Source organism: Anomaloglossus baeobatrachus, chromosome 12 (assembly GCF_048569485.1).
Source record: "Anomaloglossus baeobatrachus isolate aAnoBae1 chromosome 12, aAnoBae1.hap1, whole genome shotgun sequence".
NCBI classification, from domain to species: Eukaryota; Metazoa; Chordata; class Amphibia; order Anura; family Aromobatidae; genus Anomaloglossus; species Anomaloglossus baeobatrachus.
In genome coordinates this window covers 103603983-103674694 of record NC_134364.1, presented here as the reverse complement: position 1 = coordinate 103674694, position 70712 = coordinate 103603983, and the positions used below count along the sequence as shown (strand labels likewise).

Here is a 70712-nt window from a genome sequence, read left to right as displayed (position 1 = left end):
CCATGTATAGTGTGGGGACTGTCACTCTCTACCTGTCCTCCATGTGTAGTGTGGGGTCTGTCACTCTTTACCTGTCCTCCATGTGTAGTGTGGGGTCTGTCACTCTCTACCTGTCCTTCATGTGTAGTGTGGGGGTCTGTCACTCTCTACCTGTCCTCCATGTGTAGTGTGGGGTCTGTCACTCTCTACCTGTCCTCCATGTGTAGTGTGTGGTCTGTCACTCTCTACCTGTCCTCCATGTGTAGTGCGGGGTCTGTCACTCTCTACCTGTCCTCCATGTGTAGTGTGGGGTCTGTCACTCTCTGCCTGTCCTCCATGTGTAGTGTGTGGTCTGTCACTCTCTACCTGTCCTCCATGTGTAGAGTGGGGTCTGTCACTCTCTACCTGTCCTCCATGTGTAGTGTGGGGTCTGTCACTCTCTACCTGTCCTCCATGTGTAGTGTGGGGTCTGTCACTCTCTACCTGTCCTCCATGTGTAGAGTGGGGTCTGTCACTCTCTACCTGTCCTCCATGTGTAGTGTGGGGTCTGTCACTCTTTACCTGTCCTCCATGTGTAGTGTGGGGTCTGTCACTCTCTACCTGTCCTTCATGTGTAGTGTGGGGGTCTGTCACTCTCTACCTGTCCTCCATGTGTAGTGTGGGGTCTGTCACTCTCTACTTGTCCTCCATGTGTAGTGTGGGGTCTGTCACTCTCTACCTGTCCTCCATGTGTAGTGTGGGGTCTGTCACTCTCTGCCTGTCCTCCATGTGTAGTGTGGGGACTGTCACTCTCTACCTGTCCTCCATGTGTAGTGTGGAGTCTGTCACTCTCTACCTGTCCTCCATGTGTAGAGTGGGGTCTGTCACTCTTTACCTGTCCTCCATGTGTAGTGTGGGGTCTGTCACTCTCTACCTGTCCTCCATGTGTAGTGTGGGGTCTGTCACTCTCTACCTGTCCTCCATGTGTAGAGTGGGGTCTGTCACACTTTACCTGTCCTCCATGTGTAGTGTGGGGTCTGTCACTCTCTACCTGTCCTTCATGTGTAGTGTGGGGGTCTGTCACTCTCTACCTGTCCTCCATGTGTAGTGTGGGTTCTGTCACTCTCTACTTGTCCTCCATGTGTAGTGTGGGGTCTGTCACTCTCTACCTGTCCTCCATGTGTAGTGTGGGGGTCTGTCACTCTCTACTTGTCCTCCATGTGTAGTGTGGGGTCTGTCACTCTCTACTTGTCCTCCATGTGTAGTGTGGGGTCTGTCACTCTCTACTTGTCCTCCATGTGTAGTGTGGGGTCTGTCACTCTCTACTTGTCCTCCATGTGTAGTGCGGGGTCTGTCACTCTCTGCCTGTCCACCATGTGTAGTGTGGGGTCTGTCACTCTCTACTTGTCCTCTATGTGTAGTGTGGGGTCTGTCACTCTCTACTTGTCCTTCATGTGTAGTGCGGGGTCTGTCACTCTCTGCCTGTCCTCCATGTGTAGTGTGGGGTCTGTCACTCTCTACCTGTCCTCCATGTGTAGTGTGGGGTCTGTCACTCTCTACTTGTCCTCCATGTGTAGTGTGGGGTCTGTCACTCTCTACTTGTCCTTCATGTGTAGTGCGGGGTCTGTCACTCTCTGCCTGTCCTCCATGTGTAGTTTGGGGTCTGTCACTCTCTACCTGTCCTCCATGTGTAGTGCGGGGTCTGTCACTCTCTACCTGTCCTCCATGTGTAGTGTGGGGTCTGTTAGTCTCTGCCTGTCCTCCATGTGTAGTGTGGGGTCTGTCACTCTCTACCTGCCCTCCATGTGTAGTGCGGGGTCTGTCACTCTCTACCTGTCCTCCATGTGTAGTGTGGGGTCTGTTAGTCTCTGCCTGTCCTCCATGTGTAGTGTGGGGTCTGTCACTCTCTACTTGTCCTCCATGTGTAGTGTGGGGTCTGTCACTCTCTACTTGTCCTCCATGTGTAGTGTGGGGTCTGTCACTCTCTACTTGTCCTCCATGTGTAGTGCGGGGTCTGTCACTCTCTGCCTGTCCACCATGTGTAGTGTGGGGTCTGTCACTCTCTACTTGTCCTCTATGTGTAGTGTGGGGTCTGTCACTCTCTACTTGTCCTTCATGTGTAGTGCGGGGTCTGTCACTCTCTGCCTGTCCTCCATGTGTAGTGTGGGGTCTGTCACTCTCTACCTGTCCTCCATGTGTAGTGTGGGGTCTGTCACTCTCTACTTGTCCTCCATGTGTAGTGTGGGGTCTGTCACTCTCTACTTGTCCTTCATGTGTAGTGCGGGGTCTGTCACTCTCTGCCTGTCCTCCATGTGTAGTTTGGGGTCTGTCACTCTCTACCTGTCCTCCATGTGTAGTGCGGGGTCTGTCACTCTCTACCTGTCCTCCATGTGTAGTGTGGGGTCTGTTAGTCTCTGCCTGTCCTCCATGTGTAGTGTGGGGTCTGTCACTCTCTACCTGCCCTCCATGTGTAGTGTGGGGTCTGTCACTCTCTACCTGTCCTCCATGTGTAGTGTGAGGTCTGTCACTCTCTACCTGTCCTCCATGTGTAGTGCGGGGTCTGTCACTCTCTACCTGTCCTCCATGTGTAGTGCGGGGTCTGTCACTCTCTACCTGCCCTCCATGTGTAGTGTGGGGTCTTTCACTCTCTACCTTTCCTCCATGTGTAGTGTGGGGTATGTCACTCTTTACCTGTCCTCCATGTGTAGTGTGGGGTATGTCACTCTCTACCTGTCCTCCATGTGTAGTGTGGGGTCTGTCACTCTCTACCTGCCCTCCATGTGTAGTGTGGGGTCTGTCACTCTCTACCTGCCCTCCATGTGTAGTGTGGGGACTGTCACTCTCTAACTGTCCTCCATGTGTAGTGTGGGGTCTGTCACTCTCTGCCTGTCCTCCATGTGTAGTGTGGGGTCTGTCAGTCTCTACCTGTCCTCCATGTGTAGTGTGAGGTCTGTCACTCTCTACCTGTCCTCCATGTGTAGTGTGGGGTCTGTCACTCTCTACCTGTCCTCCATGTGTAGTGCGGGGTCTGTCACTCTCTACCTGTCCTCCATGTGTAGTGTGGGGTCTGTCACTCTCTACCTGTCCTCCATGTGTAGTGTGGGGTCTGTCACTCTCTGCCTGTCCTCCGTGTGTAGTGCGGGGCCTGTCACTCTCTACCTGTCCTCCATGTGTAGTGTGGGGTCTGTCACTCTCTGCCTGTCCTCCATGTGTAGTGTGGGGTCTGTCACTCTCTGCCTGTCCTCCATGTGTAGTGTGGGCTCTGTCCTCCATGTGTAGTGTGGGGTCTGTCACTCTCTACCTGTCCTCCATGTGTAGTGTGGGGTCTGTCACTCTCTGTCTGTCCTCCGTGTGTAGTGTGGGGTCTGTCACTCTCTACCTGTCCTCCATGTGTAGTGTGGGGTCTGTCACTCTCTACCTGTCCTCCATGTGTAGTGTGGGGTCTGTCACTCTCTGCCTGTCCTCCATGTGTAGTGTGGGCTCTGTCACTCTCTACCTGTCCTCCATGTGTAGTGTGGGGTCTGTCAATCTCTGCCTGTCCTCCATGTGTAGTGTGGGCTCTGTCCTCCATGTGTAGTGTGGGGTCTGTCACTCTCTACCTGTCCTCCATGTGTAGTGTGGGGTCTGTTACTCTCTGCCTGTCCTCCATGTGTAGTGTGGGGTCTGTCACTCTCTACCTGTCCTCCATGTGTAGTGTGAGGTCTGTCACTCTCTACCTGTCCTCCATGTGTAGTGTGGGGTCTGTCACTCTCTACCTGTCCTCCATGTGTAGTGTGGGGTCTGTCACTCTCTACCTGTCCTCCATGTGTAGTGTGGGGTCTGTTACTCTCTGCCTGTCCTCCATGTGTAGTGTGGGGTCTGTCACTCTCTACCTGTCCTCCATGTGTAGTGCGGGGTCTGTCACTCTCTACCTGTCCTCCATGTGTAGTGTGGGGTCTGTCACTCTCTGCCTGTCCTCCATGTGTAGTGTGGGCTCTGTCCTCCATGTGTAGTGTGGGGTCTGTCACTCTCTACCTGTCCTCCATGTGTAGTGTGGGGTCTGTTACTCTCTGCCTGTCCTCCATGTGTATTGTGGGGTCTGTCACTCTCTACCTGTCCTCCATGTGTAGTGTGGGGTCTGTCACTCTCTACCTGTCCTCCATGTGTAGTGTGGGGTCTGTCACTCTCTGCCTGTCCTCCATGTGTAGTGTGGGCTCTGTCCTCCATGTGTAGTGTGGGGTCTGTCACTCTCTACCTGTCCTCCATGTGTAGTGTGGGGTCTGTTACTCTCTGCCTGTCCTCCATGTGTAGTGTGGGGTCTGTCACTCTCTACCTGTCCTCCATGTGTAGTGTGAGGTCTGTCACTCTCTACCTGTCCTCCATGTGTAGTGTGGGGTCTGTCACTCTCTACCTGTCCTCCATGTGTAGTGTGGGGTCTGTCACTCTCTACCTGTCCTCCATGTGTAGTGTGGGGTCTGTCACTCTCTACCTGTCTTCCATGTGTAGTGTGGGGTCTGTTACTCTCTGCCTGTCCTCCATGTGTAGTGTGGGGTCTGTCACTCTCTACCTGTCCTCCATGTGTAGTGTGGGGTCTGTCACTCTCTGCCTGTCCTCCATGTGTAGTGTGGGCTCTGTCACTCTCTACCTGTCCTCCATGTGTAGTGTGGGGTCTGTCACTCTCTGCCTGTCCTCCATGTGTAGTGTGGGCTCTGTCACTCTCTACCTGTCCTCCATGTGTAGTGTGGGGTCTGTCACTCTCTACCTGTCCTCCATGTGTAGTGCGGGGTCTGTCACTCTCTACCTGTCCTCCATGTGTAGTGTGGGGTCTGTCACTCTCTACCTGTCCTCCATGTGTAGTGTGGGGTCTGTCACTCTCTACCTGTCCTCCATGTGTAGTGTGGGGTCTGTCACTCTCTACCTGTCCTCCATGTGTAGTGTGGGGTCTGTCACTCTCTGCCTGTCCTCCATGTGTAGTGTGTGGTCTGTCACTCTCTACCTGTCCTCCATGTGTAGTGTGGGGTCTGTCACTCTCTACCTGTCCTCCATTTGTAGTGCGGGGTCTGTCACTCTCTACCTGTCCTCCATGTGCAGTGTGGGGTCTGTCACTCTCTACCTGTCCTCCATGTGTAGAGTGGGGTCTGTCACTCTCTACCTGTCCTCCATGTGTAGTGTGGGGTCTGTCACTCTCTACCTGTCCTCCATGTGTAGTGCGGGGTCTGTCACTCTCTACCTGTCCTCCATGTGTAGTGCGGGGTCTGTCACTCTCTACCTGTCCTCCATGTGTAGTGTGGGGTCTGTCACTCTCTACCTGTCCTCCATGTGTAGTGTGGGGTCTGTCACTCTCTGCCTGTCCTCCATGTGTAGTGTGTGGTCTGTCACTCTCTACCTGTCCTCCATGTGTAGTGCGGGGTCTGTCACTCTCTGCCTGTCCTCCATGTGTAGTGTGGGGACTGTCACTCTCTACCTGTCCTCCATGTGTAGTGTGGAGTCTGTCACTCTCTACCTGTCCTCCATGTGTAGAGTGGGGTCTGTCACTCTCTACCTGTCCTCCATGTGTAGTGTGGGGTCTGTCACTCTCTACCTGTCCTCCATGTGTAGTGTGGGGTCTGTCACTCTCTACCTGTCCTTCATGTGTAGTGTGGGGGTCTGTCACTCTCTACCTGTCCTCCATGTGTAGTGTGGGGTCTGTCACTCTCTACCTGTCCTCCATGTGTAGTGTGTGGTCTGTCACTCTCTACCTGTCCTCCATGTGTAGTGCGGGGTCTGTCACTCTCTACCTGTCCTCCATGTGTAGTGTGGGGTCTGTCACTCTCTGCCTGTCCTCCATGTGTAGTGTGTGGTCTGTCACTCTCTACCTGTCCTCCATGTGTAGTGTGGGGTCTGTCACTCTCTACCTGTCCTCCATGTGTAGTGCGGGGTCTGTCACTCTCTACCTGTCCTCCATGTGTAGTGTGGGGTCTGTCACTCTCTACCTGTCCTCCATGTGTAGAGTGGGGTCTGTCACTCTCTACCTGTCCTCCATGTGTAGTGTGGGGTCTGTCACTCTCTACCTGTCCTCCATGTGTAGTGCGGGGTCTGTCACTCTTTACCTGTCCTCCATGTGTAGTGTGGGGTCTGTCACTCTCTACCTGTCCTTCATGTGTAGTGTGGGGGTCTGTCACTCTCTACCTGTCCTCCATGTGTAGTGTGGGGTCTGTCACTCTCTACTTGTCCTCCATGTGTAGTGTGGGGTCTGTCACTCTCTACCTGTCCTCCATGTGCAGTGTGGGGGTCTGTCACTCTCTACTTGTCCTCCATGTGTAGTGTGGGGTCTGTCACTCTCTACTTGTCCTCCATGTGTAGTGTGGGGTCTGTCACTCTCTACTTGTCCTCCATGTGTAGTGTGGGGTCTGTCACTCTCTACTTTTCCTCCATGTGTAGTGCGGGGTCTGTCACTCTCTGCCTGTCCACCATGTGTAGTGTGGGGTCTGTCACTCTCTACTTGTCCTCTATGTGTAGTGTGGGGTCTGTCACTCTCTACTTGTCCTTCATGTGTAGTGCGGGGTCTGTCACTCTCTGCCTGTCCTCCATGTGTAGTGTGGGGTCTGTCACTCTCTACCTGTCCTCCATGTGTAGTGCGGGGTCTGTCACTCTCTACCTGTCCTCCATGTGTAGTGTGGGGTCTGTTAGTCTCTGCCTGTCCTCCATGTGTAGTGTGGGGTCTGTCACTCTCTACCTGCCCTCCATGTGTAGTGTGGGGTCTGTCACTCTCTACCTGTCCTCCATGTGTAGTGTGAGGTCTGTCACTCTCTACCTGTCCTCCATGTGTAGTGCGGGGTCTGTCACTCTCTACCTGTCCTCCATGTGTAGTGCGGGGTCTGTCACTCTCTACCTGCCCTCCATGTGTAGTGTGGGGTCTTTCACTCTCTACCTGTCCTCCATGTGTAGTGTGGGGTCTGTCACTCTTTACCTGTCCTCCATGTGTAGTGTGGGGTATGTCACTCTCTACCTGTCCTCCATGTGTAGTGTGGGGTCTGTCACTCTCTACCTGCCCTCCATGTGTAGTGTGGGTCTGTCACTCTCTACCTGCCCTCCATGTGTAGTGTGGGGACTGTCACTCTCTACCTGTCCTCCATGTGTAGTGTGGGGTCTGTCACTCTCTGCCTGTCCTCCATGTGTAGTGTGGGGTCTGTCAGTCTCTACCTGTCCTCCATGTGTAGTGTGAGGTCTGTCACTCTCTACCTGTCCTCCATGTGTAGTGTGGGGTCTGTCACTCTCTACCTGTCCTCCATGTGTAGTGCGGGGTCTGTCACTCTCTACCTGTCCTCCATGTGTAGTGTGGGGTCTGTCACTCTCTACCTGTCCTCCATGTGTAGTGTGGGGTCTGTCACTCTCTGCCTGTCCTCCGTGTGTAGTGCGGGGCCTGTCACTCTCTACCTGTCCTCCATGTGTAGTGTGGGGTCTGTCACTCTCTACCTGTCCTCCATGTGTAGTGTGGGGTCTGTCACTCTCTACCTGTCCTCCATGTGTAGTGTGGGGTCTGTCACTCTCTACCTGTCCTCCATGTGTAGTGTGGGGTCTGTCACTCTCTACCTGTCCTCCATGTGTAGTGTGGGGTCTGTCACTCTCTGCCTGTCCTCCATGTGTAGTGTGTGGTCTGTCACTCTCTACCTGTCCTCCATGTGTAGTGTGGGGTCTGTCACTCTCTACCTGTCCTCCATTTGTAGTGCGGGGTCTGTCACTCTCTACCTGTCCTCCATGTGCAGTGTGGGGTCTGTCACTCTCTACCTGTCCTCCATGTGTAGAGTGGGGTCTGTCACTCTCTACCTGTCCTCCATGTGTAGTGTGGGGTCTGTCACTCTCTACCTGTCCTCCATGTGTAGTGCGGGGTCTGTCACTCTCTACCTGTCCTCCATGTGTAGTGCGGGGTCTGTCACTCTCTACCTGTCCTCCATGTGTAGTGTGGGGTCTGTCACTCTCTACCTGTCCTCCATGTGTAGTGTGGGGTCTGTCACTCTCTGCCTGTCCTCCATGTGTAGTGTGTGGTCTGTCACTCTCTACCTGTCCTCCATGTGTAGTGTGGGGTCTGTCACTCTCTACCTGTCCTTCATGTGTAGTGTGGGGGTCTGTCACTCTCTACCTGTCCTCCATGTGTAGTGTGGGGTCTGTCACTCTCTACCTGTCCTCCATGTGTAGTGTGTGGTCTGTCACTCTCTACCTGTCCTCCATGTGTAGTGCGGGGTCTGTCACTCTCTACCTGTCCTCCATGTGTAGTGTGGGGTCTGTCACTCTCTGCCTGTCCTCCATGTGTAGTGTGTGGTCTGTCACTCTCTACCTGTCCTCCATGTGTAGTGTGGGGTCTGTCACTCTCTACCTGTCCTCCATGTGTAGTGCGGGGTCTGTCACTCTCTACCTGTCCTCCATGTGTAGTGTGGGGTCTGTCACTCTCTACCTGTCCTCCATGTGTAGAGTGGGGTCTGTCACTCTCTACCTGTCCTCCATGTGTAGTGTGGGGTCTGTCACTCTCTACCTGTCCTCCATGTGTAGTGCGGGGTCTGTCACTCTTTACCTGTCCTCCATGTGTAGTGTGGGGTCTGTCACTCTCTACCTGTCCTCCATGTGTAGTGTGGGGTCTGTCACTCTCTACTTGTCCTCCATGTGTAGTGTGGGGTCTGTCACTCTCTACCTGTCCTCCATGTGCAGTGTGGGGGTCTGTCACTCTCTACTTGTCCTCCATGTGTAGTGTGGGGTCTGTCACTCTCTACTTGTCCTCCATGTGTAGTGTGGGGTCTGTCACTCTCTACTTGTCCTCCATGTGTAGTGTGGGGTCTGTCACTCTCTACTTTTCCTCCATGTGTAGTGCGGGGTCTGTCACTCTCTGCCTGTCCACCATGTGTAGTGTGGGGTCTGTCACTCTCTACTTGTCCTCTATGTGTAGTGTGGGGTCTGTCACTCTCTACTTGTCCTTCATGTGTAGTGCGGGGTCTGTCACTCTCTGCCTGTCCTCCATGTGTAGTGTGGGGTCTGTCACTCTCTACCTGTCCTCCATGTGTAGTGCGGGGTCTGTCACTCTCTACCTGTCCTCCATGTGTAGTGTGGGGTCTGTTAGTCTCTGCCTGTCCTCCATGTGTAGTGTGGGGTCTGTCACTCTCTACCTGCCCTCCATGTGTAGTGTGGGGTCTGTCACTCTCTACCTGTCCTCCATGTGTAGTGTGAGGTCTGTCACTCTCTACCTGTCCTCCATGTGTAGTGCGGGGTCTGTCACTCTCTACCTGTCCTCCATGTGTAGTGCGGGGTCTGTCACTCTCTACCTGCCCTCCATGTGTAGTGTGGGGTCTTTCACTCTCTACCTGTCCTCCATGTGTAGTGTGGGGTCTGTCACTCTTTACCTGTCCTCCATGTGTAGTGTGGGGTATGTCACTCTCTACCTGTCCTCCATGTGTAGTGTGGGGTCTGTCACTCTCTACCTGCCCTCCATGTGTAGTGTGGGGTCTGTCACTCTCTACCTGCCCTCCATGTGTAGTGTGGGGACTGTCACTCTCTACCTGTCCTCCATGTGTAGTGTGGGGTCTGTCACTCTCTGCCTGTCCTCCATGTGTAGTGTGGGGTCTGTCAGTCTCTACCTGTCCTCCATGTGTAGTGTGAGGTCTGTCACTCTCTACCTGTCCTCCATGTGTAGTGTGGGGTCTGTCACTCTCTACCTGTCCTCCATGTGTAGTGCGGGGTCTGTCACTCTCTACCTGTCCTCCATGTGTAGTGTGGGGTCTGTCACTCTCTACCTGTCCTCCATGTGTAGTGTGGGGTCTGTCACTCTCTGCCTGTCCTCCGTGTGTAGTGCGGGGCCTGTCACTCTCTACCTGTCCTCCATGTGTAGTGTGGGGTCTGTCACTCTCTGCCTGTCCTCCATGTGTAGTGTGGGGTCTGTCACTCTCTGCCTGTCCTCCATGTGTAGTGTGGGCTCTGTCCTCCATGTGTAGTGTGGGGTCTGTCACTCTCTACCTGTCCTCCATGTGTAGTGTGGGGTCTGTCACTCTCTACCTGTCCTCCATGTGTAGAGTGGGGTCTGTCACACTTTACCTGTCCTCCATGTGTAGTGTGGGGTCTGTCACTCTCTCCCTGTCCTTCATGTGTAGTGTGGGGGTCTGTCACTCTCTACCTGTCCTCCATGTGTAGTGTGGGTTCTGTCACTCTCTACTTGTCCTCCATGTGTAGTGTGGGGTCTGTCACTCTCTACCTGTCCTCCATGTGTAGTGTGGGGGTCTGTCACTCTCTACTTGTCCTCCATGTGTAGTGTGGGGTCTGTCACTCTCTACTTGTCCTCCATGTGTAGTGTGGGGTCTGTCACTCTCTACTTGTCCTCCATGTGTAGTGTGGGGTCTGTCACTCTCTACTTGTCCTCCATGTGTAGTGCGGGGTCTGTCACTCTCTGCCTGTCCACCATGTGTAGTGTGGGGTCTGTCACTCTCTACTTGTCCTCTATGTGTAGTGTGGGGTCTGTCACTCTCTACTTGTCCTTCATGTGTAGTGCGGGGTCTGTCACTCTCTGCCTGTCCTCCATGTGTAGTGTGGGGTCTGTCACTCTCTACCTGTCCTCCATGTGTAGTGTGGGGTCTGTCACTCTCTACTTGTCCTCCATGTGTAGTGTGGGGTCTGTCACTCTCTACTTGTCCTTCATGTGTAGTGCGGGGTCTGTCACTCTCTGCCTGTCCTCCATGTGTAGTTTGGGGTCTGTCACTCTCTACCTGTCCTCCATGTGTAGTGCGGGGTCTGTCACTCTCTACCTGTCCTCCATGTGTAGTGTGGGGTCTGTTAGTCTCTGCCTGTCCTCCATGTGTAGTGTGGGGTCTGTCACTCTCTACCTGCCCTCCATGTGTAGTGTGGGGTCTGTCACTCTCTACCTGTCCTCCATGTGTAGTGTGAGGTCTGTCACTCTCTACCTGTCCTCCATGTGTAGTGCGGGGTCTGTCACTCTCTACCTGTCCTCCATGTGTAGTGCGGGGTCTGTCACTCTCTACCTGCCCTCCATGTGTAGTGTGGGGTCTTTCACTCTCTACCTGTCCTCCATGTGTAGTGTGGGGTATGTCACTCTTTACCTGTCCTCCATGTGTAGTGTGGGGTATGTCACTCTCTACCTGTCCTCCATGTGTAGTGTGGGGTCTGTCACTCTCTACCTGCCCTCCATGTGTAGTGTGGGGTCTGTCACTCTCTACCTGCCCTCCATGTGTAGTGTGGGGACTGTCACTCTCTAACTGTCCTCCATGTGTAGTGTGGGGTCTGTCACTCTCTGCCTGTCCTCCATGTGTAGTGTGGGGTCTGTCAGTCTCTACCTGTCCTCCATGTGTAGTGTGAGGTCTGTCACTCTCTACCTGTCCTCCATGTGTAGTGTGGGGTCTGTCACTCTCTACCTGTCCTCCATGTGTAGTGCGGGGTCTGTCACTCTCTACCTGTCCTCCATGTGTAGTGTGGGGTCTGTCACTCTCTACCTGTCCTCCATGTGTAGTGTGGGGTCTGTCACTCTCTGCCTGTCCTCCGTGTGTAGTGCGGGGCCTGTCACTCTCTACCTGTCCTCCATGTGTAGTGTGGGGTCTGTCACTCTCTGCCTGTCCTCCATGTGTAGTGTGGGGTCTGTCACTCTCTGCCTGTCCTCCATGTGTAGTGTGGGCTCTGTCCTCCATGTGTAGTGTGGGGTCTGTCACTCTCTACCTGTCCTCCATGTGTAGTGTGGGGTCTGTCACTCTCTGTCTGTCCTCCGTGTGTAGTGTGGGGTCTGTCACTCTCTACCTGTCCTCCATGTGTAGTGTGGGGTCTGTCACTCTCTACCTGTCCTCCATGTGTAGTGTGGGGTCTGTCACTCTCTGCCTGTCCTCCATGTGTAGTGTGGGCTCTGTCACTCTCTACCTGTCCTCCATGTGTAGTGTGGGGTCTGTCACTCTCTGCCTGTCCTCCATGTGTAGTGTGGGCTCTGTCCTCCATGTGTAGTGTGGGGTCTGTCACTCTCTACCTGTCCTCCATGTGTAGTGTGGGGTCTGTTACTCTCTGCCTGTCCTCCATGTGTAGTGTGGGGTCTGTCACTCTCTACCTGTCCTCCATGTGTAGTGTGAGGTCTGTCACTCTCTACCTGTCCTCCATGTGTAGTGTGGGGTCTGTCACTCTCTACCTGTCCTCCATGTGTAGTGTGGGGTCTGTCACTCTCTACCTGTCCTCCATGTGTAGTGTGGGGTCTGTCACTCTCTACCTGTCCTCCATGTGTAGTGTGGGGTCTGTTACTCTCTGCCTGTCCTCCATGTGTAGTGTGGGGTCTGTCACTCTCTACCTGTCCTCCATGTGTAGTGCGGGGTCTGTCACTCTCTACCTGTCCTCCATGTGTAGTGTGGGGTCTGTCACTCTCTGCCTGTCCTCCATGTGTAGTGTGGGCTCTGTCCTCCATGTGTAGTGTGGGGTCTGTCACTCTCTACCTGTCCTCCATGTGTAGTGTGGGGTCTGTTACTCTCTGCCTGTCCTCCATGTGTATTGTGGGGTCTGTCACTCTCTACCTGTCCTCCATGTGTAGTGTGGGGTCTGTCACTCTCTACCTGTCCTCCATGTGTAGTGTGGGGTCTGTCACTCTCTGCCTGTCCTCCATGTGTAGTGTGGGCTCTGTCCTCCATGTGTAGTGTGGGGTCTGTCACTCTCTACCTGTCCTCCATGTGTAGTGTGGGGTCTGTTACTCTCTGCCTGTCCTCCATGTGTAGTGTGGGGTCTGTCACTCTCTACCTGTCCTCCATGTGTAGTGTGAGGTCTGTCACTCTCTACCTGTCCTCCATGTGTAGTGTGGGGTCTGTCACTCTCTACCTGTCCTCCATGTGTAGTGTGGGGTCTGTCACTCTCTACCTGTCCTCCATGTGTAGTGTGGGGTCTGTCACTCTCTACCTGTCTTCCATGTGTAGTGTGGGGTCTGTTACTCTCTGCCTGTCCTCCATGTGTAGTGTGGGGTCTGTCACTCTCTACCTGTCCTCCATGTGTAGTGTGGGGTCTGTCACTCTCTGCCTGTCCTCCATGTGTAGTGTGGGCTCTGTCACTCTCTACCTGTCCTCCATGTGTAGTGTGGGGTCTGTCACTCTCTGCCTGTCCTCCATGTGTAGTGTGGGCTCTGTCACTCTCTACCTGTCCTCCATGTGTAGTGTGGGGTCTGTCACTCTCTACCTGTCCTCCATGTGTAGTGCGGGGTCTGTCACTCTCTACCTGTCCTCCATGTGTAGTGTGGGGTCTGTCACTCTCTACCTGTCCTCCATGTGTAGTGTGGGGTCTGTCACTCTCTACCTGTCCTCCATGTGTAGTGTGGGGTCTGTCACTCTCTACCTGTCCTCCATGTGTAGTGTGGGGTCTGTCACTCTCTGCCTGTCCTCCATGTGTAGTGTGTGGTCTGTCACTCTCTACCTGTCCTCCATGTGTAGTGTGGGGTCTGTCACTCTCTACCTGTCCTCCATTTGTAGTGCGGGGTCTGTCACTCTCTACCTGTCCTCCATGTGTAGTGTGGGGTCTGTCACTCTCTACCTGTCCTCCATGTGTAGAGTGGGGTCTGTCACTCTCTACCTGTCCTCCATGTGTAGTGTGGGGTCTGTCACTCTCTACCTGTCCTCCATGTGTAGTGCGGGGTCTGTCACTCTCTACCTGTCCTCCATGTGTAGTGCGGGGTCTGTCACTCTCTACCTGTCCTCCATGTGTAGTGTGGGGTCTGTCACTCTCTACCTGTCCTCCATGTGTAGTGTGGGGTCTGTCACTCTCTGCCTGTCCTCCATGTGTAGTGTGTGGTCTGTCACTCTCTACCTGTCCTCCATGTGTAGTGCGGGGTCTGTCACTCTCTGCCTGTCCTCCATGTGTAGTGTGGGGACTGTCACTCTCTACCTGTCCTCCATGTGTAGTGTGGAGTCTGTCACTCTCTACCTGTCCTCCATGTGTAGAGTGGGGTCTGTCACTCTCTACCTGTCCTCCATGTGTAGTGTGGGGTCTGTCACTCTCTACCTGTCCTCCATGTGTAGTGTGGGGTCTGTCACTCTCTACCTGTCCTTCATGTGTAGTGTGGGGGTCTGTCACTCTCTACCTGTCCTCCATGTGTAGTGTGGGGTCTGTCACTCTCTACCTGTCCTCCATGTGTAGTGTGTGGTCTGTCACTCTCTACCTGTCCTCCATGTGTAGTGCGGGGTCTGTCACTCTCTACCTGTCCTCCATGTGTAGTGTGGGGTCTGTCACTCTCTGCCTGTCCTCCATGTGTAGTGTGTGGTCTGTCACTCTCTACCTGTCCTCCATGTGTAGTGTGGGGTCTGTCACTCTCTACCTGTCCTCCATGTGTAGTGCGGGGTCTGTCACTCTCTACCTGTCCTCCATGTGTAGTGTGGGGTCTGTCACTCTCTACCTGTCCTCCATGTGTAGAGTGGGGTCTGTCACTCTCTACCTGTCCTCCATGTGTAGTGTGGGGTCTGTCACTCTCTACCTGTCCTCCATGTGTAGTGCGGGGTCTGTCACTCTTTACCTGTCCTCCATGTGTAGTGTGGGGTCTGTCACTCTCTACCTGTCCTTCATGTGTAGTGTGGGGGTCTGTCACTCTCTACCTGTCCTCCATGTGTAGTGTACTCTCTACTTGTCCTCCATGTGTAGTGTGGGGTCTGTCACTCTCTACCTGTCCTCCATGTGCAGTGTGGGGGTCTGTCACTCTCTACTTGTCCTCCATGTGTAGTGTGGGGTCTGTCACTCTCTACTTGTCCTCCATGTGTAGTGTGGGGTCTGTCACTCTCTACTTGTCCTCCATGTGTAGTGTGGGGTCTGTCACTCTCTACTTTTCCTCCATGTGTAGTGCGGGGTCTGTCACTCTCTGCCTGTCCACCATGTGTAGTGTGGGGTCTGTCACTCTCTACTTGTCCTCTATGTGTAGTGTGGGGTCTGTCACTCTCTACTTGTCCTTCATGTGTAGTGCGGGGTCTGTCACTCTCTGCCTGTCCTCCATGTGTAGTGTGGGGTCTGTCACTCTCTACCTGTCCTCCATGTGTAGTGCGGGGTCTGTCACTCTCTACCTGTCCTCCATGTGTAGTGTGGGGTCTGTTAGTCTCTGCCTGTCCTCCATGTGTAGTGTGGGGTCTGTCACTCTCTACCTGCCCTCCATGTGTAGTGTGGGGTCTGTCACTCTCTACCTGTCCTCCATGTGTAGTGTGAGGTCTGTCACTCTCTACCTGTCCTCCATGTGTAGTGCGGGGTCTGTCACTCTCTACCTGTCCTCCATGTGTAGTGCGGGGTCTGTCACTCTCTACCTGCCCTCCATGTGTAGTGTGGGGTCTTTCACTCTCTACCTGTCCTCCATGTGTAGTGTGGGGTCTGTCACTCTTTACCTGTCCTCCATGTGTAGTGTGGGGTATGTCACTCTCTACCTGTCCTCCATGTGTAGTGTGGGGTCTGTCACTCTCTACCTGCCCTCCATGTGTAGTGTGGGGTCTGTCACTCTCTACCTGCCCTCCATGTGTAGTGTGGGGACTGTCACTCTCTACCTGTCCTCCATGTGTAGTGTGGGGTCTGTCACTCTCTGCCTGTCCTCCATGTGTAGTGTGGGGTCTGTCAGTCTCTACCTGTCCTCCATGTGTAGTGTGAGGTCTGTCACTCTCTACCTGTCCTCCATGTGTAGTGTGGGGTCTGTCACTCTCTACCTGTCCTCCATGTGTAGTGCGGGGTCTGTCACTCTCTACCTGTCCTCCATGTGTAGTGTGGGGTCTGTCACTCTCTACCTGTCCTCCATGTGTAGTGTGGGGTCTGTCACTCTCTGCCTGTCCTCCGTGTGTAGTGCGGGGCCTGTCACTCTCTACCTGTCCTCCATGTGTAGTGTGGGGTCTGTCACTCTCTGCCTGTCCTCCATGTGTAGTGTGGGGTCTGTCACTCTCTGCCTGTCCTCCATGTGTAGTGTGGACTCTGTCCTCCATGTGTAGTGTGGGGTCTGTCACTCTCTACCTGTCCTCCATGTGTAGTGTGGGGTCTGTCACTCTCTGCCTGTCCTCCGTGTGTAGTGTGGCGTCTGTCACTCTCTACCTGTCCTCCATGTGTAGTGTGGGGTCTGTCACTCTCTACCTGTCCTCCATGTGTAGTGTGGGGTCTGTCACTCTCTGCCTGTCCTCCATGTGTAGTGTGGGCTCTGTCACTCTCTACCTGTCCTCCATGTGTAGTGTGGGGTCTGTCACTCTCTGCCTGTCCTCCATGTGTAGTGTGGGCTCTGTCCTCCATGTGTAGTGTGGGGTCTGTCACTCTCTACCTGTCCTCCATGTGTAGTGTGGGGTCTGTTACTCTCTGCCTGTCCTCCATGTGTAGTGTGGGGTCTGTCACTCTCTACCTGTCCTCCATGTGTAGTGTGAGGTCTGTCACTCTCTACCTGTCCTCCATGTGTAGTGTGGGGTCTGTCACTCTCTACCTGTCCTCCATGTGTAGTGTGGGGTCTGTCACTCTCTACCTGTCCTCCATGTGTAGTGTGGGGTCTGTCACTCTCTACTTGTCCTCCATGTGTAGTGTGGGGTCTGTTACTCTCTGCCTGTCCTCCATGTGTAGTGTGGGGTCTGTCACTCTCTACCTGTCCTCCATGTGTAGTGCGGGGTCTGTCACTCTCTACCTGTCCTCCATGTGTAGTGTGGGGTCTGTCACTCTCTGCCTGTCCTCCATGTGTAGTGTGGGCTCTGTCCTCCATGTGTAGTGTGGGGTCTGTCACTCTCTACCTGTCCTCCATGTGTAGTGTGGGGTCTGTTACTCTCTGCCTGTCCTCCATGTGTATTGTGGGGTCTGTCACTCTCTACCTGTCCTCCATGTGTAGTGTGGGGTCTGTCACTCTCTACCTGTCCTCCATGTGTAGTGTGGGGTCTGTCACTCTCTACCTGTCCTCCATGTGTAGTGCGGGGTCTGTCACTCTCTACCTGTCCCCCATGTGTAGTGTGGGGTCTGTCACTCTCTACCTGTCCTCCATGTGTAGTGCGGGGTCTGTCACTCTCTACCTGTCCTCCATGTGTAGTGTGGGGTCTGTCACTCTCTGCCTGTCCTCCATGTGTAGTGTGTGGTCTGTCACTCTCTACCTGTCCTCCATGTGTAGTGTGGGGTCTGTCACTCTCTACCTGTCCTCCATGTGTAGTGCGGGGTCTGTCACTCTCTACCTGTCCTCCATGTGTAGTGTGGGGTCTGTCACTCTCTACCTGTCCTCCATGTGTAGAGTGGGGTCTGTCACTCTCTACCTGTCCTCCATGTGTAGTGTGGGGTCTGTCACTCTCTACCTGTCCTCCATGTGTAGTGCGGGGTCTGTCACTCTCTACCTGTCCTCCATGTGTAGTGCGGGGTCTGTCACTCTCTACCTGTCCTCCATGTGTAGTGTGGGGTCTGTCACTCTCTACCTGTCCTCCATGTGTAGTGTGGGGTCTGTCACTCTCTGCCTGTCCTCCATGTGTAGTGTGTGGTCTGTCACTCTCTACCTGTCCTCCATGTGTAGTGCGGGGTCTGTCACTCTCTGCCTGTCCTCCATGTGTAGTGTGGGGACTGTCCACTCTCTACCTGTCCTCCATGTGTAGTGTGGAGTCTGTCACTCTCTACCTGTCCTCCATGTGTAGAGTGGGGTCTGTCACTCTCTACCTGTCCTCCATGTGTAGTGTGGGGTCTGTCACTCTCTACCTGTCCTCCATGTGTAGTGTGGGGTCTGTCACTCTCTACCTGTCCTCCATGTGTAGAGTGGGGTCTGTCACTCTCTACCTGTCCTCCATGTATAGTGTGGGGACTGTCACTCTCTACCTGTCCTCCATGTGTAGTGTGGGGTCTGTCACTCTTTACCTGTCCTCCATGTGTAGTGTGGGGTCTGTCACTCTCTACCTGTCCTTCATGTGTAGTGTGGGCGTCTGTCACTCTCTACCTGTCCTCCATGTGTAGTGTGGGGTCTTTCACTCTCTACCTGTCCTCCATGTGTAGTGTGTGGTCTGTCACTCTCTACCTGTCCTTCATGTGTAGTGTGGGCGTCTGTCACTCTCTACCTGTCCTCCATGTGTAGTGTGGGGTCTTTCACTCTCTACCTGTCCTTCATGTGTAGTGTGGGGATCTGTCACTCTCTACCTGTCCTCCATGTGTAGTGTGGGGTCTGTCACTCTCTACTTGTCCTCCATGTGTAGTGTGGGGTCTGTCATTCTCTACCTGTCCTCCATGTGTAGTGTGGGGTCTGTCACTCTCTGCCTGTCCTCCATGTGTAGTGTGGGGACTGTCACTCTCTACCTGTCCTCCATGTGTAGTGTGGAGTCTGTCACTCTCTACCTGTCCTCCATGTGTAGAGTGGGGGTCTGTCACTCTCTACCTGTCCTCCATGTGTAGTGTGGGGTCTGTCACTCTCTACCTGTCCTCCATGTGTAGTGTGGGGTCTGTCACTCTCTACCTGTCCTCCATGTGTAGAGTGGGGTCTGTCACTCTCTACCTGTCCTCCATGTGTAGTGTGGGGACTGTCACTCTCTACCTGTCCTCCATGTGTAGTGTGGGGTCTGTCACTCTTTACCTGTCCTCCATGTGTAGTGTGGGGTCTGTCACTCTCTACCTGTCCTTCATGTGTAGTGTGGGGGTCTGTCACTCTCTACCTGTCCTCCATGTGTAGTGTGGGGTCTGTCACTCTCTACTTGTCCTCCATGTGTAGTGTGGGGTCTGTCACTCTCTACCTGTCCTCCATGTGTAGTGTGGGGGTCTGTCACTCTCTACTTGTCCTCCATGTGTAGTGTGGGGTCTGTCACTCTCTACTTGTCCTCCATGTGTAGTGTGGGGTCTGTCACTCTCTACTTGTCCTCCATGTGTAGTGTGGGGTCTGTCACTCTCTACTTGTCCTCCATGTGTAGTGCGGGGTCTGTCACTCTCTGCCTGTCCTCCATGTGTAGTGTGGGGTCTGTCACTCTCTACTTGTCCTCTATGTGTAGTGTGGGGTCTGTCACTCTCTACTTGTCCTTCATGTGTAGTGCGGGGTCTGTCACTCTCTGCCTGTCCTCCATGTGTAGTGTGGGGTCTGTCACTCTCTACCTGTCCTCCATGTGTAGTGTGGGGACTGTCACTCTCTACCTGTCCTCCATGTGTAGTGTGGGGTCTGTCACTCTTTACCTGTCCTCCATGTGTAGTGTGGGGTCTTTCACTCTCTACCTGTCCTTCATGTGTAGTGTGGGGGTCTGTCACTCTCTACCTGTCCTCCATGTGTAGTGTGGGGTCTGTCACTCTCTACTTGTCCTCCATGTGTAGTGTGGGGTCTGTCATTCTCTACCTGTCCTCCATGTGTAGTGTGGGGTCTGTCACTCTCTGCCTGTCCTCCATGTGTAGTGTGGGGACTGTCACTCTCTACCTGTCCTCCATGTGTAGTGTGGAGTCTGTCACTCTCTACCTGTCCTCCATGTGTAGAGTGGGGTCTGTCACTCTCTACCTGTCCTCCATGTGTAGTGTGGGGTCTGTCACTCTCTACCTGTCCTCCATGTGTAGTGTGGGGTCTGTCACTCTCTACCTGTCCTCCATGTGTAGAGTGGGGGTCTGTCACTCTCTACCTGTCCTCCATGTGTAGTGTGGGGACTGTCACTCTCTACCTGTCCTCCATGTGTAGTGTGGGGTCTGTCACTCTTTACCTGTCCCTCCATGTGTAGTGTGGGGTCTGTCACTCTCTACCTGTCCTTCATGTGTAGTGTGGGGGTCTGTCACTCTCTACCTGTCCTCCATGTGTAGTGTGGGGTCTGTCACTCTCTACTTGTCCTCCATGTGTAGTGTGGGGTCTGTCACTCTCTACCTGTCCTCCATGTGTAGTGTGGGGGTCTGTCACTCTCTACTTGTCCTCCATGTGTAGTGTGGGGTCTGTCACTCTCTACTTGTCCTCCATGTGTAGTGTGGGGTCTGTCACTCTCTACTTGTCCTCCATGTGTAGTGTGGGGTCTGTCACTGTCTACTTGTCCTCCATGTGTAGTGCGGGGTCTGTCACTCTCTGCCTGTCCTCCATGTGTAGTGTGGGGTCTCTCACTCTCTACTTGTCCTCCATGTGTAGTGTGGGGTCTGTCACTCTCTACTTGTCCTTCATGTGTAGTGCGGGGTCTGTCACTCTCTGCCTGTCCTCCATGTGTAGTGTGGGGTCTGTCACTCTCTACCTGTCTTCCATGTGTAGTGTGGGGTCTGTCACTCTCTACTTGTCCTCCATGTGTAGTGTGGGGTCTGTCACTCTCTACTTGTCCTCCATGTGTAGTGCGGGGTCTGTCACTCTCTACCTGTCCTCCATGTGTAGTGCGGGGTCTGTCACTCTCTACCTGTCCTCCATGTGTAGTGTGAGGTCTGTCACTCTCTACCTGTCCTCCATGTGTAGTGCGGGGTCTGTCACTCTCTGCCTGTCCTCCATGTGTAGTGTGGGGTCTGTCACTCTCTACCTGTCCTCCATGTGTAGTGTGGGGTCTGTCACTCTCTACCTGTCCTCCATGTGTAGTGTGAGGTCTGTCACTCTCTACCTGTCCTCCATGTGTAGTGCGGGGTCTGTCACTCTCTACCTGTCCTCCATGTGTAGTGTGAGGTCTGTCACTCTCTACCTGTCCTCCATGTGTAGTGTGGGGTCTGTCACTCTCTGCCTGTCCTCCATGAGTAGTGCGGGGTCTGTCACTCTCTACCTGTCCTCCATGTGTAGTGTGAGGTCTGTCACTCTCTACCTGTCCTCCATGTGTAGTGCGGGGTCTGTCACTCTCTACCTGTCCTCCATGTGTAGTGTGAGGTCTGTCACTCTCTACCTGTCCTCCATGTGTAGTGTGGGGTCTGTCACTCTCTGCCTGTCCTCCATGAGTAGTGCGGGGTCTGTCACTCTCTACCTGTCCTCCATGTGTAGTGTGGGGTCTGTCACTCTCTACCTGTCCTCCATGTGTAGTGTGGGGTCTGTCACTCTCTACCTGTCCTCCATGTGTAGTGTGAGGTCTGTAACTCTCTACCTGTCCTCCATGTGTAGTGCGGGGTCTGTCACTCTCTACCTGTCCTCCATGTGTAGTGTGAGGTCTGTCACTCTCTACCTGTCCTCCATGTGTAGTGCGGGGTCTGTCACTCTCTACCTGTCCTCCATGTGTAGTGTGAGGTCTGTCACTCTCTACCTGTCCTCCATGTGTAGTGTGGGGTCTGTCACTCTCTGCCTGTCCTCCATGAGTAGTGCGGGGTCTGTCACTCTCTACCTGTCCTCCATGTGTAGTGTGGGGTCTGTCACTCTCTACCTGTCCTCCATGTGTAGTGTGGGGTCTGTCACTCTCTACCTGTCCTCCATGTGTAGTGTGAGGTCTGTCACTCTCTACCTGTCCTCCATGTGTAGTGCGGGGTCTGTCACTCTCTACCTGTCCTCCATGTGTAGTGTGAGGTCTGTCACTCTCTACCTGTCCTCCATGTGTAGTGTGGGGTCTGTCACTCTCTACCTGTCCTCCATGTGTAGTGTGGGGTCTGTCACTCTCTGCCTGTCCTCCGTGTGTAGTGCGGGGTCTGTCACTCTCTACCTGTCCTCCATGTGTAGTGTGGGGTCTGTCACTCTCTACCTGTCCTCCATGTGTAGTGTGGGGTCTGTCACTCTCTGCCTGTCCTCCATGTGTAGTGTGGGGTCTGTCACTCTCTACCTGTCCTCCATGTGTAGTGTGGGGTCTGTCACTCTCTACCTGTCCTCCATGTGTAGTGTGGGGTCTGTCACTCTCTACCTGTCCTCCATGTGTAGTGTGGGGTCTGTCACTCTCTGCCTGTCCTCCATGTGTAGTGTGGGGTCTGTCACTCTCTACCTGTCCTCCATGTGTAGTGTGGGGTCTGTCACTCTCTGCCTGTCCTCCGTGTGTAGTACGGGGTCTGTCACTCTCTACCTGTCCTCCATGTGTAGTGTGGGGTCTGTCACTCTCTACCTGTCCTCCGTGTGTAGTGCGGGGTCTGTCACTCTCTACCTGTCCTCCATGTGTAGTGTGGGGTCTGTCACTCTCTACCTGTCCTCCATGTGTAGTGTGGGGTCTCTCACTCTCTACCTGTCCTCCATGTGTAGTGTGGGGTCTCTCACTCTCTACCTGTCCTCCATGTGTAGTGTGAGGTCTGTCACTCTCTACCTGTCCTCCATGTGTAGTGTGTGGTCTGTCACTCTCTACCTGTCCTCCATGTGTAGTGTGTGGTCTGTCACTCTCTACCTGTCCTCCATGTGTAGTGTGGGGTCTGTCACTCTCTACCTGTCCTCCATGTGTAGTGTGGGGTCTGTCACTCTCTACCTGTCCTCCATGTGTAGTGTGGGTTCTCTCACTCTCTACCTGTCCTCCATGTGTAGTGTGGGGTCTGTCACTCTCTACCTGTCCTCCATGTGTAGTGCGGGATCTGTCACTCTCTACCTGTCCTCCATGTGTAGTGTGGGGTCTGTCACTCTCTACCTGTCCTCCATGTGTAGTGTGGGGTCTCTCACTCTCTACCTGTCCTCCATGTGTAGTGTGGGGTCTGTCACTCTCTACCTGTCCTCCATGTGTAGTGTGGGGTCTGTCACTCTCTGCCTGTCCTCCATGTGTAGTGTGGGGTCTGTCACTCTCTACCTGTCCTCCATGTGTAGTGTGGGGTCTGTCACTCTCTACCTGTCCTCCATGTGTAGTGTGTGGTCTGTCACTCTCTACCTGTCCTCCATGTGTAGTGTGGGGTCTGTCACTCTCTGCCTGTCCTCCATGTGTAGTGTGGGGTCTGTCACTCTCTACCTGTCCTCCATGTGTAGTGTGGGGTCTGTCACTCTCTGCCTGTCCTCCATGTGTAGTGTGGGGTCTGTCACTCTCTACCTGTCCTCCATGTGTAGTGTGGGGTCTGTCACTCTCTACCTGTCCTCCATGTGTAGTGTGTGGTCTGTCACTCTCTACCTGTCCTCCATGTGTAGTGTGGGGTCTGTCACTCTCTACCTGTCCTCCATGTGTAGTGTGGGGTCTGTCACTCTCTGCCTGTCCTCCATGTGTAGTGTGGGGTCTGTCACTCTCTACCTGTCCTCCATGTGTAGTGTGGGGTCTGTCACTCTCTACCTGTCCTCCATGTGTAGTGTGTGGTCTGTCACTCTCTACCTGTCCTCCATGTGTAGTGTGGGGTCTGTCACTCTCTACCTGTCCTCCATGTGTAGTGTGGGGTCTGTCACTCTCTACTGTCCTCCATGTGTAGTGCGGGGTCTGTCACTCTCTTCCTGTCCTCCATGTGTAGTGTGTGGTCTGTCACTCTCTACCTGTCCTCCATGTGTAGTGTGGGGTCTGTCACTCTCTACCTGTCCTCCATGTGTAGTGTGGGGTCTGTCACTCTCTACCTGTCCTCCATGTGTAGTGTGTGGTCTGTCACTCTCTACCTGTCCTCCATGTGTAGTGCGGGGTCTGTCACTCTCTACCTGTCCTCCATGTGTAGTGTGGGGTCTGTCACTCTCTACCTGTCCTCCATGTGTAGTGTGGGGTCTGTCACTCTCTACCTGTCCTCCATGTGTAGTGTGGGGTCTCTCACTCTCTACCTGTCCTCCATGTGTAGTGTGGGGTCTCTCACTCTCTACCTGTCCTCCATGTGTAGTGTGAGGTCTGTCACTCTCTACCTGTCCTCCATGTGTAGTGTGTGGTCTGTCACTCTCTACCTGTCCTCCATGTGTAGTGTGGGGTCTGTCACTCTCTACCTGTCCTCCATGTGTAGTGTGTGGTCTGTCACTCTCTACCTGTCCTCCATGTGTAGTGTGTGGTCTGTCACTCTCTACCTGTCCTCCATGTGTAGTGTGGGGTCTGTCACTCTCTACCTGTCCTCCATGTGTAGTGTGGGGTCTGTCACTCTCTACCTGTCCTCCATGTGTAGTGCGGGGTCTGTCACTCTCTACCTGTCCTCCATGTGTAGTGTGAGGTCTGTCACTCTCTACCTGTCCTCCATGTGTAGTGTGGGGTGTGTCACTCTCTACCTGTCCTCCATGCGTAGTGTGGGGTCTGTCACTCTCTACTTGTCCTCCATGTGTAGTGTGGGGTCTGTCACTCTCTACCTGTCCTCCATGTGTAGTGTGTGGTCTGTCACTCTCTACCTGTCCTCCATGTGTAGTGTGTGGTCTGTCACTCTCTACCTGTCCTCCATGTGTAGTGTGGGGTCTGTCACTCTCTACCTGTCCTCCATGTGTAGTGTGTGGTCTGTCACTCTCTACCTGTCCTCCATGTGTAGTGTGTGGTCTGTCACTCTCTACCTGTCCTCCATGTGTAGTGTGGGGTCTGTCACTCTCTACCTGTCCTCCATGTGTAGTGTGGGGTCTGTCACTCTCTACCTGTCCTCCATGTGTAGTGTGTGGTCTGTCACTCTCTACCTGTCCTCCATGTGTAGTGTGGGGTCTGTCACTCTCTACCTGTCCTCCATGTGTAGTGTGGGGTCTCTCACTCTCTACCTGTCCTCCATGTGTAGTGTGGGGTCTGTCACTCTCTACCTGTCCTCCATGTGTAGTGTGGGGTCTGTCACTCTCTGCCTGTCCTCCATGTGTAGTGTGGGGTCTGTCACTCTCTACCTGTCCTCCATGTGTAGTGTGGGGTCTGTCACTCTCTACCTGTCCTCCATGTGTAGTGTGTGGTCTGTCACTCTCTACCTGTCCTCCATGTGTAGTGTGGGGTCTGTCACTCTCTGCCTGTCCTCCATGTGTAGTGTGGGGTCTGTCACTCTCTACCTGTCCTCCATGTGTAGTGTGGGGTCTGTCACTCTCTGCCTGTCCTCCATGTGTAGTGTGGGGTCTGTCACTCTCTACCTGTCCTCCATGTGTAGTGTGGGGTCTGTCACTCTCTACCTGTCCTCCATGTGTAGTGTGTGGTCTGTCACTCTCTACCTGTCCTCCATGTGTAGTGTGGGGTCTGTCACTCTCTACCTGTCCTCCATGTGTAGTGTGGGGGTCTGTCACTCTCTGCCTGTCCTCCATGTGTAGTGTGTGGTCTGTCACTCTCTACCTGTCCTCCATGTGTAGTGTGGGGTCTGTCACTCTCTACCTGTCCTCCATGTGTAGTGTGTGGTCTGTCACTCTCTACCTGTCCTCCATGTGTAGTGTGGGGTCTGTCACTCTCTACCTGTCCTCCATGTGTAGTGTGGGGTCTGTCACTCTCTACCTGTCCTCCATGTGTAGTGCGGGGTCTGTCACTCTCTTCCTGTCCTCCATGTGTAGTGTGTGGTCTGTCACTCTCTACCTGTCCTCCATGTGTAGTGTGGGGTCTGTCACTCTCTACCTGTCCTCCATGTGTAGTGTGGGGTCTGTCACTCTCTACCTGTCCTCCATGTGTAGTGTGTGGTCTGTCACTCTCTACCTGTCCTCCATGTGTAGTGCGGGGTCTGTCACTCTCTACCTGTCCTCCATGTGTAGTGTGGGGTCTGTCACTCTCTACCTGTCCTCCATGTGTAGTGTGGGTCTGTCACTCTCTACCTGTCCTCCATGTGTAGTGTGGGGTCTCTCACTCTCTACCTGTCCTCCATGTGTAGTGTGGGGTCTCTCACTCTCTACCTGTCCTCCATGTGTAGTGTGAGGTCTGTCACTCTCTACCTGTCCTCCATGTGTAGTGTGTGGTCTGTCACTCTCTACCTGTCCTCCATGTGTAGTGTGGGGTCTGTCACTCTCTACCTGTCCTCCATGTGTAGTGTGTGGTCTGTCACTCTCTACCTGTCCTCCATGTGTAGTGTGTGGTCTGTCACTCTCTACCTGTCCTCCATGTGTAGTGTGGGGTCTGTCACTCTCTACCTGTCCTCCATGTGTAGTGTGGGGTCTGTCACTCTCTACCTGTCCTCCATGTGTAGTGCGGGGTCTGTCACTCTCTACCTGTCCTCCATGTGTAGTGTGAGGTCTGTCACTCTCTACCTGTCCTCCATGTGTAGTGTGGGGTGTGTCACTCTCTACCTGTCCTCCATGCGTAGTGTGGGGTCTGTCACTCTCTACTTGTCCTCCATGTGTAGTGTGGGGTCTGTCACTCTCTACCTGTCCTCCATGTGTAGTGTGTGGTCTGTCACTCTCTACCTGTCCTCCATGTGTAGTGTGTGGTCTGTCACTCTCTACCTGTCCTCCATGTGTAGTGTGGGGTCTGTCACTCTCTACCTGTCCTCCATGTGTAGTGTGGGGTCTGTCACTCTCTACCTGTCCTCCATGTGTAGTGTGGGGTCTGTCACTCTCTACCTGTCCTCCATGTGTAGTGTGGGGTCTGTCACTCTCTACCTGTCCTCCATGTGTAGTGTGTGGTCTGTCACTCTCTACCTGTCCTCCATGTGTAGTGTGTGGTCTGTCACTCTCTACCTGTCCTCCATGTGTAGTGTGGGGTCTGTCACTCTCTACCTGTCCTCCATGTGTAGTGTGGGGTCTGTCACTCTCTACCTGTCCTCCATGTGTAGTGTGGGGTCTGTCACTCTCTACCTGTCCTCCATGTGTAGTGTGGGGTCTGTCACTCTCTACCTGTCCTCCATGTGTAGTGTGGGGTCTGTCACTCTCTACCTGTCCTCCATGTGTAGTGTGGGGTCTGTCACTCTCTACCTGTCCTCCATGTGTAGTGTGGGGTCTGTCACTCTCTACCTGTCCTCCATGTGTAGTGTGTGGTCTGTCACTCTCTACCTGTCCTCCATGTGTAGTGTGTGGTCTGTCACTCTCTACCTGTCCTCCATGTGTAGTGTGGGGTCTGTCACTCTCTACCTGTCCTCCATGTGTAGTGTGGGGTCCTGTCACTCTCTACCTGTCCTCCATGTGTAGTGTGTGGTCTGTCACTCTCTACCTGTGCTCCATGTGTAGTGTGGGGTCTGTCACTCTCTACCTGTCCTCCATGTGTAGTGTGTGGTCTGTCACTCTCTACCTGTCCTCCATGTGTAGTGTGGGGTCTGTCACTCTCTACCTGTCCTCCATGTGTAGTGTGTGGTCTGTCACTCTCTACCTGTCCTCCATGTGTAGTGTGGGGGTCTGTCACTCTCTACCTGTCCTCCATGTGTAGTGTGGGGTCTGTCACTCTCTACCTGTCCTCCATGTGTAGTGTGGGGTCTGTCACTCTCTACCTGTCCTCCATGTGTAGTGCGGGGTCTGTCACTCTCTACCTGTCCTCCATGTGTAGTGTGGGGTCTGTCACTCTCTACCTGTCCTCCATGTGTAGTGTGTGGTCTGTCACTCTCTACCTGTCCTCCATGTGTAGTGTGGGGGTCTGTCACTCTCTACCTGTCCTCCATGTGTAGTGTGGGGTCTGTCACTCTCTACCTGTCCTCCATGTGTAGTGTGGGGTCTGTCACTCTCTACCTGTCCTCCATGTGTAGTGCGGGGTCTGTCACTCTCTACCTGTCCTCCATGTGTAGTGTGGGGTCTGTCACTCTCTACCTGTCCTCCATGTGTAGTGTGGGGTCTGTCACTCTCTACCTGTCCTCCATGTGTAGTGTGGGGGTCTGTCACTCTCTACCTGTCCTCCATGTGTAGTGTGGGGTCTGTCACTCTCTACCTGTCCTCCATGTGTAGTGTGGGGTCTGTCACTCTCTACCTGTCCTCCATGTGTAGTGTGGGGTCTGTCACTCTCTACCTGTCCTCCATGTGTAGTGCGGGGTCTGTCACTCTCTACCTGTCCTCCATGTGTAGTGTGAGGTCTGTCACTCTCTACCTGTCCTCCATGTGTAGTGTGGGGTGTGTCACTCTCTACCTGTCCTCCATGCGTAGTGTGGGGTCTGTCACTCTCTACTTGTCCTCCATGTGTAGTGTGGGGTCTGTCACTCTCTACCTGTCCTCCATGTGTAGTGTGTGGTCTGTCACTCTCTACCTGTCCTCCATGTGTAGTGTGTGGTCTGTCACTCTCTACCTGTCCTCCATGTGTAGTGTGGGGTCTGTCACTCTCTACCTGTCCTCCATGTGTAGTGTGGGGTCTGTCACTCTCTACCTGTCCTCCATGTGTAGTGTGGGGTCTGTCACTCTCTACCTGTCCTCCATGTGTAGTGTGGGGTCTGTCACTCTCTACCTGTCCTCCATGTGTAGTGTGTGGTCTGTCACTCTCTACCTGTCCTCCATGTGTAGTGTGTGGTCTGTCACTCTCTACCTGTCCTCCATGTGTAGTGTGGGGTCTGTCACTCTCTACCTGTCCTCCATGTGTAGTGTGGGGTCTGTCACTCTCTACCTGTCCTCCATGTGTAGTGTGGGGTCTGTCACTCTCTACCTGTCCTCCATGTGTAGTGTGGGGTCTGTCACTCTCTACCTGTCCTCCATGTGTAGTGTGGGGTCTGTCACTCTCTACCTGTCCTCCATGTGTAGTGTGGGGTCTGTCACTCTCTACCTGTCCTCCATGTGTAGTGTGGGGTCTGTCACTCTCTACCTGTCCTCCATGTGTAGTGTGTGGTCTGTCACTCTCTACCTGTCCTCCATGTGTAGTGTGTGGTCTGTCACTCTCTACCTGTCCTCCATGTGTAGTGTGGGGTCTGTCACTCTCTACCTGTCCTCCATGTGTAGTGTGGGGTCTGTCACTCTCTACCTGTCCTCCATGTGTAGTGTGTGGTCTGTCACTCTCTACCTGTGCTCCATGTGTAGTGTGGGGTCTGTCACTCTCTACCTGTCCTCCATGTGTAGTGTGTGGTCTGTCACTCTCTACCTGTCCTCCATGTGTAGTGTGGGGTCTGTCACTCTCTACCTGTCCTCCATGTGTAGTGTGGGGTCTGTCACTCTCTACCTGTCCTCCATGTGTAGTGCGGGGTCTGTCACTCTCTACCTGTCCTCCATGTGTAGTGTGGGGTCTGTCACTCTCTACCTGTCCTCCATGTGTAGTGTGGGGTCTGTCACTCTCTACCTGTCCTCCATGTGTAGTGTGGGGTCTGTCACTCTCTACCTGTCCTCCATGTGTAGTGCGGGGTCTGTCACTCTCTACCTGTCCTCCATGTGTAGTGTGGGGTCTGTCACTCTCTACCTGTCCTCCATGTGTAGTGTGTGGTCTGTCACTCTCTACCTGTCCTCCATGTGTAGTGTGGGGGTCTGTCACTCTCTACCTGTCCTCCATGTGTAGTGTGGGGTCTGTCACTCTCTACCTGTCCTCCATGTGTAGTGTGGGGTCTGTCACTCTCTACCTGTCCTCCATGTGTAGTGCGGGGTCTGTCACTCTCTACCTGTCCTCCATGTGTAGTGTGGGGTCTGTCACTCTCTACCTGTCCTCCATGTGTAGTGTGTGGTCTGTCACTCTCTACCTGTCCTCCATGTGTAGTGTGTGGTCTGTCACTCTCTACCTGTCCTCCATGTGTAGTGTGTGGTCTGTCACTCTCTACCTGTCCTCCATGTGTAGTGTGGGGGTCTGTCACTCTCTACCTGTCCTCCATGTGTAGTGTGGGGTCTCTCACTCTCTACCTGTCCTCCATGTGTAGTGTGGGGTCTGTCACTCTCTACCTGTCCTCCATGTGTAGTGCGGGGTCTGTCACTCTCTACCTGTCCTCCATGTGTAGTGTGGGGTCTGTCACTCTCTACCTGTCCTCCATGTGTAGTGCGGGGTCTGTCACTCTCTACCTGTCCTCCATGTGTAGTGCGGGGTCTGTCACTCTCTACCTGTCCTCCATGTGTAATGTGGGGTCTGTCACTCTCTACCTGTCCTCCATGTGTAGTGCGGGGTCTGTCACTCTCTACCTGTCCTCCATGTGTAGTGTGGGGTCTGTCACTCTCTACCTGTCCTCCATGTGTAGTGTGGGGTCTGTCACTCTCTACCTGTCCTCCATGTGTAGTGCGGGGTCTGTCACTCTCTACCTGTCCTCCATGTGTAGTGTGGGGTCTGTCACTCTCTACCTGTCCTCCATGTGTAGTGCGGGGTCTGTCACTCTCTACCTGTCCTCCATGTGTAGTGTGGGGTCTGTCACTCTCTACCTGTCCTCCATGTGTAGTGCGGGGTCTGTCACTCTCTGCCTGTCCTCCATGTGTAATGCGGGGTCTGTCACTCTCTACCTGTCCTCCATGTGTAGTGTGGGGTCTGTCACTCTCTACCTGTCCTCCATGTGTAGTGTGGGGTCTGTCACTCTCTACCTGTCCTCCATGTGTAGTGTGGGGTCTGTCACTCTCTACCTGTCCTCCGTGTGTAGTGCGGGGTCTGTCACTCTCTACCTGTCCTCCATGTGTAGTGTGGGGCCTGTAGGACAGTTGGATCCCACATTGGCCTCCTCTTTCCTGTCAGCTATGGACTCCTCCTCAATGTTTGCCTCTGTGTAATCACTATAGTGGGCTGATGCGCTGGTAACTGATTTTATTCCATTTTATGTGAGGACAGAGCCCCTCTGGGCGGTGTCGGTGCTCCTGCATGGCGGGCGGTTAGTCATGTGGCCGTGCCGCATTCTCTGATTGTATAACTGCCATCTGAGCTCCCATAATGCACTGCTCTCAGGTAACCACAACAGACTAATGGATTTTGACTTTCCTGGAGTCGTCTTAACTTTTTTTTTTCATTTTTTCTTTTTATTAAAGCAGTGCTTCTGGGAGACTCGCGAAATCGGCTGCCAGAAGACGTCCTGCGGCTTTTACCATATACTGCCCAGAAATATACAGGGACTGTTTATACCCCCGACTACTGGTGAGCATGCGTCTGTGTGGGCAGTGGGGTTATCTAAAACAGCACCACACTTATCCATAGGTTGGATCCGGTACTGCAGCTTACACCCACTCATTGAAAAAGGAAAATTTTATGGAAAAATTTCAATTCAATCATCCAGTATAGGACACATGTCAGGTAAAGGTGCATGGAGCGGGCTCAGGAGCTGCACCTGCGCCATAAAGAGCAGGTAACAGCTGTTTAATACAACGGGCATCCGCCTCTACCAGCAGCAACCAGAGTTATCTCTGACTATTGCTGTTAACTATTGAATTACCAGCGTCAATCTCACAGAGACGCGTCGGGTCACCTGTTGAAGGCCTCCCATCCATCACCACCATCTTGGTTCACCTGTGAGCCCAAGCCATGGGCCTGGGCTTCATAAGAGATCAGTTACATTAATATGGTGTTTAGTGCAATCTTTAGTATTGAATTATATAGTACTAGTGTAAAAATTAATAAAAAAAAAAAGTAAAATTATTTACAAATTATAATTTACAAAATAATAATAATAATAATAATAATTCCAGTTTCATATTGTCATACTTGTACTGCCCTGTAGAATAAAAATTAATTAAAAAAGTAATAAAATTATTATTATTATTATTATTATTATTATTATTATTATTGTTATTACTGTTATTATTACTGTTATTATTTATATTATTATTATTACTACTATTATTTTAATATGATTTATATTAATATATTATTATTATTATATGATAATAATAATAATAAGAAGAAGAAGAAGAAGAAGAATTCAAGTTTGGTATCGCCATAATTGTACTGCCCTGTAGAATAAAAATGAATAAAAAATAATAAATATTATTATTATTATTACTACCGTTATTATTTCTATTATTACAATTTTAATTATGTATATTAATATATTATTATTATTATTATTATTAATAATAATAATAATAATAATAATAATAATACAAGTTTTGTATTACCATAATTGTACTGCCCTGTAGAATAAATATTGATATTTAGATTAGAAAGCCTCTGCTGAAATTTTGGAGATACAAGTCTAAAAAGTAATAAAAATAGAAAGAAAGAAAGAAAGAAAGAAAGAAAGAAAGAAAGAAAGAAAGAAAGAAAAAAAGAAAGATTTAGTTCCAAATTATTAAAAAGTATTAATACATAAAATATTTAAATAAAAATTCTGGCTTTCAGAATATGTAGAAAAAATAATAATTTTAAGAAAATTATTATTATTATTATTATTATTATGGCCCAGCTATGAGCTCAATTTTAAGGGAGATCAGTAATATAATTACATAATGCAATCCTCTAAAAAATTTGTTATATCTCTTTTAAAATATTAATATATAAAAGAAAATATGCCCGGATCTCAGAATAATATAAATAATAAATGTATTATCATCATTATTATTATTATTATTATTATTATTATTAATATATATTACAAAAAATACAAATTAGCTGTTGACATAATTGAACTACCCTGTGAAATAAAAATGAATGTGTTAGAGGGGTTCTTCATTAAAATTAGAAAAACTGCATTTTTTGCAGATATAAGTTTAAAAATTATTACAATTTTAACAAAGACAATAATAATAATAATGTAAAAATAATACCAAGTTTATCATCAGTGTAATGGTACTGCCCTGTAGAATACAAATGTATGTCTTAGAGGGGTTGTCTAGGATTGAAAAGCGCAGAAACAGCACCACCATGGGTCGTATCTGGTAATGCAGCTCAGCCTCATTGAAGTAAATAGGGTTGAGTTGTGATACTAAATACAGCCTGTGGGCGGGGGGGGCGCTGTTGTAAGAAGGAGGTGGCTTGTGTTTGTAATCTTAGATAACCCCTTTGATTTCGTGAGGGTTCAGCCATACGTCAGCATGACTGTAGGTTCTGAAGTTTTCTTTCTCCATGGCTTAGAGGCTCAGGTGAAGAGTGAAATCGGCCACCAAATGCCTCGGACAGTAATTATACCCCTAGTGGACACTGATGAAGAAGCTGAGGACGAAGAACTGGATGGAGGTAAATGTATTATTTTTTACTTCAAAGCTTGAAACTGTTCATGACCTCACAAGTCGTTAGGGTATCAAAGTTTTTTCCAAAGATCCATAAATTCCCGGGTATATTCCTAGGAAGACTTTTAAAGAGTTTTTCAGACCCAAAAAACTTGGAAATGGGTTTGGGTCTAAAATATTATACATTTTAATTTACTCCTCTTACCAATCCTCAAAATGTATACATTTTCTTTTTCCAATAAACCAATGAGGTAGGAATAATATGAACAACTTGACACAACATCATGTCTGCAACAGGTTATATCAGCCAGAGGGGCGGCAGGTCATAACAGCCAGAGGGGCGGCAGGTCATAACAGCCAGAGGGGCGGCTGGTCATAACAGCCTGAGGGGCGGCAGGTCATAACAGCCAGAGGGGCAGCAGGTCATAACAGCCAGAGGGGCGGCAGGTCATAACAGCCAGAGGGGCGGCAGGTCACAAGAGCCAGAGGGGCGACAGGTCACAAGAGCCAGAGGGGCGGCAGGTCATAACAGCCAGAGGGGCGGCTGGTCATAACAGCCTGAGGGGCGGCAGGTCATAACAGCCAGAGGGGCAGCAGGTCATAACAGCCAGAGGGGCGGCAGGTCATAACAGCCAGAGGGGCGGCAGGTCACAAGAGCCAGAGGGGCGACAGGTCACAAGAGCCAGAGGGGCGGCAGGTCATAACAGCCAGAGGGGCGGCAGGTCATAACAGCCAGAGGGGCGGCAGATCACAAGAGCCTGAGGGGCGACAGGTCACAAGAGCCAGAGGGGCGGCAGGTCATAAGAGCCAGAGGGGCGGCAGGTCACAAGAGCCAGAGGGGCGGCAGGTCACAAGAGCCAGAGGGGCGGCAGGTCATAACAGCCAGAGGGGCGGCTGGTCATAACAGCCTGAGGGGCGGCAGGTCATAACAGCCAGAGGGGCGGCAGGTCATAACAGCCAGAGGGGCGGCAGGTCATAACAGCCAGAGGGGCGGCAGGTCACAAGAGCCAGAGGGGCGACAGGTCACAAGAGCCAGAGGGGCGGCAGGTCATAACAGCCAGAGGGGCGGCAGGTCATAACAGCCAGAGGGGCGGCAGGTCACAAGAGCCTGAGGGGCGACAGGTCACAAGAGCCAGAGGGGCGACAGGTCACAAGAGCCAGAGGGGCGGCAGGTCACAAGAGCCAGAGGGGCGGCAGGTCATAACAGCCAGAGGGGCGGCAGGTCACAAGAGCCTGAGGGGCGACAGGTCACAAGAGCCAGAGGGGCGGCAGGTCATAAGAGCCAGAGGGGCGGCAGGTCACAAGAGCCAGAGGGGCGGCAGGTCATAACAGCCAGAGGGGCGGCAGGTCATAACAGCCAGAGGGGCGGCTGGTCATAACAGCCTGAGGGGCGGCAGGTCATAACAGCCAGAGGGGCGACAGGTCATAACAGCCAGAGGGGCGGCAGGTCATAACAGCCAGAGGGGCGGCAGGTCACAAGAGCCAGAGGGGCGACAGGTCACAAGAGCCAGAGGGGCGGCAGGTCATAACAGCCAGAGGGGCGGCAGGTCATAACAGCCAGAGGGGCGGCAGGTCACAAGAGCCTGAGGGGCGACAGGTCACAAGAGCCAGAGGGGCGGCAGGTCATAAGAGCCAGAGGGGCGGCAGGTCACAAGAGCCAGAGGGGCGGCAGGTCATAACAGCCAGAGGGGCGGCAGGTCATAACAGCCAGAGGGGCGGCTGGTCATAACAGCCTGAGGGGCGGCAGGTCATAACAGCCAGAGGGGCGGCAGGTCATAACAGCCAGAGGGGCGGCAGGTCATAACAGCCAGAGGGGCGGCAGGTCACAAGAGCCAGAGGGGCGGCAGGTCATAACAGCCAGAGGGGCGGCAGGTCATAACAGCCAGAGGGGCGGCAGGTCACAAGAGCCTGAGGGGCGACAGGTCACAAGAGCCAGAGGGGCGGCAGGTCATAAGAGCCAGAGGGGCGGCAGGTCATAACAGCCAGAGGGGCGGCAGGTCATAACAGCCAGAGGGGCGGCAGGTCATAACAGCCAGAGGGGCGGCAGGTCATAACAGCCAGAGAAGGGCGGCAGGTCATAACAGCCAGAGAAGGGCGGCAGGTCATAATAGCCAGAGGGGCAGCAGGTCATATCAGCCAGAGAAGGGTGGCAGGTCATAACAGCCAGAGAAGGGCGGCAGGTCATAACAGCCAGAGGGGCGGCGGGTCATAACAGCCAGAGAAGGGCGGCATGTCATGAGAGCCATAATGATTGGTTTCTTGTAAGCAGCAGAAAGTTTGTATATTTTGGTAATAGATTGAATTTACAATGGAGTGGAAGAATTTTAATTGCAGATCTTCTCTCCTATATCTGGTTAGTTAGGATTCCACTCTGCTCCCTATTTACCCTTTTTTTATTAGTTTCCTAATAATCTGCTTTTAATTTTTTATTTAACATCCTCAGAGGTGGAGCCTCTTGGTTGATCTGACAACAGCTGTGCTAGTCACACCCCTGAGGAGCACCTATGTTGTAAAATAAGTGATTCTCCACTTAGAAGTACAGAACATTATCAGCTACATCGTCAGTGGTGCTCCATGATCTCATTGGGCTAACCTCTTTGTAAAATTTGACATTTGGACACCTTATTTTATTTAAAACTTTCTGACCCGTTAAATGTTTTATATTTACTGGTTATAATATTTTATTATAATTTATAGTTAAAAGGGAAGAAAGGTTTAAGACCCAAGAAGATGATGAGGAGGAGAAAGCCATAATCGCAGTTTGTCGTTCAGCAGGTAGTAACAGTATATATATATATGGGTTAAGCTATGGAGGCCATTGAGAATATACCTTCACTAATAAAATATGCCCACTTGGTCAGTAGATCATATCAGTGATCACTGCATGCTATATTATGGAATAATATCTTAGCATAGTAAAATATAACATCCCTGGTGGGCTAGGGGTTAACTCCCATTCTCTTTGACATTATAGAAAAATCCTGGTATCTAGTGATAATATTAATGGTGGTCTTGATACTATTGCTGATATTTCAATGCCAGGAGATTGTTGGAGGTTTTGATAATTTCCATGGTGATCTCAAAGTCATTAAAAAAAATCCCTGGTGCCTAGTGGTCAAAGTCTCAGAGTCAGGTCACATACTAATATCCATGGTTGTCTACAGGTTAATTAATAATAACCCTGGTGTCTAGGGTCCCAGGTTTCAGGCTGAGATGACATAATATCCATCATGATCTTGAGGTGTCTTGGGTCCAATTTTAAGAATAAGGTCACAGGCTAAAATCCCTGGTGGCCTTGCAATTAATAAATAATGTTCCTGGTGTTTATTGATCCAACTTTCAGAGCAAGTTCATTATCTAAAATCCATGGTGGTCTCTAATGGATAATAACCCTCTTGCCTTGAGGCCCAATTTTTCAGATGTAGGTCAAAGACTAATAGATATCGTGGTCAACTAATATCCCTGGTGTCCAGTGGTCCAAATTAGAGATTAGAATTAAAGTGGTCTGGAAGTTAATAGATAATAACCCTGGTGCCTAGTGGTCACAGTTTCAGATTCACGTCACAGGGTAATAGCTAGATGTCACATGGAGTTTTTCACAAAACTCGACAACTGTCATGGCAGCATCACTCTCTGTTCACATTGCACAGTCTGACACTCCATCCGATGGTTTCTCTGGTGTCTCTGATCAACTCAAGAAGACCTGGGTGTAGACCTGATGTCTGCTCATTCATAGACAGGCTAGCAAGAGTTAACCTCTTCTAGCCTGCTCATTAGGCTTCTTTGATCACATGCTGTAAGGAAGCCAATCACTTCTGCTCCTCTCATTTTTAGGCTGGAGGATATTTTCCACCCATGCCAACTATAGTTTATACTGTGTTGGTCTGTGAGTTGTGGTGTCCCAGATTTTCTAGAGAAAGTGTTGCTTTGTGCTTGTGTAGCGCCCCACAGGGCATGCAGTGCTACCCGTCACTGGGCCAGTGGTATTTGGGGTTGCTGTGACTGGCCTGACCCGGCTCCGTCGGCTACGTAAAAAGAGGGTGCAAAGGGGGTGGGGGTTTGCTTTGCGGCACCACCCGTGGTGCGCGGCCAGGGATTAGCCGCCTCTGCGAGATGTCGCTCTCCTAAGGGGCTGATGTTACCGCAGCTCAGATAGTCCAGCTCCCCACAGGTGGAGCGAGCCTGAGGGAGGACAGTGGCGACTGGGGGAAGGGTCGTTGGCGTCGAAGCACAGAGCAACAGTAATAAGAGGCTGAGGCAGCGGTTGCGAGTCCAGGTCTTTTTACTCACAGTTCTTAGGATGCTGCCCTCAGGGTACCGGTCACTGCCATGCTGGACCCCAGGCGATACCGGGTGAATCAGGGGACACCACCGGTGTTGTGGAGCGTGTGAGACCTTCTTCCTTGCGCCTTGTAGGGTGGATCCCTGTGGCGTGAAGCTACTTGGGGACCCCAGTGTACTTGGCTTTAGTTGCTATCCCGTACGCAGGCAGCGCGAAACTTGTTATGGACCCGACCATGGCCGTGGCTCCTGTCTCTATATGCTGCTGGTGTCCCAGGACTTTTGGTGGTGGGTGGTGGGCAATGGGACATGAAATCCCCCTCCCCTGCAGATTCTGGTAGTCCAACGTGGAGTGTGTTCTGCCCTAGGGTCTTGACCCTGCCGGCGCCGGTCCCGAAGGGGCTGTTGGGGCTCACCCTCCGGCTACCTGTTGCTCCTCTGTCTCACCAGCTCCACCAGGTTATCTCCTTCTCTTTCTCCTTCCAGTCTGCCCAGTCTTAACGGAGGGAGATATAAAGCACACCCTCCACCACCATGGTCCTACGAGTCCATGATGTTCTGGTACTCTCTCCCTCTCCTTCCCCGGGATAGCTCTTAAGCATCAGAGGGGAGCTTAGTAGCACACCTCTCAGTGACCTGTTCACTCTCCTGCGTCTCAGACTGATCTCAAGAGACTTCCTGTGTGCTCGCTCACTTTCCCAGGCAGCCCCCTCCTTCCTAATGACTCAGCAGTGCTTGGAAAAACCCATTGCTATGGTGCCCACCTACAGCTAAGTTCTGGTGGGAAACCACGTAAGTGTATTGTGTACTGCTGACTGGCTGTGTTGTATAAGCTATGAGCACAGGATATTGTGTAAGCTCTGAACACCAGCGGTTAACCTCTTCATACCAGGGATAAGTACCACATCTTAAGGGAGATGCAGTACCCTGTGGCGCCTGGAGTCTCAGGGGCGCCACACTTGGTGTTGTTGTGGCATAACCGGCATCTTGTTTTTGCCACCCTGGTCTTGTTTTCCTCCTAACCTCTTATTGTCTTATACCTCTGTGTGCATGTGCTGTGTGACAGAGTTTTGGTTTCCATGGTTTGTCTATTTCTGTGGGTTACATCACACTCCTATCCCGGCCCTCCTTGGGGGAGGAGTATAAGATCAGGGCTGGTCAAGAGCAGGACCAGAGTGGAGACTCAGGCATCCACACCATTAGAGGTATCTCTGAGAATAAGGATAGCACAGGGTCCTTTATTCTGAGGGTCAGCTTAAGGGGACTAGTTTCCCATTATACCCATAGTCCCTCGTGACACTAGGATGGTCTGGAGGTGAACAAATAATATTCCCATTATCTGTCCTGGCCCTCCTTGGGGGAGGGGGTATAAGATCAGGGCTGATCAGGAGCAGGGTCATGAAGGAGACTCAGACATCCCTACCATTAGGGGTATGTCTGAGAATAAATAAAGCACAGGGCCCGCTAGTCTGAGGGTCAGCTTAGTGGTCCTAGTTTTCCATTATCCTCATAGTCTCTTGTGACACTAGGATGGTCTTGAGGTTACTAAATAACATCCCTGGTGTCCCTGGTACAAATTTCATGCATCGATTACAGGACAAAGGAATAGTAAAAGGGGGATTTTCTGGAGGTGAATCTTTTAAGTAATAAAGAAAAGCAAAATGGTCTCAGGCTTATATTGATCTGCTTTATGTTTCAGGAGACTTTTATAAGCTCTCCAATTGTGAAGACAACGAAAGGCAGGAAGAAAAGACTCCTCATGGTAAACTGTTTGTTTTTTGTTTTTTTAAATATTGCATATATGCAGATGATGAGGAATTGATGCAGCAGAGCTGAGTTTGCAATAGTGGTACAGTGTAGCAGAGCTGGCACAGCGATGACTGATGTTACGTTACTGGAACCATAAAATGGCAGAGCTGAACAGTAGAGACTGATGTAGCAGTAATGGAAGCATGCAATAGCAGAGCTGAACAGCAGAGACTGATGTAGCAGTAATAGAAGCATAGAACAGCAGAGCTGAACAGCAGAGACTGATGTAGCAGTAGTGGACGCATGGAATAGCAGAGCTGAACAGCAGAGACTGATGTAGCAGTAGTGGAAGCATGGAATAGCACAGCAGAACAGCAGAGACTGATGGAGCAGTAGTGGAAGCATGGAATAGCAGAGCTGAACAGCAGAGACTGATGTAGCAGTAGTGGAAGCATGGAATAGCACAGCAGAACAGCAGAGACTGATGGAGCAGTAGTGGAAGCATGGAATAGCAGAGCTGAACAGCAGAGACTGATGTAGCAGTAGTAGAAGCATGGAATAGCAGAGCTGAACAGCAGAGACTGATCTAGAAGCATGGAATAGCAGAGCTGAACAGCAGAGATTGATGTAGCAGTAGTGGAAGCATGGAAAAGCAGAGCTGAACAGCAGAGACTGATGTAGCAGTAGTAGAAGCATGGAATAGCAGAGCTTGATGTAGCAGTAGTGGAAGCATGGAACAGCAGAGCTGAACAGTAGAGACTGATGTAGCAGTAGTGGAAGCATGGAATAGCAGAGCTGAACAGTAGAGATTGATGTAGCAGTAGTGGAAGCATGGAATAGCAGAGCAGAACAGTAGAGACTGATGGAGCAGTAGTGGAAGCATTGAATAGCAGAGCTGAACAGCAGAGACTGATGTAGCAGTAGTAGAAGCATGGAATAGCAGAGCTGAACAGTAGAGACTGATGTAGCAGTAGTAGAAGCATGGAATAGCAGAGCTGAACAGTAGAGACTGATGTAGCAGTAGTAGAAGCATGGAATAGCAGAACTGAACAGCAGAGACTGATGTAGCAGTAGTAGAAGCATGGAATAGCAGAGCTGAACAGTAGAGACTGATGTAGCAGTAGTGGAAGCATGGAATAGCAGAGCTGAACAGTAGAGACTGATGTAGCAGTAGTGGAAGCATGGAATAGCAGAGCAGAACAGCAGAGACTGATGGAGCAGTAGTGGAAGCATGGAATAGCAGAGCTGAACAGCAGAGACTGATGTAGCAGTAGTAGAAGCATGGAATAGCAGAGCTGAACAGCAGAGACTGATGTAGCAGTAGTGGAAGCATGGAATAGCAGAGCTGATAAGAAGGGACTGATGTAGCAGTAGTGGAAGCATGGAATAGCAGAACTGAACAGAAGAGACTGATGTAGCAGTAGTGGAAACATGGAATAGCAGAGCTGATAAGAAGAGACTGATGTAGCAGTAGTGGAAGCATGGAGTAGCAGAGCTGAGCAGCAGAGACTGATGTAGCAGTAGGGGAAGCATGAAATAGCTGAAAGGCAATGGATGATGGAACAGAGCTGAGATAGAGTGATGATTCTCAGGACAATGTAATGGCAATATTCCAACCGCATGAACACGTAGCACAGCTATATGGTCCGGGAGGGTGATGTTGTAGATGCTGTTGGGGGTGCGGTGGCAGAACAGCAGTTCTGGATGGCGCTAAGTGGAGGTCCATACATACAGCGGCACTAGGATGGTCTTGAGGTGAACAAATAATATTCCCATTGTCTGTCCTGGCCCTCCTCGGGGGAGGGGGTATAAGATCAGGGCTGATCAGGAGCAGGGTCATGAAGGAGACTCAGGCATCCCCACCATTAGGGGTATCTCTGAGAATAGGGATAGCACAGGGCCCCCTAGTCTGAGGGTCAGCTTAGCGGTCCTAGTTTTCCGTTATCCCCATACTCTTGTGACACTAGGATGGTCTTGAGGTTAACTAATAAAACTCCCATTGTCTAGTAGTACAACGTTTAGAGTAGTTTCACAGTGTAATATCTATGGTGGTCTTGAGGTTACTAAATAACATCCCTGGTGTCCCTGGTCCAAGTGTCATGCATCGATTACAGGACAAAGGAATAGTAAAAGGGGGATTTTCTGGAGGTGAATCTTTTAAGTAATAAAGAAAAGAAAAATGGTCCCAGGCTTATATTGATCTGCTTTATGTTTCAGGAGACTTTTATAAGCTCTCAAGTTGTGAAGACAACGAAAGGCAGGAAGAAAAGACTCCTCATGGTAAACTGTTTGTTTGTTTTTTTAAATATTGCATATATGCAGATGATGAGGAATTCATGCAGCAGAGCTGAGTTTGCAATAGTGGTACAGTGTAGCAGAGCTGGCACAGCGATGACTGATGTTGCGTTACTGGAACCATAAAATGGCAGAGCTGAACAGCAGAGACTGATGTAGCAGTAGTGGAAGCATGGAATAGCAGAGCTGAACAGCAGAGACTGATGTAGCAGTAGTGGAACCATGGAATAGCAGAGCTGAACAGTGGAGACTGATATAGCAGTAGTGGAAGCATAGAATAGCAAAGCTAAACAGCAGAGACTGATGTAGCAGTAGTGGAAGCATAGAATAGCAGAGCTAAACAGCAGAGACTGATGTAGCAGTACTGGAAGCATAGAATAGCGGAGCTGAACAGCAGAGACTGATGTAGCAGTAGTGGAAGCATGCTGAGTTTGCAATAGTGGTACAGTGTAGCAGAGCTGGCACAGCGATGACTGATGTTGCGTTACTGGAACCATAAAATGGCAGAGCTGAACAGCAGAGACTGATGTAGCAGTAGTGGAAGCATGGAATAGCAGAGCTGAACAGCAGAGACTGATGTAGCAGTAGTGGAAGCGTGGAATAGCAGAGCTGAACAGTGGAGACTGATGTAGCAGTAGTGGAAGCATAGAATAGCAGAGCTAAACAGCAGAGACTGATGTAGCAGTAGTGGAAGCATAGAATAGCAGAGCTAAACAGCAGAGACTGATGTAGCAGTAGTGGAAGCATAGAATAGCAGAGCTAAACAGCAGAGACTGATGTAGCAGTACTGGAAGCATAGAATAGCGGAGCTGAACAGCAGAGACTGATGTAGCAGTAGTGGAAGCATAGAACAGCAGAGCTGAACAGCAGAGACTGATATAGTAGTAGTGGAAGCATGGAATAGCAGAGCTGAATAGCAGAGACTGATGTAGCAGTAGTGGAAGCATACAATAGCAGAGCTGAACAGCAGAGACTGATGTAGCAGTAGTGGAAGCATGCAATAGCAGAGCTGAAGAGCAGAGACTGATGTAGCAGTAGTGGAAGCATGGAATAGCAGAGCTGAACAGCAGAAACTATTGTAGCAGTAGTGGAAGCATGGAAAAGCAGAGCTGAACAGCAGAGACTGATGGAAATGATGAAGCAATAGTGGAAGCATGGAATAGCAAAACTGAACAGCAGAGACTGATGTAGCAGTAGTGGAAGCATAGGATAGCAGAGCTGAACAGCAGAGACTGATGTAGCAGTAGTGGAAGCATAGAATAGCAGAGCTGAACAGCAGAGACTGATGTAGTAATAGTGGAAGCATAGAACAGCAGAGACTGATGTAGCAGTAGTGGAAGCATGGAATAGCAGAGCTGAACAGCAGAGACTGATGTAGCAGTAGTGGAAGCATAGAACAGCAAAGCTGAACAGCAGAGACTGATGTAGTAGTAGTGGAAGCATGGAATAGCAGAGCTGAACAGCAGAGACTGATAAAGCAGTAGTGAAAGCATGGAGTAGCAGAGCTGAACAGCAGAGACTAATGTAGCAGTAGTGGAAGCATACAATAGCAGAGCTGAATAGCAGACACTGATGTAGCAGTAGTGGAAGCATGGAATAGCACAGCTGAACAGCAGAGACTGATGTAGCAGTAGTGGAAGCATGGAATAGCAGAGCTGAACAGCAGAGACTGATGTAGCAGTAGTGGAAGCGTGGAATAGCAGAGCTGAACAGTGGAGACTGATGTAGCAGTAGTGGAAGCATAGAATAGCAGAGCTAAACAGCAGAGACTGATGTAGCAGTAGTGGAAGCATAGAATAGCAGAGCTAAACAGCAGAGACTGATGTAGCAGTAGTGGAAGCATAGAATAGCAGAGCTAAACAGCAGTGACTGATGTAGCAGTACTGGAAGCATAGAATAGCGGAGCTGAACAGCAGAGACTGATGTAGCAGTAGTGGAAGCATAGAACAGCAGAGCTGAACAGCAGAGACTGATATAGTAGTAGTGGAAGCATGGAATAGCAGAGCTGAATAGCAGAGACTGATGTAGCAGTAGTGGAAGCATACAATAGCAGAGCTGAACAGCAGAGACTGATGTAGCAGTAGTGGAAGCATGCAATAGCAGAGCTGAAGAGCAGAGACTGATGTAGCAGTAGTGGAAGCATGGAATAGCAGAGCTGAACAGCAGTGTCAGGTTTCCAGGTTTTCCAGTTCTCTTTTGAATGAGCTTGCCCTCAGTTAACATGGAGTTTAAGGTTCTGTTGCCCTACTTCCTGTCCAGCTGCTTAAAAGGCCGCCTCTCAGCCCAGTCCAGTGCCTGAGTATACTGCTTGCTGTGTGCTCCTGCTTTGCTGTTTCTACTTCCTGATTGCCTTGGATTCTCCTGAAACTCTACCGACCGACTCTGGACCATACCCGGTTTTCTTCAAGCTGTGCCCGGACTCCGTCTGCCGTCTTTGATCAGCACTCTGCCCGGTTCGTAACCACTCTGGACAATCATCCCGTACGGACACTCCTGGACTATACCACTTGCCCCTTGTGTACCGGCTGCCGCACATTTAGGCCTTCCAGGGTTGATTGCCGGACAGTCCCTGTACAGGGGTTCGCTCTGGTGGTCTCCCTGGGGGAGTCCGGTGCGTGGCCCCGGGAATCCCCTTCGCTCCGTTTTGTGTGTTGTTTTACTGTGTTTATTCCCGTTGTGTATCTACCGTGGTGACATATTATATAACATCTTGTACCAAGAACTCGTCTCTGTTGTCATTGCCCTAACGCAATCGAAATCCTCAGTACATACAATAGTATTACAAGCAGAAACTATTGTAGCAGTAGTGGAAGCATGGAAAAGCAGAGCTGAACAGCAGAGACTGATGGAAATGATGAAGCAATAGTGGAAGCATGGAATAGCAAAACTGAACAGCAGAGACTGATGTAGCAGTAGTGGAAGCATAGGATAGCAGAGCTGAACAGCAGAGACTGATGTAGCAGTAGTGGAAGCATAGAATAGCAGAGCTGAACAGCAGAGACTGATGTAGTAATAGTGGAAGCATAGAACAGCAGAGACTGATGTAGCAGTAGTGGAAGCATGGAATAGCAGAGCTGAACAGCAGAGACTGATGTAGCAGTAGTGGAAGCATAGAACAGCAAAGCTGAACAGCAGAGACTGATGTAGTAGTAGTGGAAGCATGGAATAGCAGAGCTGAACAGCAGAGACTGATAAAGCAGTAGTGAAAGCATGGAGTAGCAGAGCTGAACAGCAGAGACTAATGTAGCAGTAGTGGAAGCATACAATAGCAGAGCTGAATAGCAGACACTGATGTAGCAGTAGTGGAAGCATGGAATAGCAGAGCTGAACAGCAGAGACTGATGTAGCAGTAGTGGAAGCATAGAACAGCAAAGCTGAACAGCAGAGACTGATGTAGTAGTAGTGGAAGCATGGAATAGCAGAGCTGAACAGCAGAGACTGATAAAGCAGTAGTGAAAGCATGGAGTAGCAGAGCTGAATAGCAGAGACTAATGTAGCAGTAGTGGAAGCATACAATAGCAGAGCTGAATAGCAGACACTGATGTAGCAGTAGTGGAAGCATGGAATTGCAGAGCTGGCACAGCGATAACTGATGTAGCATTACTAGAACCATAAAATGGCAGAGCTGAAAAGCAGAGACTGATGTAGCAGCAGTAGTGGAAGCATGCAATAGCAGAGCTTAACAGCAGCGACTGATGGAAATGATGTAGCAGTAGTGGAAGCATGGAATAGCAGAACTGAACAGCAGAGACTGATGTAGCAGTAGTGGAAGCATGGAATAGCAGAGCTGAACAGCAAAGACTGATGTAGCAGTAGTGGAAGCATAGAATAGCAGAGCTGAACAGCAAAGACTGATGTAGCAGTAGTGGAAGCATAGAATAGCAGAACTGAAAAGCAGAGACTGATGTAGCAGTAGTGGAAGCATAGAACAGCAGAGCTGAACAGCAGAGACTGATATAGCAGTAGTGGAAGCATGGAATAACAGAGCTGAACAGCAAAGACTGATGTAGCATTAGTGGAAGCATGGAATAGCAGAGCTGAACAGCAAAGACTGATGTAGCAGTAGTGGAAGCATGCAATAGCAGAGCTGAATAGCAGAGACTGATATAGCAGTAGTGGAAGCATGGAATAGCAGAGCTGAACAGCAGAGACTGATGTTGCTGTAGTGGAAGCATGCAATAGCAGAGCTGAACAGCAGAGACTTATGCAGCAGTAGTGGAAGCATGGAATAGCGGAGCTGAACAGCAGAGACTGATGTAGCAGTAGTGGAAGCATGGAATAGCAGAGCTGAACAGCAGAGACTGATGTAGCAGTAGTAGAAGCATGCAATAGCAGAGCTGAACAGCAGTGACTGATGTAGCAGTAGTGGAAGCATGGAATAGCAGAGCTGAACAGCAGAGACTGATGTAGCAGTAGTGGAAGCATAAAATAGCAGAGCTGAACAGCAGAGACTGATGTAGCAGTAGTGGAAGCATTGAATAGCAGAGCTGAATAGCTGAGACGGATGTAGCAGTAGTGGAAGCATGGAATAGCAGAGCTGAACAGCAGAGACTGATGTAGCAGTAGTGGAAGCATGGAATAGCAAAGCTGAACAGCAGAGACTGATGTAGCAGTAGTGGAAGCATGGAATAGCAGAGCTGAACAGAGACTGATGTAGGAGTAGTGGAAGCATGGAATAGCAGAGCTGAACAGCAGAGACTGATGTAGCAGTAGTGGAAGCATAGAATAGCAGAGCTGAACAGCAGAGACTGATGTAGCAGTAGTGGAAGCATGGAATAGCAGAGCTGAACAGCAGAGACTGATGTAGCAGTAGTGGAAGCATGGAATAGCAGAGCTGAACAGCAGAGACTGATGTAGCAGTAGTGGAAGCATGGAATAGCAGAGCTGAACAGCAGAGACTGATGTAGCAGTAGTGGAAGCATGGAATAGCAGAGCTGAACAGCAGAGACTGATGTAGCAGTAGTGGAAGCATGGAATAGCAGAGCTGAACAGCAGAGACTGATGTAGCAGTAGTGGAAGCATGGAATAGCTGAAAGGCAGTGGATGATGGAACAGAGCTGAGTCGGAGTGATGATTCTCAGGACAATATAATGGCAAGATTCCAACCGCATGAACACGTAGCAAAGCTATATGGTCCGGGAGAGTGATGTTGTAGATGCTGTTGGGGTGCGATGGCAGAACAGCAGTCCTGGATGGCGCCAAGTGGAGGTCCATACATACAGCGGGTAAAATATGTATTGACGACGTCACAAATTTTCTACGAAAATGTATTTCTACAGATGCTATTGACATGCATTTTTCACCAGATGTCGATAACAACCCATCCAATCCATACAGGCAAAGAAATTAAACAATAGTTGTCCATAAATAAAGTTATGTGTAATAATGAGCAATTACACAGAGAAAAAGTATTTAACACTCTTACTAAAATACTTCATACAAAAGCTTTGGTTGGTGATGAAGCTTCAAGATACCCCCTGTATGTATAAACTAGTCGCCTGCATTGCTCAGTGGTGATTTTGGTCTGTTCTACCACATAAACACTCTTCACGTCCTGAACTCTGAGCTTTAGTTCCTTCCATACAATTTCTATTGGATTCAGCTCCGGTGATCAGCTGGTCCATTCTAGCAGATTTATTTTTTACCTGAAACCAATAGAGAGTTTCCTCGGCGGTGTGTTTGGGATCATTGTCTTGCTGAAATGTCCACCCTCATTTCATCTTCATCATCCTGGTAGATGGCAGCAGATTTTTAACAAGAATTTCTTCGTATATTTGTCCAGTCATCCTTCTTTCAATCACGTGAAGGTTACCAGTGCCATTTGCGGAATAACAGCCCCACACCATGATGTCCCCACCAACAAACTTATCTGTTGGTATTTTTGAGGTGATTTGCCTTTTGGCCTCCAAATATGTTGTGTATTATGGCATCCAAAGTGTTCAATTTTGGTCTCATCTGACCAGACTATATTCTCCCAGTATTTCACATGCTTTACAGAATGGTGTTGAGTAAACTTTAAATGGTTTTTGGACCTGCTTTTAGTTCAGCTGTGGAGTCTTGTGTGGGGAGCGTGCATACAGGCCATGGAGGGCGAGTGCATTACTTATTGTTTATTTTTTTTTAAACAACTGTACCTGCTGATTCCAGGTATTTCTATACTTCTCCACAGGTGGTCTATGGCTCTTGGACAACTCTTCTGATAATTTGTTACACTCCTCTGTCTAAAATCTGGTGGGGATCCATCTGGTCATGGCTGGTTTATGGTGAAATTATGTCCTTTCCAATTCCAGATTATGGCCCCAGCAGTGATCGCTGGAACCTGCCGTAGTTTAGAAATTCTTATGTAACCAATGCCATCAGTATGTTTTGCATCAATAAGGCTGCAAAGGTCTGGAGACAGCTCACTGGTTTTACTCATTATGTGATGTTTCTTGTGTGGTACTTGGTAATGACACCTTTCTATTGGCCATTAGTTGAACTAGTTGATATTATTGTTCACTAAATTGCGGGATTGACAGATTTCAGCTGGTGTCCTAAATTTCCATGACTTTTTGCACCTCTCTTTTTTCATGTGTTCAATACTTTTTCCCTATATCATTTCTCATTATTACACATAATTAAATTTATGGTTAGCTATAGCTTGAGCTCTTTGCTTATGTTGAGTAGGTGGGTAATTACCGACATCTGGTGAGAGTTTAAAGTCAATATCACGTTTAGAAATATACTCACCATGAAAATTGGTAATGTGTTTAATATTTATTTCACCCACTATATATATATTACCATTGACATCATAGCAAAGCAATGAGTATAAGTGCCCCGCGACATCCCACATAAATAAAACTGGGAGCGAAATGCAAAGACCTGTTTCAAGACCCTACTGTAATATAAAATAGCAACAATATGACAAATACTGTATATTTTCAGAAGTGATTTTTTTTTTATTTTGATGGCAGGAGGTGATAGCCCCAAACATGAGCCTCTTATTATTGAGAAGAAACAATCAGCGCCCTTATGTGACAAAGGTACTCAATGTTCCTTATCTAACCTTTTACATTTTATCTCGGGGTTATTTAGAGTTTGGTGCCTTTTCTACTTTTCGTCTAGTATTAGTTGTATGTACATTAGTGACTTTTTAGTACTTCACATTTCACAGGAGACGAAGAGAAAATAACAGCTGACTATCATACCGCTCCTCTACACGAAAATGGAAGTCACTCCGGCAAGACACCACCAAAGCCTCATGACTCGCCATCCAAACAAGAGAGATCCACCTACTGGAAGGGGCACCAGCACTTTTATAGAGGTAGGAGATAAGCAATCTCCAAACTTTTACATCATATACACTATGCAAAGAAAAGTATGGGCCCCCTCCACATCTACTTCCAGGAGCTTTTCTAAGTTTCCATCCATAGACATTAATATGGAGATGGCTCCTTTGCAGATATATGAGCTCCCGTTCTTCTGGGGAGGGTTTCCTGCAATATTTTGTGGGACATTTTGGCCTGTTCACCCAAATGGTCATTTGTGAGGGCAGACTTCATCACCTTCTAGTTCACCCATGTGATGTTGGATGGGGTTGATAGTGGGCTCGTACCTTCCAGCACATTACAGTTTTACCTAGAATGAACAGATGTAGCGCCCCTGAGACCATCAGGGTGCTACAAGGTTCTGCATCTTCACCAGGATGCAGGACTTACCCCCTTAGGGACCCAAACCCCAGTGCCGGTAACACCAAGAACCAAGGTAATCCCAGTTACCCCAACAAATCCCCCATACCCAGCTGGGTGGGACCAATGGATGGCCGCCTAGAGGTGGAGCCACTCCAGTACACTAGTTGACCAGGTGGGAGGGGCAGACTGTGGAGAGTAGTCAGAGAGAACAGAGTTGACAGCAGGAGTGTGGAGTGGTGACTGAGCAACGTCCTGACTCGGGTTGACAGTGACCTGGTACCCAGGAGAGGTAGTTGCCCGTGTAGTACTCCCGGAACTACACAACAACTGTGTACAGGACCCTAGGACAGGAAAGAGCTCCAAGCCGACCTGTTAACACCTGCACAGTAAAGGGGCACCATCAAGGACCTTGCTGACCCTACAGAATTCGAAGACTCAGTAGCAACAGGGAGTTGGGGACAGGACCAGAGACTCCATCCCCACAGGGTTCACGTTACCGTCATGCGGACAGAAGGAATTGCCAGGTAACACAGAGTTCCACAAAATATTAGCGTGGATATTACCGAACAGAGAATTCCCGTTATAGAAATATTTTTCAAATTTTTGTCATCTCATTCGGGACAAGGCTGAACGCTGTCTCCATGTGGATTTTGCAGAGGCTGGGCACGCTCTGAACAACACAGGGAGCCCCAACTACATGCTGGTATATAGTTTTAAACTTATTTGGACCAGGACATGCCAATTGCAACCTGAGGGGACTCTAGTCCATTTATCTACACGGACACTGAAAAGGAAAAAGCTTGCTGAAGGGGAATTATGAATGGGCATGTTTTTAATAGGTGACATCATCATTCACCTTGAAAATACAGCCTTGTCCCGAATGAGATGACATTCTTGGAGACTAAAGATACGACAGCACCAGAGGAGACTATAATAGTCATATGTACAATCTGAAGATCATTTGTTTGATGTACTCTGTTTGGGGAGATTACAAAAACTATGTCTGTATTCACTGTATGATTGGAGGATAATGTATAAATTAATTGTATTTCTCTATACTACTTTTTGATGACCCCTGAAGAACCTTCTATTTGAAGGGGAAACGCGTCGGGTCGATTAGGGGTAGAAGGTTGACAGCCTCCTCACTAATATAGGAAGTGAAATAAATCAAAGAGGGCCACTTGATGAATAAAGGCAACAACTCTACAATTGAATAAAACTAAGAAAAAAGAGTCTTTCAGTTTGCCAAGTAGCAAATATACCCACACAAGCCATATTGTGAAAATATATAAATATTTATTATAAAGGCTGTAAGGGAAAACAATACATAGGCATACATATATATACACAAACATAGGACCAAGGGAATTGGTGCTGGAGGGGAAACCCCACGTGTCCCAAGCATTCATTCAGGAGAACAGGTCTCTACTGAGTAGCGGCAGACATACCATAATAAAGTGACATCAGGCAGAAAAAGCTCAAGGAGAGTAAGAATGGCCAAGAAAGGCCAATGCAGTTGTTAGCCAAAGCCGAGCAAAACCTACCAGAAGGATATGATGCCGAGGGCCAGGGTAACACGTGGGGACCAGGCGTCCCAACACGTGTTTCGCTCCGTGTGCTTCGTCGGGGGACGATAAAAAATAGTGCAGGGTATGAATCTTATATAGGAGGTCCGACCCCAATGAACCGACGCCCCCTCATTAAGTTAATCATACAAACCGGGGTATTGCGAGACGCGCGGCGCTGGGTCCTCAGCAGCGGAAGCCGGAGGGAAGAAAGCTTCCTGTGACGTCACAGCACTTCCGGAATTCCGCTGCTAAGGACGCCGGCAACAGCCGCGTCAGAAAGTAAAGACCTCCCTCTGACACGTCATCGGGTAAGTCCGCCTAAGTAGAGGAGGACAAGTCGTCCATTAATAAGACGGGCAAACATGCCCACAATATAAAACAGGGACGGATGGTCAGTAATAAGATCGTTCGGTAGCAGAGGGATTCAAAAACTATGTCTGTATTCACTGTATGATTGGAGGATAATGTATAAATTAATTGTATTTCTCTATACTACTTTTTGATGACCCCTGAAGAACCTTCTATTTGAAGGGGAAACGCGTCGGGTCGATTAGGGGTAGAAGGTTGACAGCCTCCTCACTAATATAGGAAGTGGCAGTATATACAGAATTATATCTCAGTGCAGAACCGACTAATTTAGGGTAAAAAAAGTGCTGCTTTTAGGGATCTTGACTGTAGGACCCTTGACTATTGGACTGTTTAGGGATATACTTGTATACTGCGCCTTACTGACATTTGTTCTTGCTCCTTAATTGGGGTAACACATAGGACTAGAATAATAAGGGGGATATATGTTGGAATCTTTGTATGGCACCAATTAATATTTTCTATATAATGTGGAAGTGTTTTTAAATGCTTTTGTTAATAAAATTGATATTTTTTATATTAAGGAGTTTTTAGTCTGTGAACCAGTTTTGAGCTCTCCTTGTATTACATTTTTCGTGAGAAGTAATACCCTACTTGCAGAGGGCCGAAGTGATTACAGCTGCACATCCCATCAGCCCCAGCAAAACCTGCAGCGGCGGCTCCCTACACTTAACCGCAACACTGCAAGTGGCGTCACGAATAACTTTATTCATAAATCCCCTGTAAATACCCCCCATTACAAAAAGGGTCCAGGGCACGGAACCGGGTAACGGCCACCATCATGACATTCCCCTTAGAGACACTGCCCGAAACCGAGTACCCCATATTCCTGGGTGCTACACAGACACAGTGCAACTTGGTTCGATCTAACTGGGCCGGTGAGTTCCAGTGCAACCCAGTCCAGCATTACACCACACAGTGTGACAGTCACCTTCCTTGTCTGTAGTCCCACATCCAGTCTCCTCAGGGGTCCCATATTGACCGATGTAAAGCTCTGTGCTCCCAGACGTCTAGTGGGAAACCGCTCGGTTAGTTGACTATGTTAGCACTCCAGTAGAGGTTAACCCGGAACCTTGTGGTTAAGGGACCTGGTTACTAGAGTACTGCACCAGTAGATATCACCCAGCACATTGATGGTTTAAGTTGTCTGGTTGCTAGGTTCTGGGTCAACTCCATTCAAGGATCGGTCTCTAGTTACAACTCTGTTCCCACCCTGTGTCTGCGGTTTCTCCTAAGAATGTCACTATCTTGCCCTCTGTCTCCTTTGCACAAACCACCCACTGTATGTGACCTTCACAACCGATTGACTACATGTCTGAAACATTGGCTCGCTAGACCTTTACTGACTCCTAGAAGGAACCATCACTTTCCCTCTCAGCTGACTCCTCCCAGGGTGCGCTAATCTCAACAATTAACTAATTTTGGCCCTATAGTCCAGCAACTTCCTTACTAAACATCCTAATATAAATACTGAACATTACATTATGCATTTTCACACTCTACATCGCAATATAATATAACTCATATGACACAATATTTATAAAAAGACACAAGATATTATTCAAATTACAAAACAAGACAATTCAATGACCCGATTGGTGTCTTCAGGGGCAGGAACTTGACAGTCACAGTCCACCACTCTTACAGAGCCAGATGATACACCCAAGGTCAAGGGGTCGGATTTATACACTGAGGGTGAGAGGCTGGATGTTATACCCCGAGGGTGAGGAGCCAAATGTTATACACCAGGTATGAGAGGCCAGATGTTATACACCAGGTGCGAGGGCCCGGATGTTGTACACCAGAGGTGAGGGGCCGGATGTTATGCACCGGGGGTGAGGGGCCGCATATTATACACCGGGGATGAGAGGCCAGATGCTATACACCGGGGTGAGGTGCCGGATGTTATACACTGGGAGTGAGGGTGCTGAATGTTATACACCGGGGGTGAGGGGTTGGATGTTATACACCGGGGATGAGAGGCCGGATGTTATACACTGGGAGCGAGGGGCCAGATGTTATACATCGGGGTGAGGGGCCTCATGTTATACACCGGGGGGTGAGGCTTTGGATGTTATACACCGGGGGTGAGGGGCCGGATGTTATACACCGGGGTGAGGGGTTGGATGTTATAAACCAGGGGTGAGGGGCCGGATGTTATACACCAGAGGCGAGGGCCCGGATGTTATACACAAGAGGTGAGGGGCCGGATGTTATACACCGGGGGTGTGGGCCCAGATGTTATACACCGGGGGAGAGGGTCTGGATGTTATACACTGGGAGTGAGGGGCCGGATGTTATACATCGGGGTGAGGGGCCAGATGTTATACACCGGGGGGTGAGGCTTTGGATGTTATACACCGGGGGGTGAGGCATTGGATGTTATACATCGGGGGTGAGGGGCCGGACGTTATACACCGGGGGTGAGGGGCTGGATGTTATACACCTGGGGTGAAGGTCTGGATGTTATACACCGGGAGCGAGGGGCCGAATGTTATATACTGAATTTTTAAATGTTTATTTTATTTTAGGAGATTATAGGAAAGATGGACAAACATGGAGAAAAAAATTCTGGTACACTGACTATGATGAATATTACCAGGCAGACCGGGATATTTACGGTATGTATTAGACTCGCACATTTACGCCTTTATACGTTTTGCTATATAAGGTTCAGTTAAGACAAGCAAGCACAAGGGCAATGGCCAAAGTCATTGAAGCCCCTGCTAAATTTGTACCTGAACCCTACTTGCCATGTGCCATTTATAATGCTGGAGACTTCCTATGTGGCAGGGGAGCCTCTGCGCCCCCTCTGGTCGCAAGGCTCGGTTGCAATTACTGCACCCAATGTCTACATCTTAGGGAGTGCATTGCCATTTGGTGAGTATATGTGTTCAGTAGGGAGGCCTTTCATGGCTACTGGCTACTCGGGATGCTTTGTCTTTTGTAACAATATGGAGAGGGGACCCTAATATGAGTCGTGGAACAAAGGGGTGAAGAAGGGCCGTTGACCGATTTGGGCAGATGTCCATTCAGCGTAATTCCATGGGGCTGAGAACATACAAAACTACAGTGAGATTGAAAAATTCTGATAACAGGTGGTAACAACTTGCACGTGGTAATTGCATGGAGCCTCATCCTCAAAACACACGGCAGGACATCCCCCTAAAGACCACCTTTGGCCATGGTGTCCTTTGATTCATGGGACCATGCAGCCAAAGTCCGGACCCATTGGCAAAAATGTAAAAAATACACATTTATTTTCAGATAACTACCAGCCTTGTAGGAAGCCATACTATAAAGGATGGAAGAAGACCTACATGTATGAAGAGAAGAATATCGGTAGTAATTCTTACATACACTGTAGTGTAGTATCATCATTTCCTCTACCCCCCGATCCCCTGTATAGAAACAAAAGGATCAGAAATTATAATTTGACTTCTTTTCAGAGGACAATAAACCAGTTGTCCATAGACGAGGCAACAAACCCTCGAATATCTCCTATCACCAGCAGGAAGACCATAGACATTCTGGTGAGTTATCAGGACTATTGTCTACATTTTGTAATATACAGGGCCATGCTAAAAATTAATAAAAATAAAAAAATGGGTTAAGTTGACTCTGATTATTGCATTTTTTAGGTGTTTTTTTTCTGTGATTTTTTTGTTTTTTAAAGCATTTTTAGTGCAAAGTTGGCAGTTTTGTAAGGTTTCTTTTACAGACATTCTGCAATTGAAAACATTTTTTACGTGCATTTTTTACGAGCATTTTTCAGGATGTCCATAAAAACCTATGAAAAACACGCCATAAAAAATGCATAAATTGTAAAAGTCTGACCCATCAAAAGTTAAAATTTAATCCATATGGCAAACATTATTAAAAAAAAAAGCTGACTGTAAAAATTGCATTTTTATGTCCCAAGAGAATGCATTAAAAAGTAAGAAATTAAAAATGACAGTAAAAAAACCTACATCACCGGTGTTCCTGCCGGGACATCGACTTACTCACCTCCCCGGCCGGATCGCGTCCTCCCCCACACCCTACACATGTGCTGCTGCCTCTTTCTTCTCCCACGGCCTGTGCACACAGCCCAGGTCTACCAGATGTGTGCTTAGGGTAAGCGTTCCTGCCCTCCTCTTGATATGCACTATTTCCTGGAAATGCATCTCAGCCATAGGCACTATGTATTTAAGGCACTCTCCCATTAGGAGAGGTGCCTGCGAACACTCCTCGTTAGTCAGTGTTTCAGTCAGCTGGCTAGTTGTCAGGTCCCGTTACCCCTGTGTTCTTCACCTTTGATTGCTTTCACATACCTATTTGCCCCTGCCATTCTCATCATACCTGTCCATACCTGCCTGCTTGTCTTCCCAGGTCATCCCACCTGTACCTTCCCGCTTTTGTATCCGTACCAGAGTCTGTCTCCTGTCATGGTAGTCAGCTGCCACAGTCTCGATCATTACCCTGGGAGTGAAACCTGCTGTCTACCTTGCAGTTGGCACTTAGTTAAGCCCCCCCCATTAAAGGGTAAGCTTGGCCCTCCCAGTGGTCCAGTAGGTCCACTAATCCTAATAGCCTCTACAGCACCTGCGAGCATTACAAAACCCACCCACCATAAAACTCAAACAATGTGGAAAAAAAGAAACATGACAGCATGAGCCATTTGTCTGGGATTTTCTAGACAAGGGGTAATGACCCCAGGTGGGTGTAAATACTAAAAGTGGGCAATAACACACCACCAGTTGGTATCCGGACTTGGCTGACTATTAACAGCAGGTGGTCTGGAGACAAATGGGTAGAAATGGAGAAAATACTGGCAAGGTTTTAATGGAACTATGCTTCAAAAAATCAAGGGACACTTTACCTGCTATGCCTACACCTACAAAAAAAGACAATTATGTTTTACGCAAACTGTACATATATGCTTTTCCTTTCAGACACTTACCAACCAGCCCGAAAGCCTACTGGAAAAGGATGGAGGAGGACGTATCCCCCTGAAGAGAAGGATATCGGTATAAGCTTAATCTTTACAATTACTAACTAATATGAGACATATAGGAATCTCTGGGATCCTTTGGTTTTCACTTAGAGCAGTATCCATTCAGCCGTTATCCAAAAGTGTTTTCTTTTATGAAATGTCCTGCTGTATCCTTTAACTTTTTTAGCTGCCCGGATACTTGACTATTAACGACAACTAGGGTTTATTTTTGAAGTACGGCTTATATTTTAAGCCTATTCCAAAAAAGGCAGAAAATTCCAGCTAGGACTTACTTTCGGGGTAGGTCTTCTTTTTGGGAAAACACAGTATTTACTTAGAAAATTGGTGACTTATACAATATATATTTCACCAGCTATATCATTCCTCGTGCCCTCTTCATGGATTAATCCTATATCAAAGCATATCATGGTTCCATGGGTGCAACTCCTCTCAAAGGCTTCAGCTTTTGGACCATCCAGCTAATAAATGACCAACCATGTTTGACCATTTTCTTCTTTTTTTGCAAACATCTGTTTCCTTTAAGGGTTTTATCAGTTTAACCAAAAGAAAAAATCAGAGGAGAAGAGGAAAGTCCTAACTCCACGTTATGAAGAAGAGCAAAAGTCAAGAGGTAACAGTTGCTGGTTGTTTTGCCTTTAGAGAATATTGTGAGAATGACCAGATGAAATGTAGGAGAGAGACCAGGAGAATAGAATGAGAATGACCAGGAGAATAGAATTATAATGACCAGGAGAAAAGTACGAGGAAGACCTGGAGAATAGAATGAGAATGTGTAGCATCCAGGGGGCAGGGGTCATCAGGCACACAGTATCTCGTACCTGAATTACTCGTCACCGGGCTGGTGTGGTGGTTTGGGATGTTGCTGTGGCCTGCCCGGCTTCGTGCCCTGAGGTGTACACCAATAAGGAGAGAAGATGGTGGGGGTAGTAGTAGGATGAATGTCGTGACGCCACCTGTGGTATGCAGCCAGGGATTTAGCCGCCGCTGCTGTCGCTGTCCTCCAGGGTGGATGGTGGTAGCAGCCAGAGATGGTATCGCTCCCCAAAGGTGGAGCGGTCCCTGGGGAGGATGATGAGAGGAATAGTGATGGCGTTTGGCGCCGAGGCATGGGGCGGCGGCGCCGGTAATAAAAATTCCAAACCAATTGCTGCAGTTCCAGGTGGTTTACTCAGTCTTTAATGCCGCTCGCCCGGGTAATACTGGTCATTTGGTGTGATGGACTCCGTCGGACCCGAATCCGATCTTGGTACTACGCTTTCGGGCTCTTTGTTGCCAGGGAACCTTGAAACCTCCCTGTCCCGGCAGATTCTGGAAAACCACCGTGAAGTGTGATCTTCCCTAGGGTCCGGCACCCTGTGTGGCACCGATTCCGAGGGAGCAGTTTCACTCTCCCTGCAGCAACAGTGTGAACTCCTCTGTCCCACCGGAGCACCAGTGAGACACGTCTGCTCCTTTCCTCTGCTGCTTGAGAACCCCCTAACTGTTGTGTTGGATCCTGACTCCCCCTAAGTGTCCGCCCCTCCCCGGATTCCTGTCACTAGTTGGTGGTGCCCCTCATGTTTGAAGGCAGCCTTAAGACCCTACCCTCCCATTGGGGAGGGCAACCTGGTTGTGTAGTTGAGTGTGTATGTGGTGTAACCGGTACTGACGTCTTCAGAATCTGGGTGTAGCATTACACCTCAAATCAGGTGCAATACTCTGTGGCGACTGAAGCAAAGAGAAAAGTATGAGGAAGACCAGGAGAATAGAATGAGAATGACCAGGAGAAAAGTACAAAGAAGACCAGGAGAATAGAATGAGAATGACCAGGAGAAAAGTACAAGGAAGACCAGGAGAATAGAATGAGGATGACCAGGAGAAAAGTACAAGGGAGACCAGGAGAATAGAATAAGAATGACTAGGAGAAAAGTAAGAGGGAGACCAGGAGAATAGAATGAGAAGGACCAGGAGAACAGTACGAGGAAGACCAGGAGAATAGAATGAGACTGACGAGAAGAAAATTACAAGGAAGACCAGGAGAAAAGAATGAGAATGAAGAGAAGAAAATTACAAGGAAAACCAGGAGAATTGAATGAGAATGACCAGGAGAAAAGTACAAGGGAGACAAGGAGACTAGAATGAGAATGACCAGGAGAAAAGTACGAGGAAGACCAGGAGAATAGAATGAGAATGACCAGGAGAAAAGTACAAGGAAGACCAGGAGAATAGAATGACAATGACCAGGAGAAAAGTACAAGGGAGACCAGGAGAATAGAATAAGAATGACTAGGAGAAAAGTACGAGGGAGACCAGGAGAATAGAATGAAAAGGAGCAGGAGAAAAGTACAAGGGAGACCAGGAGAATAGAATAAGAATGACTAGGAGAAAAGTACGAGGAAGACCAGGAGAATAGAATGAGACTGACGAGAAGAAAATTACAAGGAAGACCAGTAGAATAGAATGAGAATGAAGAGATGAAAATTACAAGGAAAACCAGGAGAATAGAATGAGAATGACCAGGCGAAAAGTACAAGGGAGACCAGGAGAATAGAATGAGAATGACCAGGAGAAAGGTATGAGGAAGACCAGGAGAATAGAATGAGAATGACAATGAGAAAAGTACGAAGAAAACCAGGAGAATAGAATGAGAATGACCAGGAGAAAAGTACAAGGAAGACCAGGAGAATAGAATAAGAATGACCAGAGGAAAATCACAAGGAAGACCAGGAGAATAGAATGAGAATGGCCAGGAGAATAGAATGACAATGACCAGGAGAAAAGTACGAGGAAGACCAGAAGAATAGAATGAGAATGACCAGGTGAAAAGTATGAGGAAGACCAGGAGAATAGAATGAGAATGACCAGGAGAAAAGTACAAGGAAGACCAGAAGAATAGAATGAGAATGACCAGGAGAAAAGTACGAGGAAGACCAGGAGAATAGAATGAGAATGACCAGGAGAAAAGTGCGAGGAAGACCAGGAGAATAGAATGAGAATGACCAGGAGAAAAGTACGAGGAAGACCAGGAAAAAAGAATGAGAATGACCAGGAGAAAAGTACGAGGAAGACCAGAAGAATAGAATGAGAATGACCGGGAGAAATGTACGAGGAAGACGAGGAAAATAGAATAGAATGATCAGGTGACCAATAGAGAAAAAGCAAGAGAGTAGAATGAGAATTGACCATCAGTATATTATCAGAGGAACGAGGAGATATTATGGAGAATAACACAGGGAATAGTAAAAAAAATAATCAAGAGCATAAAGTGAGAATGAATAGGAAAATAATATGAAAATTATCAGAAGAATAAAATGTGAAAATCCAGGAAAAATGTGTGAGAAAAAACAGAATAATATTAGAAAGTCTCAGAGAATAGTAAAATATTAATTAAAAATAAAGTATGAGAATGAACAGGAGAATTGTCACAATGTGACTGCATGCAGGTGTCACGCGAGGCACAGGAGTACTCGCATGACAGCGTGACACAGAGGGAGCACCAGGAAGGCCCTGGCGCTAGAGAAAAGTGAGCCAGGTCACTTCCTAACACTCACCTGAGGCTTATCCCTGCACTCCCTAACATCCCTAAATAGGTCCTTCCCCCGTGCACCATCACATGTCTAGGCCCTTGCTGGCCCTGAACTCACCCTAACTAGTGAAAGCCAGAAAGATGCTAGTCCCACCACTCTTTTAAGATATTACCAGGAAGGCAAAGACACAATAAATGACACTCCACAGTTTCTCCAGCAGGAACCTCTCAGCTGCAACAGAAGTGACACCTCAGCTTCTCCAGAGACAGAGACTTCAAAGTGTACAGCATAGGTATAAGCTATAGCCGACAAAGGGAGTAGTGAGGAGAGGATATTAATAGTGGAAGGGAATGACTGCAGCTGAGTTTACAACTATTTGTTAAATCACAGTAGAATGGAAAGAAACCTTAGCCCCTTCAACACCATATAGAATTAAATAAGCTTCAATTCATGGTAAACAACGAGTGTGCACTAAAGCGGATCTGCGATGAATAATACACTGTGCCTTTCTGATCCCAGATTCCCCTGAGATCTCATCAGGCTGTGACACAGTCGTGACAAAAATAGTACGAAAATGAGAAAGAAAACAGGGCATGGAAGAATAATAAAAAAAAATAGAGTGAGAACGACTAAGAGTATAGTATGAGAATGACTTGGAGAATAGTAAAAAAAATAATTAAGAGTGAAAATTACCATAACAAAATGAGAAAATCCAGAATAGTGTGAGAATGACAGTGTGAACAGATTGACCATGAGAATAGCAAGAGTCTTCACTTCTGCACCCGGTATACTCCGACCGAGCATGCATGTGCCTCTAGCGCTTATTGGGCCGAATTATGACTTTGAGGATCCTAGCAAACTCAAGGCACCTAGGATTCATTGCTGAGGACACCGGGTGCAGAAGTGAAGACTTCTCTGCTCAAACTGCCACGGAGAACCAGACTGGACACTAAACCAGGACAGTGTGCATCTTTGTGCTCATCTCTATGATCATATGATAATAGGTCTTCTTACAAGGTTGCAAAAAATGTTTTTTTGATGGGATACATATGTTTACATACATATAAAACAAGCTCAACCTCATTCAAAATCTTCTTACGGTTTTCCTCAGATAACTACTATGTGTCTAGAAGACCTCTAGGTAGAGGGCAAAGAAAGTATGACATCTCCTGGGACAAGAATACTGGTATGGATACAATGATATGATATTAATAATAGACTTATATGTAGATAATCACAGAAAATAGTTATTGTTCTGTCATCTCGTATACCATAAAATCTGATAAATTTGTACAACGTAGAGGAGAACCAAACCGGTGCATTAGTGGAGACCTGCAAGGCCTCCATGTAGAAGCTCTGTAAAATGGTGTATTTACAGAGCTATCTCCTAAAAGCAATATTTCTAGTCCAATGAAGTAGAAGTTGGGTGAAGATATACAGGAGCCTTGTCCAGTGGTCGTGTTGGAAGTCCATGGATGCTGGTCCAGAACCTGTGAACATTCTTCTCCCTCTTACCGGTATCCCTGGTGCTTCTTCTGATTAGTAGGTCCAATGCAACATTATGGGCGTATTAAATCCCAATGATGACGTTGAGTTAGCCATTCTAATCAGAAGCGGCACCAATAATGCCAGCAGGTAAAAATAGAAAGAGGCTTTCATGTCTCTGGTCCAGCTGCCATGGTCTACTGCCAGGGACCTCAAAATGTTTTAGCTCTACTCGATAATAATATGACTTCTCTTCTGTTGTATTTGTATGGAATTTGACAGAGAAAACCCTTTTATGTAGTGGTGTAGCATGGAAACTGGGCAAGGCAAGAATGTTCGGCTCCATAACCCATAGACCATTTCTACCCCAAAAGTCCCTTCCACCAGTCTACAATAAGCACATATATTGTATATAGTTTGCACTTTAGTCATCTAATTTGTTTCTCCTTTTTTCCGACATCAAATTTTAAAAAAAGTAAATTATACATTGTTAGAATTTTGTTTTAAATTTTTATTTTTTATCATTTTATTAGCCGTAGCCCTAACCCCTTTCCTTAGGGAGAGATTCTGCCTCCATAAAATTTGGATTTCAATGTGAGTTGCCCCGTAGCCTTAATCCCAAGGTCATATATCAATATATCAATCTGCTCAGCTTCTTACACTGAATCACTTAGTAAATCCAGAATAGTTTACATTTTTTAAAATAGTAGAGATGAGAAGATTGATTCGCAGGTGTAATGCCTTCCTGGAACCACAGACTTCAGACTGTATGTAACGGACAGGCTAGAGGAAAGCCGCTCACAAAGCAGGACCCCGTGAACCCCGAAACCCTTTAACCCCCTATACAGGGTTAGGAATTACACATGGCCCCGGAGATCACTACCTGTGGAAGGCTGCAGTCCAGATGAGAGTATTAGTCCGGCAAAGTAAAACCAGGTTATGCAGAACAGGGACAAAATCGGAAGACAAGGACACAGTCAGTAAACCAGGCAAAGGTCAAATACGGATCTGGCAGCGAGGTACATAAACAGCAGGCAGAAGGGTAGTCAGAAAACAGACAGAGGTCAAAACACAGAAATCCCCATACAAAACAGAACAGGAACCAGGAAGCAGGAATTCAAAACTATCTCTGGCAGTGACCAGCAGACAGGAGGGGGAATTAGGTGTGATGTCTTTCCATTGGCTGAAGCTGAATGATGGTAACATCAGCTGGAAGACACACGCCACCTACAGTCAGCCATTGGTACTGCAGGTCTCAGGGAAATCCAGCTTAGTGCATGAGCGGAGCCTGTGCCCACCAGAGCCACTGGCACCGACTCCTCTCCTATCATCAGCACTGTCCACGGTGGGAACACGGCATCGCCTGGTGATCAAAGCAGAAGTAGCAGGAGTGGGCTCTGGTTGTGACATGACAGCAGAATTCCTGTCTCACTAAGTATGGGGAAGTACCAAGCAAACGGGTAAAGGGAAAGGATACCCTGTGTCCAGGGAAAGGGGAGATGGTGACCCCTCACCAAACCTACTGCTGGTCCCTGGGGTCTCTCACCACCCTAGATAAATTCCGCACCTATGCACTGAGCCAGATACCTGACCCTAGGTATCCCTAGTACTGGGCCCTAAATAGGGAAGGGGTGGGATAAGCTATTTGTAAACCCCACAAAACACTAAAGAAGACACATGGAGGACACACAGGGGGGGAAATGCATGAACTATTTATCCACAGATGACACAGGTAGAATTTCATCAAAGATACCACAGGGGAGTACAAGCCACCTGCTTGCAACCAAGGCTTGAATGAACTGAAAATATCACCAGCACCAGTGCAAGGAAGGGGTATTTAAGCACCCAGATAGTACTGATGATCAGCAGCTAGGTGGAGCTCCACCTAGCACCTGCTGGGTCCAAAAGGGGATCGATGAATGAAGCAGGAAAGTTACTTATACCAATGAATACAGACAGCAGGAACAATGGAAAGTCAGGGAGATTCTGTGCAGCCAAATGCTGTAACCTTCTATGGCCAGAAACCACATGACTGTCTCTGTCACCCGTGACATACCCGTGATAACTCCTTTCCAGTGTCCAGTTAAGTGGTACCTGGTGGCTGAATGTAAGGGCCCATGAATTTCTTACCTTTCAGCGTTCCCAACACGGCTTTTGATTAGCGGGGGATGACACATCATCATCTGCGAGTCATGTCGCACAGATAACGTTGCACTAGCTAAGACAAAATCTCACACCACACACCATAAGTTAGTAAGTGGCGTAAGTTAGTAATTGGCGTAAGTTAAGGGTTTTCCCCACCTCCTGTCTAGTTGACAATTTCTGCTGACCCGGACATTGGAGCGGAGTTCTATGAATTGATCCATACATCTATAATTGATCATTTTGTTATTTTTTCTTGTAAACGGAGATCAAAAATGAAAATACACTTTCTAATTATAGAGAACTACCAGCCATTCAGGAAGCCCCATGCTGAAACACACTGTAAGGACAAAGTCATAGAGAAGAGTACTGGTAATATTATTATCTTTATATAGTCACTTCAAGCAAATTACAAAGAAAAATCTTTTATATTGGTCATGGTGGATCTCAGGATTTCTTAGGAGTGTTGTCCTAACAGTGGTGGCTTGACGAAGACTAATCTTATCAACTGCAAGGTTCGATTGGACAATTGCTTTCATATCTATCACAGTGGATCTTAGGATCTCTCTAGGAAGGTGTTCTATCAGTGGTGGCCTTATGATAGACTAATACTATCTTCTTCTAGGTTTTATGGAACAATTGCTTTCATATTGATCATGGTGGATCTCAAGATATCTTTGGAAAGGTGTCAAATCAGTGGTGGCTTCATTAGAGCGACAGTAATCCTATCCTTTTCCAGGTTTTAGGGGATATACATTTTTATTTTGGTCATGATGAATCTCAAGATATCTTTTTAAAGGCGTAATATCAGTATTGGCTTCATTTGAGCTAATCATATCCTCTTCCAGGTTTTAGGGGACATTTTCTTTCATATTGGTCATGGTTCATCTCAAGATACCTTTGGAAAGGTGTCAGATCAGTGGTGGCTTCATTAGAGCGACAGTAATCCTATCCTTTTCCAGGCTTTAGGGGATATACATTTTCATTTTGGTCATGATGAATCTCAAGATATCTTTTTAAAGGCGTAATATCAGTGTTGGCTTCATTTGAGCTAATCTTATCCGTGGGCGGCACGGTGGCTCAGTGGTTAGCACTGGAGTCTTGCAGCGCTAGGGTCCTGGGTTCAAATCCCACCAAGGACACTATCTGCATGGAGTTTGTATGTTCTCCCCATGTTTGCGTGGGTTTCCTCCGGGTTCTCCGGTTTCCTCCCACACTCCAAAGACATACAGATAGGGACTCTAGATTGTGAGCCCCAATGGGGACAGAGTTGCCAATGTATGTAAAGCGCTGTGGAATTAATAGTGCTGTATAAATCAATAAAATTATTATTATTATTATTATCCTCTTCCAGGTTTTAGGGGACATTTTCTTTCATATTGGTCATGGTTGATCTCAAGATACCTTTGGAAAGGTGTCAAATCAGTGTTGGCTTCCTTAGAGCGACAGTAATCCTATCCTTTTCGAGGTTATACAAGACATTTATTTTCATCTTTGTCATGGTGAATCTCAAGATATCTTTGGAAAGGCGTCATATCAGTAGTTGCTTCGTTAGAGCTAATGTTATTGTCTTCAAGGTTTTAGGGGACAATTGCTTTCAAAAATTAATTATGGTGGATCTCAAGATATCTATGGAAAGGTGTCAAATCAGTGATGGCTTCATTGGAGCTACAATAATCCTATCATTTCTAGGTTTTAGGGGACAATCGCTTTCATTTTGGTCATGGTGAATCTCAATATATCTATTGAAACGTTTCATATCAGGCTTCATTAGAGCTTATCTTACCATGTTTCAGGTTTAAGATGAAAATTGCTTTCATTTTGGTCATGATGTCTTTGGAAACGTGCCCTATCGGTGGTGGCTTCATGACAGACATTCTATTCTCTTCCAAATTTTGTGGGACAATGATATGAATTAGTTCATCTTTTTGGACATTAGATAAACTTGGACTTGGTTAATGATGTTACACATGGGTCTCGTCGATGCATTTTTAGGTTATATATCCTCTTTTTCCGTCAGTAGAAGATGCAGGCCTAGGTTCTACTGTGTTCTTCTTGAAATGGATCGTAGAGGAACCTTAGTTATTCATGTGTGCTCCATGACTGTAGAGTAGGCAATGCCGTGATCCTGATCCTGAATGATTTATAAATTAAGTTCTTGACATAAATATATGTTTATACAGTATATTTCACTTGTAGGTCATAAACAAAATTTGGGTAAATCACCATCAACGGAAAAGAACAAAAATTTCATGCCAAAGTCTAAAGCACAATTGATACAAAGGCAGCCAGGTAATTGTCTGTTATATTTATAGGAAACTCAAATTATTCTGCAAAGGAGGACAATACAATCACCAACTTACCAACATATTAGTTGATATATTTGGGTGTTTTCTTAAATCCTGCCCCCTGAGAGCTTCCCAAGTGGGGCAGAAACACCAACTTGTTTCAAGGTTTTGGCAAACCAAATAAATTGCTTTTAAAAAGTACTGAATTCACATCACAACCACATCTCCCAGAATATCCCCAAATCATGGTTTTCTAAAGCTGGTCATTTTATAAACGTCATCTTGAGAAATGTCAAGCCAAGAGTTACGGAAAGGAAGAAACGTCTTTAGTTTCTCCTCAAAATTGGATGGTAGAATGTCAACTTTAAATCGTTTTGAGGAGCTACAGTTTCCGGAAATACTAATTCAACGTTGACTACCAATATGGCTGCTCCTCCTAATTTTACCCTTCCAAACCAAATACCCCGACAAGCCAGGTACAGTTTTAGGTGTTGAATGAAAAATGCTATTATGGGACCATGTGTCCACATTGAGCTAAAGAGGGTAGACTTCTCAAACTCCAAAGTCTACCAGTCATGGATAGCAGCTTCCAAACCATCCCTGATCCCAGTTCTTCAAAAATTCTCACTTTTAGAGGGTTTCTTCTGTGTAAAGCCCAGTAGAAGATTTGGAAAAGGCTTGGAGGAGTATGGAGGAGTTATGGTCTTTAAGGGTCCACAGCTCCAAATCTCACTATCAATAGCCTCTTGGAGGGGCATCCCTAAGAGTTTGGCAATTATGTGTTAATGGTTTGTTGTGGAAGGCATCATTAAGGGATCCCTGTGGCTGTCATAAATTGGTTGTATAATTTTGTGTTATTTTTTTTACTTTTGTTTGCCTATTTTTTTACAGTGATAAGGAAGAGAGGCCAAGAAGAATCCAAATCTGGAGCTCCACGTGATTCAACTTGCAAAATTTAACAAAAATTAAAAAAAAAAAAAGAATAAATGGTGACTTCACGAAATAATAAAATGGTTGCAGCCTCAAAATTAGTGTAGGAGCTTTACTAGAAGTCGATGACTTATTGACCATTTTTTTTCCTTAAGGACCTGGAGGTCCAGTCCCATCCAGTATTCAATTAGTAGAGGATAGGAACTTTTTAGATCACGATTCCTCCTCTAGAAACCATGTGTGAGAGCTACGTCAGGTTTGATGTCACATCATGCAGAGGTCCTCAACCAAGCTTCTTTTGTATATTGTCTTTGCGTTCCTCATCATTTTTAGATTCATGGTTACTTTATCTTCTCCATGTTTTCAGAAAAATAACAGAGTCCAAATATGGAAGAATATAAAGTCTAGACTCCTTTTTTTAATTCCTGCCACCTGGCTTCCTACTTCCAGGAAGGAGGTGTTGCTCCTGCTTAATTGACAGGTTTGGCCATTGGCATCATCGCCCTTGCTGACCCAAATTGTATGCTCTCCAATTCTGCTATACAAGGCAGCATTACCTCTGCAGCTTCGGAGGAGGACAGTGACACTAAAGCCCGGCTGATGCGACCAGCTTCAGTGCAGCGCTTACAAGCTCTTATGGAAAGGGCATGTAAGTGCTGCATGTCTTGTTTCAGAAACCATATACTGCTTATACAATGAAAACTTTCTATAAACAATATCATTAAAATCCCTCCAATCTCAAGAATGAATAGACTTTATATTAAGAATTAAATCTCAAAGAAGATTGCTCAAAAAATAACCCTAGTTTTAAAAAGCCACGGTCATTGCAAGAAACTTCATAAATCAACAGCATGCGTAAATCTAAGACACTTTGTCATGGATCTTATCAGAGAAATAGGTTTCTTTTTCCACTTATGAGACACGTTTTCCTGCCACCTAAACTCAACATTCCCAATGAAAAACTGCTTGTTTAATATAGGGTGGGCTGGTGGCTTATCGAAGAATCATATTACAGCTGCCTATTAAAATCTATGAAGATGGGAGATGGAGAGAAAGAGAGCACTGCAGAGAGAGGAGGAAATCAAGTGAGCTCTTTACCGCCAGCCATTCTGTCACACAATAGGAATGGATGAAGCCATGACTGGGTGGTTGGATGTTATACATCAGGAGTGATGGGATGGATGTTATACACTAGAGGTGAGGGGGCCCGAGGTTATACACCGGGGGTCAGGGGCCGGATGTTATACACCAGATCAGAAGGGCCATATGTGCCGCCCCCGTGCCAGCAGCCGGGCTGCTCGGATCTGGATCCGCGGTGGCTCGAGGGGTCTCCGGACCCAGGGGTCGTGCGGCCACTCAAATGAAGGGAGTACTTACAGGGGATTGTGTTAGAGTTTGTGACGCCACCCGTGGTATGTGGTAATTTGGAGTACCACCGCTGCAGTTGGGAGTACCCGGGGGTGATGGAATGGGGCAGCCAGGTGTAAGAACCCTCCACGGGTAGGGGGGATGCCCCGGGACTCGCTGATGGTGAGGGGGGAGTGCCGTTGGGTGCGAAGGGGGTCACTTTCATACTCACTCAGTCCATTAAGCTGACAACGACAACTGGATAAATCAAAGTTCTGGATACCGCTGCCGCTGAGGGGAGCTAGTTCGGGTCCCGTCCCCAATGGTGCTGCCTGGTGATCCGTGACCTGCCTCCTGGCACTAAGTTTACTTCTCTGTTGGTCCCGGTAGTATGGAACTTGCAGGGTCCCGCTCCCCACTATGGCTAAGTGTGGGAGCTTGCTCTCAGGGTTCACGCTTGGGATTTTCTGGACCGTTTTGGTGGAAAGTCTTATCCTCCTCGTTGCGCTAGAACCCCGATTTTGGAGCAAGTGGAGAGCGGATCTTGAAGGCTCCGTTCTTGTTGGGTAAGTTGTCAGGTTGCCTGAAGCTACTCCCTGACCTACGATCTACGTACCCCGTTGTGCCCTGGTCCCAGTCCGGTGATGGTGAAAAACTGCCAACTGTCCTCCACGACAGTTCCGTGCCCCTTGCCGCGATCCCCTGCGACTGGGGGTCCAGCTCCTTCTAGGCCCAGACCAACGTCTGCTACCTAGATGGCTTCCTAGGAGCCTGGCTCCTGACCTCCTCTCTCCTTAACTTCCAACACTCAACTCCTTACTACTACTGACACTCCTGACCTCCCCTAACCAACCCCCCAAGTGGGCAGCCCTATTCCACTCAGGCCGTCCACTGGTGTGTCTGGTGGGTGTGGTGCAGAGTGTACCTAGGACTTTAATTACCTGATGTAGGCAACACCATGTAGTTGGGACCCATAACCAAGAAGGAGGTGGATATTGTATAGAAGGGCAGATTGTACAATACCCTGTGAGGACCTGATAGTCCAGGGGCGTCACACATATGTTATACACCGAAGCGAGGGGCCAAATGTTATACACCAGGGTAGAGGGATCAGATGTTCTACATTAGGGGTTAGGTGACAATGGGGCCGGATGTTCTACACCGGAGGTGAGGGGCCAGATGTTATACACTGGGGGTGAGGGGACGGATGTTATACACTGGGGGCGAGGGGACTGATGTTATGTTATACACCGGGGGCAAGGGGCCAGATGTTATACACCTGGGGTGAGGGGCTGGATGTTATACTCCGGGGTGAGGGGCTAGATGTTATATACCATGGATTGAGAGGCGGTTATACACTGAAGGCGAGGGGCCAAATGTTATACACCAGGGGGGTGAAGGGACGAATGCTATACACCGACGGCAATGGGGTCAGATGTTATACATTGGGGGCGAGGGAACGGATGTTATACACTAAGGGCGAGGGGCCAGATGTTCTACACCAGGGGGGAGGGGCCAGATGTTATACACCGGGGGTGAGGGGCCAAATGTTATACACCGAGGCGATGGTCTGGATTTTATACACCGGGGGAGAGGGGCTGGATGTTATACACCGTCGGCAATGGTCTGGATGTTATACACCAGGGGCGATGGTCCGGATGTTGAACACCGGGGGCGATGGGCCAGTTGTTATACAATGGGAACTATGGGGATTTATGTGATACACCGGGGGGCAATGAATTCAATCATTAAGGCAAGTGTCCACGTACGTTTTTTCATACAGTGTATGAGACTGTCCAATCAGAGGTTGGCGAGCCATCTTCTGAACCACTACCGGAAAGGTTTAAGTTGATTTTATACCATATGGTTTACTCCTATCGATACCAAGCTCCAAATACAGATTTTCTTCCAAGACTTTTCCATGACCTTCAATTAAAATTAAATTTCTCACATCGTTCCTCTTTTAATTTTGAGGTTTTCTACAGAGCTGGAGGAAATGATATTTCATCAGAATGTGGTTCATTTCTACATATGTAACCTATGAATCAAAGTCATGTTAGATCAATTCTTCTTGGTTTGGAGTAAGGAGGGTGAATTGTATTCGGTGAAGACTTCTATATGGAATTTCTCTGCCTTCCTAAATTGGATTCACAAGACTTTGATAGGATGCTGATCTGGTTGATGTTGTGGATTTCAGGAGCCTTAGGCCAAAGAGGTAGGTCAAAACCTCAACTTCTGCATGAACAATTACCAATTTTTGTTTGTTAAGTTTTTTCTCCACCTTCCTCCGAGAGCCATAACATTTATATTCTTCCACCGATATTATCATATCACATTCTGCATTTTTTGGTGACCTAAAAAAACGAAATACAGGCGTTTTCATTTTATTTTTTTTCTCTTTTACGGCTTTTACTGTTTGAGGTTGACTAATTTTATATCTTGATGTTGATGTTTATGTTTTACATTTTCTATTTCTTTACTTTTAAAAGTGAAAAAAGGTGGGTGAATACTATTTATTTTTCATTTTTTATTTATTTATTTTGATCCTCCTGGGAATTTTGAACCTGTGATGACCTAATCACTTGTTCTATATACTATAATACCAAAAAAGGGGTTGTCCAGAGTTTAAAAAAATATTGTTAATAAGGCTCAGATTGCTTAAAAGAGAAAGTAACTAGTATTATTAAAAAAAAAACAAAAAAAAAACAAAACAAAATCAGTAATGCATGTGAAAATATTTATTATACCATAATATAATAAATATTTTTCACATGACTTACTGGTTTCATAAAAAAAAAAAAAAAAAGTAATACTAATTACTTTCTCTTTTCACCAATCTGAGCCTTATTAAAATGATGTTTTAATCCCTGAACCCTCACCCTTCCGCTGGCTCACCAGGGATTAGAATACCCGTGCCTCAGAGCTTCCAGGGCTACTTACTCCAATCCAGCAGCACCCTGCTTTCGGCGGACACCCACCGAGAATGGAATAACACCGAATTTAGGAAGCTGGCTGAGGACCGCAAAACCTGTAGTCAGGTGACTTGATTGTGCCAAGCTGGATTCCTTCCTTAGGTAGTCCTTGATATCTCAGCCGAATCCTTGCATTTGATTCTGAAGTCCATGTAGTATTATAATCCAGGTTCGATTATGGCTTGCCATTCGGATCCACAGGTACTAGTTTGGTAGCATGTAGCAAGAGTCTCCCTGAGCAATGGACAGTCCTCCACAGAGGAAAAAGTAATTACACAATTCTTATTAAAAACATTTTTTAGTTGCTCTACACTCTTAAGAATAAATTAAGATTTTAAACTTAAAGAGAACCTTCCTCCAGGGTAATTTTTGCCCTTTCTTTATTCCCTCTGTTCCCCTAAGTATTCTAGCTTTTTAAATCCGCAATACGGTTCTAGAGATGTGTGCTAATTTGTATAGTGTTTACTAAGGGGGCGTGGCTCACAGGATAATAATGCAGAGGAGCCTAAAGACACGCCCTAGAGGATCCGGTGAGCAATTCCTCCTTAGTGAATGGCCTGTATCTCCGTAACCATATAGTTGATTTAAAAGAAAACAAAAACTGAATAATTAGGTGAACAGCGCAAATAAAATAGGAGCAAAAACTGGACACTTTTTGACCCAGTGAAATG

The 70712-nt window shown here is 48.4% G+C and overlaps 2 protein-coding genes across 4 annotated transcripts in view; both read left to right on the top strand.

Annotated features, from left to right (window-relative positions):
* Positions 1–30194: 30194 nt before the first annotated feature.
* Positions 30195–65787, top strand: LOC142257848 (uncharacterized). 3 transcript variants are annotated; one of them, XM_075330098.1, is made up of 17 exons: positions 30195–30230; positions 30314–30416; positions 32349–32450; positions 35141–35218; positions 38424–38486; positions 40691–40753; positions 47725–47793; positions 47925–48074; positions 52907–52996; positions 53643–53717; positions 53825–53908; positions 55310–55384; positions 55895–55981; positions 59989–60063; positions 62805–62876; positions 64704–64796; positions 65684–65787. In XM_075330098.1, the coding sequence occupies exons 1-17, from the start codon at positions 30216–30218 to the stop codon at positions 65749–65751; spliced, it is 1362 nt and encodes a 453-aa protein (XP_075186213.1). In that variant the 5' UTR covers positions 30195–30215; the 3' UTR covers positions 65752–65787. The 3 variants fall into 3 exon arrangements, with proteins under 3 accessions (XP_075186213.1, XP_075186214.1, XP_075186212.1); XM_075330099.1 differs by having other exon boundaries at positions 30196–30230; positions 30311–30416; positions 62805–62846; XM_075330097.1 differs by having other exon boundaries at positions 30196–30230; positions 30311–30416.
* A 3377-nt stretch (positions 65788–69164) lies between these two features.
* The window catches only part of LOC142257833 (serum amyloid P-component-like), a 2696-nt gene continuing 1148 nt past the window's right edge, over positions 69165–70712 (top strand). Inside the window, exon 1 of the mRNA XM_075330073.1 lies at positions 69165–69284. Within this exon, the coding sequence (XP_075186188.1) occupies positions 69188–69284 (97 nt within the window). The 5' untranslated portion in view covers positions 69165–69187. The remainder of the gene's footprint in view (positions 69285–70712) is intronic.

What these genes read in the sequence shown, in the direction of transcription:
- LOC142257848 (XM_075330097.1), top strand. An exon ending in AGCGCCCTTATGTGACAAAG is followed by an intron (nt 47,794 to 47,924) that starts GTACTCAATGTT and finishes CACATTTCACAG; the next exon opens with GAGACGAAGAGAAAATAACA. An exon ending in AGTCATAGAGAAGAGTACTG is followed by an intron (nt 62,877 to 64,703) that starts GTAATATTATTA and finishes TTTCACTTGTAG; the next exon opens with GTCATAAACAAAATTTGGGT.